This window comes from Oncorhynchus mykiss, unplaced genomic scaffold (assembly GCF_013265735.2).
Source record: "Oncorhynchus mykiss isolate Arlee unplaced genomic scaffold, USDA_OmykA_1.1 un_scaffold_369, whole genome shotgun sequence".
Taxonomy (NCBI): Eukaryota; Metazoa; Chordata; class Actinopteri; order Salmoniformes; family Salmonidae; genus Oncorhynchus; species Oncorhynchus mykiss.
In genome coordinates this window covers 46267-118355 of record NW_023493816.1, presented here as the reverse complement: position 1 = coordinate 118355, position 72089 = coordinate 46267, and the positions used below count along the sequence as shown (strand labels likewise).

General features: G+C 44.8%; 1 protein-coding gene and 2 long non-coding RNA genes across 5 annotated transcripts; all 3 read right to left on the bottom strand.

Annotated features, from left to right (window-relative positions):
- Nucleotides 1-17746: 17746 nt before the first annotated feature.
- LOC118953486 lies at nucleotides 17747-21216 on the bottom strand. 2 transcript variants are annotated; one of them, XR_005043878.1, is made up of 2 exons: nucleotides 19001-21216; nucleotides 17747-18951 (listed from the first exon to the last, which is right to left on the bottom strand). It is a non-coding gene; the product is annotated as an uncharacterized LOC118953486 (long non-coding RNA). The 2 variants fall into 2 exon arrangements; XR_005043879.1 differs by having other exon boundaries at nucleotides 19050-21216.
- A 53-nt stretch (nucleotides 21217-21269) lies between these two features.
- Nucleotides 21270-61442, bottom strand: si:zfos-911d5.4. Of its 2 annotated transcripts, none has more exons than XM_036973948.1 (8): nucleotides 61269-61442; nucleotides 59942-60082; nucleotides 58394-58497; nucleotides 52302-52450; nucleotides 41210-41438; nucleotides 40825-40922; nucleotides 40351-40473; nucleotides 21270-21562 (listed from the first exon to the last, which is right to left on the bottom strand). In XM_036973948.1, the coding sequence occupies exons 2-8, from the start codon at nucleotides 60067-60069 to the stop codon at nucleotides 21395-21397; spliced, it is 999 nt and encodes a 332-aa protein (XP_036829843.1). In that variant the 5' UTR covers nucleotides 60070-60082; nucleotides 61269-61442; the 3' UTR covers nucleotides 21270-21394. The 2 variants fall into 2 exon arrangements, with proteins under 2 accessions (XP_036829843.1, XP_036829844.1); XM_036973949.1 differs by lacking the exon at nucleotides 61269-61442 and adding an exon at nucleotides 60935-61143.
- LOC118953487 lies at nucleotides 22621-24135 on the bottom strand. Its single transcript, XR_005043880.1, has 2 exons — nucleotides 23765-24135; nucleotides 22621-23267 (listed from the first exon to the last, which is right to left on the bottom strand). It is a non-coding gene; the product is annotated as an uncharacterized LOC118953487 (long non-coding RNA).
- Nucleotides 61443-72089: the final 10647 nt, after the last annotated feature.

Here is a 72089-nt window from a genome sequence, read left to right as displayed (position 1 = left end):
AGTTATACCCACATACATTAATAACTGTCAGTTATACCCACATACATTAATAACTGTCAGTTATACCCACATACATTAATAACTGTCAGTTATACCCACATACATTAATAACTGTCAGTTATACCCACATACATTAATAACTGTCTCTTTACTGTCAGTTATACCCACATGCATTAATAACTGTCACTTTACTGTCAGTTATACCCACATACATTAATAACTGTCACTTTACTGTCAGTTATACCCACATACATTAATAACTGTCAGTTATACCCACATACATTAATAACTGTCAGTTATACCCACATACATTAATAACTGTCTCTTTACTGTCAGTTATACCCACATACATTAATAACTGTCACTTTACTGTCAGTTATACCCACATACATTAATAACTGTCAGTTATACCCACAGACATTAATAACTGTCAGTTATACCCACATACATTAATAACTGTCAGTTATACCCACAGACATTAATAACTGTCACTTTACTGTCAGTTATACCCACATACATTAATAACTGTCACTTTACTGTCAGTTATACCCACATACATTAATAACTGTCAGTTATACCCACATGCATTAATAACTGTCACTTTACTGTCAGTTATACCCACATACATTAATAACTGTCAGTTATACCCACATACATTAATAACTGTCAGTTATACCCACATACATTAATAACTGTCACTTTACTGTCAGTTATACCCACATACATTAATATCTGTCAGTTATACCCACATAGATTAATAACTGTCAGTTATACCCACATACATTAATAACTGTCACTTTACTGTCAGTTATACCCACATGCATTAATAACTGTCACTTTACTGTCAGTTATACCCACATACATTAATAACTGTCACTTTACTGTCAGTTATACCCACATACATTAATAACTGTCAATTATACCCACATACATTAATAACTGTCAGTTATACCCACATACATTAATAACTGTCAGTTATACCCAAATACATTAATAACTGTCAGTTATACCCACATACATTAATAACTGTCACTTTACTGTCAGTTATACCCACATGCATTAATAACTGTCACTTTACTGTCAGTTATACCCACATGCATTAATAACTGTCACTTTACTGTCAGTTATACCCACAGACAATAATAACTGTCAGTTATACCCACATACATTAATAACTGTCACTTTACTGTCAGTTATACCCAGATACATTAATAGCTGTCACTTTACTGTCAGTTATACCCACATACATTAATAACTGTCAATTATACCCACATACATTAATAACTGTCAGTTATACCCACATACATTAATATCTGTCAGTTATACCCACATAGATTAATAACTGTCAGTTATACCCACATACATTAATAACTGTCACTTTACTGTCAGTTATACCCACATGCATTAATAACTGTCACTTTACTGTCAGTTATACCCACATACATTAATAACTGTCACTTTACTGTCAGTTATACCCACATACATTAATAACTGTCAATTATACCCACATACATTAATAACTGTCAGTTATACCCACATACATTAATAACTGTCAGTTATACCCAAATACATTAATAACTGTCAGTTATACCCACATACATTAATAACTGTCACTTTACTGTCAGTTATACCCACATGCATTAATAACTGTCACTTTACTGTCAGTTATACCCACATGCATTAATAACTGTCACTTTACTGTCAGTTATACCCACAGACAATAATAACTGTCAGTTATACCCACATACATTAATAACTGTCACTTTACTGTCAGTTATACCCAGATACATTAATAGCTGTCACTTTACTGTCAGTTATACCCACATACATTAATAACTGTCAATTATACCAACATACATTAATAACTGTCAGTTATACCCACATACATTAATAAATGTCACTTTACTGTCAGTTAAACCCACATACATTAATAACTGTCACTTTACTGTCAGTTATACCCACATACATTAATATCTGTCAGTTATACCCACATACATTAATAACTGTCAGTTATACCCACATACATTAATAACTGTCACTTTACTGTCAGTTATACCCACATACATTAATAACTGTCAGTTATACCTACATACAATAATAACTGTCAATTTACTGTCAGTTATATCAACATACATTAATAACTGTCAGTTATACCCACATACATTAATAACTGTCAGTTATACCCACATACAATAATAACTGTCAATTTACTGTCAGTTATATCTACATACATTAATAACTGTCAGTTATACCCACATACATTAATAACTGTCACTTTACTGTCAGTTATACCCACATACATTAATAACTGTCAGTTATACCCACATACATTAATAACTGTCAGTTATACCCACATACATTAATAACTGTCAGTTATACCCACATACATTAATAACTGTCTCTTTACTGTCAGTTATACCCACATACATTAATAACTGTCAGTTATACCCACATACATTAATAACTGTCAGTTATACCCACATACATTAATAACTGTCTCTTTACTGTCAGTTATACCCACATACAGTAATAACAGTCTCTTTACTGTCAGTTATACCCACATACATTAATAACTGTCAGTTATACCCACATACATTAATAACTGTCAGTTATACCCACATACATTAATAACTGTCACTTTACTGTCAGTTATACCCACATACATTAGTATCTGTCAGTTATACCCACATACATTAATAACTGTCAGTTATACCCACATACATTAATAACTGTCACTTTACTGTCAGTTATACCTACATACAATAATAACTGTCAATTTACTGTCAGTTATATCAACATACATTAATAACTGTCAGTTATACCCACATACATTAATAACTGTCAGTTATACCCACATACAATAATAACTGTCAATTTACTGTCAGTTATATCAACATACATTAATAACTGTCAGTTATACCCACATACATTAATACCTGTCACTTTACTGTCAGTTATACCCACATACATTAATAACTGTCAGTTATACCCACATACATTAATAACTGTCAGTTATACCCACATACATTAATAACTGTCAGTTATACCCACATACATTAATAACTGTCAGTTATACCCACATACATTAATAACTGTCAGTTATATCCACATACATTAATAACTGTCAGTTATACCCACATACATTAATAACTGTCACTTTACTGTCAGTTATACCCACATACATTAATAACTGTCAGTTATACCCACATACATTAATAACTGTCACTTTACTGTCAGTTATACCCACATACATTAATAACTGTCACTTTACTGTCAGTTATACCCACATACATTAATAACTGTCACTTTACTGTCAGTTATACCCACATACATTAATAACTGTCAGTTATACCCACATACATTAATAACTCTCTCTTTTTACTGTCAGTTATACCCACATACATTAATAACTGTCAGTTATACCCACATACATTAATAACTGTCACTTTACTGTTAGTTTCCTTACATTTTGTATCTTTCCATTACATATTTTTCCTTTGTTTCATCTGTCACGTTAGTGTGGTTGTTCCTGAGGGACGCTAGCAGTAGTGGACCATATTAGGCTAACGTATCACAGGTTGGGAAATAATTTGGAACATGTAGCCTATTGGAATCGTTATGGAACGCAGACCAAATGTAGCAGTTTAACCCTGAAACCTGAAGCATGGTTCACAACGACTGGAGCAACTTGGAACCTGAAGCACGGTTCATGATGACTGGAGCAACTTGGAGCCTGAAGCACGGTTCACAACGACTGGAGCAACTTGGAGCCTGAAGCACGGTTCACAACGACTGGAGCAACTTGGAGCCTGAAGCACGGTTCACGATGACTGGAGCAACTTGGAGCCTGAAGCACGGTTCACGATGACTGGAGCAACTTGGAGCCTGAAGCACGGTTCACAACGACTGGAGCAACTTGGAGCCTGAAGCACGGTTCATGATGACTGGAGCAACTTGGAGCCTGAAGCACGGTTCACAACGACTGGAGCAACTTGGAGCCTGAAGCACGGTTCACAACGACTGGAGCAACTTGGAGCCTGAAGCACGGTTCACAACGACTGGAGCAACTTGGAGCCTGAAGCACGGTTCACGATGACTGGAGCAACTTGGAGCCTGAAGCACGGTTCACGATGACTGGAGCAACTTGGAGCCTGAAGCACGGTTCACAACGACTGGAGCAACTTGGAGCCTGAAGCACGGTTCATGATGACTGGAGCAACTTGGAGCCTGAAGCACGGTTCACAACGACTGGAGCAACTTGGAGCCTGAAGCACGGTTCACAACGACTGGAGCAACTTGGAGCCTGAAGCACGGTTCACAACGACTGGAGCAACTTGGAGCCTGAAGCACGGTTCACGATGACTGGAGCAACTTGGAGCCTGAAGCACGGTTCACGATGACTGGAGCAACTTGGAGCCTGAAGCACGGTTCACAACGACTGGAGCAACTTGGAGCCTGAAGCACGGTTCACAACGACTGGAGCAACTTGGAGCCTGAAGCACGGTTCACAACGACTGGAGCAACTTGGAGCCTGAAGCACGGTTCACGATGACTGGAGCAACTTGGAGCCTGAAGCACGGTTCACGATGACTGGAGCAACTTGGAGCCTGAAGCACGTTTCACGATGACTGGAGCAACTTGGAGCCTGAAGCACGGTTCACGATGATTGGAGCAACTTGGAGCCTGACGCACGGTTCACGATGACTGGAGCAACTTGGAGCCTGAAGCACGGTTCACGATGACTGGAGCAACTTGGAGCCTGAAGCACGGTTCACGATGACTGGAGCAACTTGGAGCCTGATGCACAGTTCACGATGACTGGAGCAACTTGGAGCCTGACGCACGGTTCACGATGACTGGAGCAACTTGGAGCCTGACGCACGGTTCAGTGCAGAGAGGGACCTTTAGAAAAGATCATGCTGTCTATACATACAGGCCTATGTATAATGGTGTTACTATTGATCATCTGTCCTGGAATAAAGGAAGTCACGCTGCAGCAGATGGTGTCCTGGAGTCCTGGTATAAAGGATGTCACGCTGCAGCAGATGGTGTCCTGGAGTCCTGGTATAAAGGATGTCACGCTGCAGCAGATGGAGTCCTGGTGTAAATTATGTCACGATGCAGCAGATGGAGTCCTGGTATAAAGGACGTCACGCTGCATCAGATGGAGTCCTGGTATAAAGGATGTCATGCTGCAGCAGATGGTGACCTGGAGTCCTGGTATAAAGGACGTCTCGCTGCAGCAGATGGTGACCTGGAGTCCTGTTATAAAGGATGTCACGCTGCAGCAGATGGAGTCCTGGAGTCCTGGTATAAAGGATGTCACGCTGCAGCAGATGGTGACCTGGAGTCCTGGTATAAAGGACGTCACGCTGCAGCAGATGGTGTACTGGAGTCCTGGTATAAAGGACATCACGCTGCAGCAGATGGTGACCTGGAGTCCTGGTATAAAGGACGTCACTCTGCAGCAGATGGTGTACTGGAGTCCCGGTATAAAAAATACAAGGACAGAGCACCCTTCTCCTGGTCTCCTCAAAGACATCTAGTCAGGACAGAGCACCCTTCTCCTGGTCCCCTCAAAGACATCTAGTCAGGACAGAGCACCCTTCTCATGGTCCCCTCAGAGACATCTAGTCAGGACAGAGCACCCTTCTCCTGGTCCCCTCAAAGACATCTAGTCAGGACAGAGCACCGTTCTTCTGGTCCCCTAAGAGACATCCAATCAGCCCAGATCACCATTCTCCTCAGTAATTGGCAGGGAATATTAATTTCATCCACTCTCTTGTATTAGTCTGCAGGTAGTATGATGCTTTTACTAGAGGTTGGGGTACTGGTCATTGTCTGAGTCGCTGAGTCAGTCCTCCCAGCTCTTGTCCCTGATGCTTTTACTAGAGGTTGGGGTACTGGTCATTGTCTGAGTCGCTGAGTCAGTCCTCCCAGCTCTTGTCCCTGATGCTTTTACTAGAGGTTGGGGTACTGGTCATTGTCTGAGTCGCTGAGTCAGTCCTCCCAGCTCTTGTCCCTGATGCTTTTACTAGAGGTTGGGGTACTGGTCATTGTCTGAGTCGCTGAGTCAGTCCTCCCAGCTCTTGTCCTTGTTAACATGCTTTTACTAGAAGTTGGGGTACTGGTCATTGTCTGAGTCGCTGAGTCAGTCCTCCCAGCTCTTGTCCTTGTTAACATGCTTTTACTAGAGGTTGGGGTACTGGTTATTGTCTGAGTCGCTGAGTCAGTCCTCCCAGCTCTTGTCCCTGATGCTTTTACTAGAGGTTGGGGTACTGGTCATTGTCTGAGTCGCTGAGTCAGTCCTCCCAGCTCTTGTCCTTGTTAAAACCCCTTAATGCAACATTAAGAATATGTTTTTCTCTGGTCAAAAGTAGTGCACTATGTAGGGAATAGGGTGCCATTTCAGAAAGAGACTGTCTTTTTGTCATCTACACACTAGTCTCTATACAAAGTACCCATTAAATATCTTCTAGATAAGGTCTCAGAGTAGTCCACTATCCAATCTATTCCACACATTCAATGACTCGATGAACAACATAAGAAGTGAGAAAAATATATGGTGGCTTTTGGATCAAAACAACAACCTTGAAATGCTTTGTTGCCTTATAATGCCACAGTCACGGACCAGAGAGAGCTCTGGGTGTCTGAGAAAAGGGAAGGGGCAGGCATCGTGTAAAAGCCTGTGAAATTGGACCGTGCGTGGCCTTTTATCATCTAAGGAAGGCAGGCATCGTGTAAAAGCCTGTGAAATGGGACTGCACATTATTACATCTTTCCAACTATAATGACTCCTTTATCACCACCATTGAAAAATATATCAAACGATGCTTGGCTTTGACAAAGAAAAGCATTACAGTAATGCATTACTGCTTTGCCCATAAGTACTCTCAGCCTCTTGAAAACCCCCATTTTGGATGAACAGAACAGTGCAGGTAAGAAAAGCGAGTTTCATTGTAGTGTAGTTGTAGTGTAGTTCATTGTAGTTCTATGTTCTAACACGGAACACGGAGCCTTCAGCTCATTGTAGTGGAGAGTTCTATGTTCTAACACGGAACCTTCAGCTTACTGTAGTGGAGAGTTCCATGTTCTAACATGGACCACAGAGCCTTCAGCTCATTGTAGTGGAGAGTTCTATGTTCTAACACGGAGCCTTCAGCTCACTGTAGTGGAGAGTTCCATGTTCTAACACGGAACATGGAGTCTTCAGCTCATTGTAGTGGAGAGTTCTATGTTCTAACACGGAGCCTTCAGCTCATTGTCGTGGAGAGTTCTATGTTCTAACACGGAACACAGAGCCTTCAGCTCATTGTAGTGGAGAGTTCCATGTTCTAACACGGAACACGGAGCCTTTCTGCTCAATGTAGTGGAGAGTTCTATGTTCTAATACGGAACACGGAGCCTTCAGCTCAATGTAGTGGAGAGTTCTATGTTCTAACACGGAACACTGAGCCTTCAGCTCATTGTAGTGGAGAGTTCTATGTTCTAACACGGAACACGGAGCCTTCAGGCCTTGTGTTTTTATCCTGGATCATTTTTTAATGTAATGTTTTCTCCAGATGATGCGGTTTACTCCTTTTAATTATCTAATCATTTCAAACAATCAGTCCGTGCCTTCAGAAAGTATTCATACCCCTTGGACAACATGTTGTTGTGTTACAGCCTGAATTCAAAATAGATTAAATGTGTTTTTCCCCCTCACCCATCTACACACAATACCTCATAATGGAAAAGTAAAAACATGTTTATAGAAATGTTTGCACATTTATTGAAAATGAAATACAGAAATATCTAATTCATATTTGTATTCACACCCCTGACTCAATACATGTTAGAATCACCTTTGGCAGCAATTACAGCTGTGTCTTTCTAGGTAAGTGTCTAAGAGCTTTGTACATCTGGATTGTAAACTATTGCATTGGGGCAAGTAGCGTTCCCCTGGCATCCGACAAACCCTGCAGTCCTAATGAGTCACAGCTATTTCACTACTGTCCTAATGAGTCACAGCTATTTCACTACAGTCCTAATGAGTCACAGCTATTTCACTACAGTTCTAATGAGTCACAGCTAATTCACTACTGTCCTAATGAGTCACAGCTATTTCACTACAGTCCTAATGAGTCACAGCTATTTCACTACAGTCCTAAGGAGTCACAGCTATTTCACTACAGTCGTAATGAGTCACAGCTATTTCACTACATTCCTAATGAGTCACAGCTATTTCACTACTGTCGTAATGAGTCACAGCTATTTCACTACAGTCGTAATGAGTCACAGCTATTTCACTACTGTCATAATGAGTCACAGCTATTTCACTACAGTCGTAATGAGTCACAGCTATTTCACTACGGTCCTAATGAGTCACAGCTATTTCACTACTGTCGTAATGAGTCACAGCTATTTCACTACTGTCGTAATGAGTCACAGCTATTTCACTACTGTCATAATGAGTCACAGTTATTTCACTATAGTCCTAATGAGTCACAGCTATTTCACTACAGTCCTAATGAGTCACAGCTATATCACTACTGTCCTAATGAGTCACAGCTATTTCCACACTTTCCAGTAGTGTCAAATACCAGAAATAAATGTACTGACAACTTCAGTGCCCCGTAATGGCGTGTGTGTGTACACATGCTCAGTAATCACAGTAGAAGTCCTTCCGAGGCTCTTCCTGAAGCTCTGTCTGCTTCACCAGTTAGAGTAAACAGAAGGTTCACTGTGAGGTTAGACTCTCAGAAACAACACAAATCACTGTCTAGGGCCCTTACCGGGCCAAACAGGCCTGCTGCTCAGAAAATATTCTAGTTAAAAGAGTGTGTTGACCTCTCTCTGGTGTTACCCTGTCATAACTACATCGGTACATCTACAGGAGCTGGCTGAGCTGGATGGGGTCAAAGGTCAAACCACTCTTCCTGTCTAGATTACTTTTGTATCAATTGAATTCAGACAGCAGCAAAACTCAGCATTACCGAATCATCTTGTCTAGATTCAATCTCATTGCCTCTTTTCGGCTATGCACCTTTTAAAGGCAATGTTTCTGCGTTCGCATTCACATCGGCTACCGAGAGCGTTATCACACAGTCGTCCAGAACAGCTGGTGCTCTCGTGCATGCTTCAGTGTTGCTTGCCTTGAAGCGAGCATAAAAGGCATTTAGCTCATCTGGTAGGCTCGCGTCACTTGGGTAGCTCTGGTATTCCGTCTGGGTTTCCCTTTGTAGTCCGACATAGTTTTCAAGCCCTGCCACATCTGACGAGGGTCAGAGTCGGTGTAGTAGGATCCAATCTTAATCCTGTATTGACGCTTTGCTTGTTTGATGTTTTGTCTGAGGGCAGGGCAGGATTTCTTATAAGCGTCCAGATTAGTGTCCCGCTCCTTGAAAGCGGCAGCTCCAGCCTTTAGCTCGATGCGGATGTTGCCTGTAATCCATGGCTGTCACGTTCTGACCTTTATTTCCTTTGTTTTGTATTCATTATTTAGTATGGTCAGGGCGTGAGTTGGGTGGGCAGTCTATGTTTGATTTTCTATGATTTGGGTATTTCTATGTTTTGGCCTAGTATGCGTCTCAATCAGAGGCAGGTGTCATTAGTTGTCTCTGATTGAGAATCATACTTAGGTAGCCTGGGTTTCACTGTGTGTTTGTGGGTGATTGTTCCTGTCTCTGTGTTTTGCACCAGATAGGGCTGTTTTGGGTTTTCACGTTTCTTGTTTTTGTTAGTTTGTTAGTTTGTTCATGTGAAGTGATTTATTAAAACATGAGTCAAAATAACCACGCTTTGGTCCGTCTCTCCGTCAATGGAAGAAATCCCTTAAAATGGCTTCTGGTTGGGATATGTACAGTGCCTTGCGAAAGTATTTGGCCCCCTTGAACTTTGCGAACTTTTGCCACATTTCAGGTTTCAAACATAAAGATATAAAACTGTATTTTTTTGTGAAGAATCAACAATCATGAAGTGGAACGACATTTATTGGATTTTTTAAACTTTTTTAACAAATCAAAAATTGAAAAATTGGGCGTGCAAAATTATTCAGCCCCTTTACTTTCAGTGCAGCAAACTCTCTCCAGAAGTTCAGTGAGGATCTCTGAATGATCCAATGTTGACCTAAATGACTAATGATGATAAATACAATCCACCTGTGTGTAATCAAGTCTCCGTATAAATGCACCTGCACTGTGATAGTCTCAGAGGTCCGTTAAAAGCGCAGAGAGCATCATGAAGAACAAGGAACACACCAGGCAGGTCCGAGATACTGTTGTGAAGAAGTTTCAAGCCGGATTTGAATACAAAAAGATTTAAACATCCCAAGGAGCACTGTGCAAGCGATAATATTGAAATGGAAGGAGTATCAGACCACTGCAAATCTACCAAGACCTGGCCGTCCCTCTAAACTTTCAGCTCATACAAGGAGAAGACTGATCAGAGATGCAGCCAAGAGGCCCATGATCACTCTGGATGAACTGCAGAGATCTACAGCTGAGGTGGGAGACTCTGTCCATAGGACAACAATCAGTCGTATATTGCACAAATCTGGCCTTTATGGAAGAGTGGCAAGAAGAAAGCCATTTCTTAAAGATATCCATAAAAAGTGTTGTTTAAAGTTTGCCACTTAAGGGGGCTGAATAATTTTGCACGCCCAATTTTTCAGTTTTTGATTTGTTAAAAAAGTTTGAAATATCCAATAAATGTCGTTCCACTTCATGATTGTGTCCCACTTGTTGTTGATTCTTCACAAAAAAATACAGTTTTATATCTCTTATGTTTGAAGCCTGAAATGTGGCAAAAGGTCGCAAAGTTCAAGGGGGCCGAATACTTTCGCAAGGCACTGTACGTATGGTCACTGTGGGGACAACGTCGTCGATGCATTTATTGATAAAGCCGATGACTCCTCAATGCCATTGGATGAATCCCGGAACATATTCCAGTCTGTGCTAGCAAAACAGTCCTGCATCCGCATCATCTAACTACTTCCGTATTGAGCGAGTCACTGGTACTTCCTGCTATATTTTTCACTTGTAAGCAGGAATCAGGAGGATAGAATTATGGTCAGCTTGGTACGCATCTCTGTGTGTGGAGTGAAGGTGGTCAAGAGTTGTTTTTGCTCTGGTTGCACATGTGACATGCTGGTAGAAATTAGGTCAAATGGATTTCAGTTTTCCTGCATTAAAGTCCCCGGCCACTAGGAGCGCCACTTCTGGATGAGCATTTTCTTGTTTGCTTATGGCCTTATACAGCTGGTTGAGTGGCCTTATACAGCTGGTTGAGTGGCCTTATACGGCTGGTTGAGTGGCCTTATACAGCTGGTTGAGTGGCCTTATACAGCTGGTTGAGTGGCCTTATACAGCTGGTTGAGTGGCCTTATACAGCTTGTTGAGTGACCTTATACAGCTGGTTGAGTGGCCTGGTTGAGTGGCCTTATGCAGCTGGTTGAGTGGCTTGGTTGAGTGGCCTTATACAGCTGGTTGAGTGGCCTTATACAGCTGGTTGAGTGGCCTTATATAACTGGTTGAGTGGCCTTATACAGCTGGTTGAGTGGCCTTATATAACTGGTTGAGTGGCCTTATACAGCTGGTTGAGTGGCCTTATACAGCGTGTTGAGTGGCCTTACACAGCTGGTTGAGTGGCCTTATACAGCTGGTTGAGTGGCCTTACACAGCTGGTTGAGTGGCCTTACACAGCTGGTTGAGTGGCCTTATACAGCTGGTTGAGTGGCCTTACAAAACTGGTTGAGTGGCCTTATACAGCTGGTTGAGTGGCCTTATACAGCTGGTTGAGTGGCCTTACACAGCTGGTTGAGTGGCCTTACACAGCTGGTTGAGTGGCCTTATACAGCTGGTTGAGTGGCCTGGTTGAGTGGCCTTACACAGCTGGTTGAGTGGCCTTATACAGCTGGTTGAGTGGCCTTATACAGCTGGTTGAGTGGCTTTACACAGCTGGTTGAGTGGCCTTATACAGCTGGTTGAGTGGCCTGGTTGAGTGGCCTTATACAACTGGTTGAGTGGCCTTATACAGCTGGTTGAGTGGCCTTATACAGCTGGTTGAGTGGCCTGGTTGAGTGGCCTTATACAGCTGGTTGAGTGGCCTGGTTGAGTGGCCTTATACAGCTGGTTGAGTGGCCTTATACAGCTGGTTGAGTGGCCTGGTTGAGTGGCCTTATACAGCTGGTTGAGTGGCCTTATACAGCTGGTTGAGTGGCCTGGTTGAGTGGCCTTACACAGCTGGTTGAGTGGCCTTATACAGCTGGTTGAGTGGCCTTATACAGCTGGTTGAGTGGCCTGGTTGAGTGGCCTTATACAGCTGGTTGAGTGGCCTTATACAGCTGGTTGAGTGCGGTCTTAGTGCCAGCATCGGGTTGTGGTGGTAAATAGACAGATACGAAGAATATAGATGAGAAATCTCTGTGTAGATAGTGTGGTCTACAGCTTTTCATAATATCATAAGGTACTCTACCTCAGGCGAGTAATACCTCGAGACTTCTTTAATATTAGACATCGCGTACCAGCTGTTATTGACAAATAAACACACACCCCCCCACCCGTCGTCTTAACAGACATAGCTTCTCTGTCCTGCCGGTGCATTGAAAATCCCAACAGCTTTATATTATCCGTGTCGTCGTTCAGCAACGACTCGGTGAAACATAAGATATTACAGTTTTTAAATGTCCCGTTGGTAGGATAATCTTGATCGTAGGTTATCGATTTTATTTTCCAATGATTGCACGTTGGCCAATAGAAAGGATGGCAGTGGGGGATTACTCGCTCGCCTACGAATTCTCAGAAGGCAGCCCGACCTCCGCTCCCTTTTTCTCCGTCTTTTCTTCACGCAAATGACGGGGATTTGGGCCTGTTCCCGAGAAAGCAGTAAATCCTTTGTGTCGGACTCGTGAAAGGAAAGAGCTTCTTCCAGTTCGAGGTGAGTCATCGCTGTTCTGATGTTCAGAAGTTATTTTCGGTCATAAGAGAAAGCAACATTAAGTACAAAAATAAGTTACAAACAACCCAAAAAAATGAACAAAATAGCAGTTGGTTAGGAGCAAGTAAAACATCAGCCAACCTCTCTGGCACCATACATCATTACACTGTAACGGTCAGGAGTCATACATCATTACACTGTAACGGTCAGGGGTCATACATCATTACACTGTAACGGTCAGGGGTCATACATCATTACACTGTGTAACGGTCATGAGTCAGGGGTCATACATCATTACACTGTAACGGTCAATGGTCATACATCATTACACTGTAAGGGTCAGGGGTCATACATCATTACACTGTAAGGGTCAGGGGTCATACATCATTACACTGTGTAACGGTCATGAGTCAGGGGTCATACATCATTACACTGTGTAACGGTCATGAGTCAGGGGTCATACATCATTACACTGTGTAACGGTCAGGGGTCATACATCATTACACTGCGTAACGGTCAGGGGTCATACATCATTACACTGCGTAACGGTCAGGGGTCATACATCATTACACTGCGTAACGGTCAGGGGTCATACATCATTACACTGTGTAACGGTCATGAGTCATATATCATTACACTGTAATAGGTTTCATAGGTTTCCACCCTGGATTCCAGCCTCCAGACATCATAGGTTTCCAGCCTGGATTCCAGTCTCCAGACATCATAGGTTTCCAGCCTGGATTCCAGTCTCCAGACATCATAGGTTTCCAGCCTTGTAGAACATTTAGTAGGTCAGCCTGGTAGTCCAGCCTGCTCCATTCAGTAGGTCAGCCTGGCAGTCCAGCCTGCTCCATTCAGTAGGTCAGCCTGGCAGTCCAGCCTGCTCCATTCAGTAGGCCAGCCCACTCCCTCTGTATCTCGCTCTCTCTCTTTCACACACGGCAGCTCTAACAAGGCTCTGTCCCATAGAATTACTTTTTATTGTCAATATATTTATATGGTCTGTCCCTTGTCCCGTCTGTCCAGATCTCCTCAGGTCAGGTGTCCACCTTAGATGGTCAGGTGTCCACCTTAGAGGGTCAGGTCAAAGCAGTCACCTGGCTGTGCAGCCCAGCGAACGGTCTCCATAGTCACAACCTCACAGGTCAGGGTCAGAGGCCTGGTCAGGGTCAGAGGCCTGGTGTCACCGTTGAGGTTGTGACCTTTAACTTTCCACTTGTTGTGCTATTAGTCACAGGTGACTGAGCTAGCCTCTTATAGCTGGGCTGGGTCTATCAATGGGTAGAGAGCGGGAAATTCCGAGAGGGAAGTTCAGCAACTCTTGGAGGAAAATGGAATTAAATAAAATAGTCTTTATTGTTAAAATCTCCCTTTTTAGCTCAGTAAATCAAAGAACACAAATTCCCATGACTCCCTGGACAGCAGTGGCAATAGTTACTGAGTCGACTATCCTGGTTAAATACATACACAGTTACTGAGTCGACTATCCTGGTTAAATACATAGTTACTGAGTCGACTATCCTGGTTAAATACATAGTTACTGAGTCGACTATCCTGGTTAAATACATACACAGTTACTGAGTCGACTATCCTGGTTAAATACATAGTTACTGAGTCGACTATCCTGGTTAAATACATACATAGTTACTGAGTCGACTATCCTGGTTAAATACATACATAGTTACTGAGTCGACTATCCTGGTTAAATACATAGTTACTGAGTCGACTATCCTGGTTAAATAAATACAATGAAACAGGGATAGGTATAGTTGTAAATCCGGTTAAATCTTCAGCTCATTTAAACATCCATTACAAAGAGACAGTCACAACAGGACGCATGTATAATTTGATGGGTTCACTGCACTCAGCTCAATATCCTGTGTGATTTCCCCTTTAAACAGAACCCTCATTGATCTGCTGTCGTTCCTATGGAATTCCAGCCTGGATCAGGTTACCTTGTTACCTTGTAGGTTGCACCCTGTTCTGTGTTCTGGTCTCCACCTAGAGTTCTGCACCACATCCCCTTTCCCCTCCCAACTGTGTGTGTGGACCGTCTCCTCCCAACGGGCTACCACACTACTAGTGCCCGACAGAGCCCCCATTGTCTACTACCTGTGGCCAGCCTTCCATTCATCCGATCCTAATCCCTGCCCATCCGCCATGGTTCAGACATCACGCAGGTTGTTGAAGGCTAGGATCCGCCATGGTTCAGACATCACGCAGGCTGTTGAAGGCTAGGATCCACCATGGTTCAGACATCACGCAGGCTTCAATAGTGATAGATGATGTCGTGGAAAGTGGCAATAGATGATGTCATGGAAAGTAGCGATAGATGATGTCATGGAAAGTGGTGATAGATAATGTCATGGAAAGTGGTGATAGATGATGTCATGGAAAGTAGCAATAGATGATGTCATGGAAAGTAGCGATAGATGATGTCATGGAAAGTAGCGATAGATGTCATGGAAAGTAGCGATAGATGATGTCATGGAAAGTAGTGATAGATGATGTCATGGAAAGTAGCGATAGATGATGTCATGGAAAGTGGTGATAGATGATGTCATGGAAAGTAGCGATAGATGATGTCATGGAAAGTAGCGATAGATGTCATGGAAAGTAGCGATAGATGATGTCATGGAAAGTAGTGATAGATGATGTCATGGAAAGTAGCGATAGATGATGTCATGGAAAGTGGTGATAGATGATGTCATGGAAAGTGGCGATAGATGATGTCATGGAAAGTAGCGATAGATGATGTCATGGAAAGTAGCGATAGATGATGTCATGGAAAGTAGCGATAGATGATGTCCTGGAAAGTAGCGATAGATGTCATGGAAAGTAGCGATAGATGATGTCATGGAAAGTAGTGATAGATGATGTCATGGAAAGTAGCGATAGATGATGTCATGGAAAGTGGTGATAGATGATGTCATGGAAAGTGGCGATAGATGATGTCATGGAAAGTAGCGATAGATGATGTCATGGAAAGTAGCGATAGATGATGTCATGGAAAGTAGCGATAGATGATGTCCTGGAAAGTAGCGATAGATGTCATGGAAAGTAGCGATAGATGATGTCCTGGAAAGTAGCGATAGATGTCATGGAAAGTAGCGATAGATGATGTCATGGAAAGTAGCGATAGATGATGTCATGGAAAGTAGCGATAGATGATGTCCTGGAAAGTAGCGATAGATGTCATGGAAAGTAGCGATAGATGATGTCATGGAAAGTAGCGATAGATGATGTCATGGAAAGTGGCGATAGATGATGTCATGGAAAGTGGCGATAGATGATGTCATGGAAAGTAGCGATAGATGATGTCATGGAAAGTGGCGATAGATGATGTCATGGAAAGTAGCGATAGATGATGTCATGGAAAGTGGTGATAGATGATGTCATGGAAAGTGGCGATAGATGATGTCATGGAAAGTAGCGATAGATGATGTCATGGAAAGTAGCGATAGATGTCATGGAAAGTAGCGATAGATGATGTCATGGAAAGTAGCGATAGATGATGTCATGGAAAGTGGCGATAGATGATGTCATGGAAAGTAGCGATAGATGATGTCATGGAAAGTAGCGATAGATGATGTCATGGAAAGTAGCGATAGATGTCATGGAAAGTAGCGATAGATGTCATGGAAAGTAGCGATAGATGATGTCATGGAAAGTAGCGATAGATGATGTCATGGAAAGTAGCGATAGATGTCATGGAAAGTAGCGATAGATGATGTCATGGAAAGTAGCGATAGATGATGTCATGGAAAGTAGCGATAGATGTCATGGAAAGTAGCGATAGATGTCATGGAAAGTAGTGATGGGCCTCAGGATCTCACCACAGTATCCCTGTGCATTCAAATTGCCATCAATAAAATGCAATTGTGTTTGTTGTCCGTAGCTTATGCCTGCCCACATCATAACCCCACTGCCACCATGGGGCACTGTGTTCACAACGTTGACATCAGCAAACCCGCTCGCCCACACGACTGCCATCTGCCCGGTCCAGCTGAAAACGGGATTCATCCATGAAGAGCACACTTCTCCAGCATTTACCCACAAAAACGTTGGTTACGGCGCCAGACTGCAGTCAGTTCAAGACCCTGGTGAGGGAAGACGAACATCACATGAGCTTCTCTGAGATGGTTTCTGACAGTTTGTGCAGAAATTCTTCGGTTCTGCGAACCCACAGTTTCACCAGTTGTCCGGGTAGCTGGTCTCAGACGATCTCGGAGGTGAAGATGCCGGATGTGGACGTCCTGGGCTGGTGGAGGTCCCCGGGCTGGTGGAGGTCCCCGGGCTGGCGTGATCTGTGGTTGTGAGGCCAAATTCTCTAAAATGACATCGGAGGCGGCTTATAGTAGAGAAATGAACATTCAATTCTCTGGCAACAACTCTGGAGAACATTCCTGCAGTCAGCATGCCAGTTGCATGCTCCCTCACGTTGAGACGTCTGTGGCATTGTGTTGTGACAACTGCACATTTTAGTGGCCTTTTATTGTCCCCAGCACAAGGTGCACCTGTGTAATGATTATGCCGTTTAATTAGTTTCTTGATAATCCATCCACCTGACAGGTGTGGCGTATCTTGGCAAAGAAGAAATTCTCACAAACAGGGTGTAAACAACATTTGTGCACAACATTTGGAGAGAAATGAGCTTTTTTGTGTGTCTGGAACATTTTTGCGATCTTTTTTATTTCAGCTCATGAAACACGGGAGCAACACTTGACATGTTGCATTTTATATGTTTGTTCAGTGTAGTTGTGATGAGTGCAGAGATGTCTCTCTCTCTCTCTCTCTCTCTGTACATGTACTTCAGGATACACTACCAAGATTAGATTTTTCACACCATTTTAATCTTTAAAACATCATAGTACAAACATTTGAATAGATCATTAAATAAAATCACTAAAGATTTCTATAAAAAAAATATATAAATGGTAAAATAAGCATGCAGAGTATGGATTAATTATGCCTTTGAATACAAAATGGTATAGGTGCTTGTAGTATTGTCAAGACTGTTTTTAAAAATGTTCAGTATAATCTGTAAACCTACTGTAGATCTCCTTTTAGAGTCCCACAGCAGGTCTACGGTCTTTGTAAATCTAGTTGGAGCATACATGGGGTCTCAAAAATATACATTTTCCTGAGAACGCGCCATTGAGTCGGCCGAGTAGGAGAACATATATCAATGTCCAACGACACATTCAGAAAGTAAGACGTAGGTATAGGTACATATTAAAACACATCCATTCTGAATGCACACCCAATAGGTATCAAACAAAAACACACAAACCATGAAAAACGTCTTGGAAAAATGGCTCCCCCAAGGCAACCACGGTTTCACTGAGAATAGAGAGTAGCTATTATATATATGGGGTAGTGCTGCTCAGTGCTCCCACACCCAACAAACATCCTAACCCCCAGGCACATGTAGAAAAACAGACCTTTGGGAAAGTGGAGGAGCTGGGAGTTGAGCATGGTGCCGTTTCAGGTAGAGAGAGATGCTAGTCAGCGAGATGCCACAGAGATTTCCCTCCTGAATTAGCTCAAGGCACTGATATCCTGGTAGAAATAACATTATTTAGGCCCAACACCAGACACAGTAAATACAATTGCTAGCTGTTAGCAAAGCAGGGGAGTGACAGGTCGTGCCACTAAAAGCTAGGAATTAAAATGGTACTGGGCAAGCCTGGTTGAGCCAGACCTGGGTTCAAATACTATTTGAAAATCTTTCAAATACTTCAAGCGTTTGCTTAAGCCTGCCTGGGGTGCCAGGTTTGTACTTTTGGGACTTTTCTATTGAAACAGGCAAGCTCAAATCAAGCACAGCTAAAGTACTGAACATTATTTTAAAATAGTATTTGAACACAGGTTTGGGTCTGAACACGTGAGCTCTTGAAGATCCTCTTGAGAGAAGAGCATATTAGCACCCCCCCCCCCCCCCAAAAAAAACAGAAACTCAAGGAAAAACAGACTTGACCACTCGCCATCAAACCAATTCAGCCGTCCAACCAAAACAGCCAGTAATACAGGTACCTTCCCCAGCCCTCATTAACACTAAGGGGCCAGTCAGTAATGCAGGTACCTTCCCCAGCCCTCATTAACACTAAGGGGCCAGTCAGTAATACAGGTACCTTCCCCAGCCCTCATTAACACTAAGGGGCCAGTCAGTAATGCAGGTACCTTCCCCAGCCCTCATTAACACTAAGGGGCCTGTCAGTAATACAGGTAACACTAAGGGGCCAATCAGTAATACAGGTACCTTCCCCAGCCCTCATTAACACTAAGGGGCCAGTCAGTAATACAGGTACCTTCCCCAGCCCTCATTAACACTAAGGGGCCAATCAGTAATACAGGTACCTTCCCCAGCCCTCATTAACACTAAGGGGCCAGTCAGTAATACAGGTACCTTCCCCAGCCCTCATTAACACTAAGGGGCCTGTCAGTAATACAGGTAACACTAAGGGGCCAGTCAGTAATGCAGGTACCTTCCCCAGCTCTCATTAACACTAAGGGGCCAGTCAGTAATACAGGTACCTTCCCCAGCCCTCATTAACACTAAGGGGCCAGTCAGTAATACAGGTACCTTCCCCAGCCCTCATTAACACTAAGGGGCCAGTCAGTAATACAGGTACCTTCCCCAGCCCTCATTAACACTAAGGGGCCAGTCAGTAATACAGGTACCTTCCCCAGCCCTCATTAACACTAAGGGGCCAGTCAGTAATACAGGTACCTTCCCCAGCCCTCATTAACACTAAAGGGCCAGTCAGTAATACAGGTAACACTAAGGGGCCAGTCAGTAATACAGGTACCTTCCCCAGCCCTCATTAACACTAAGGGGCCAGTCAGTAATACAGGTACCTTCCCCAGCCCTCATTAACACTAAAGGGCCAGTCAGTAATACAGGTACCTTCCCCAGCCCTCATTAACTCTAAAGGGACAGCGGTTTTTAAACTGTAACAATTAGCACGTCAGGTACACACTCCGCAGCTGAACCATGTAGTGGGTGACAATCAAACCAACTGACATAACGGCTAGTTAACGTCTACGTTAGTGGCAGGGGCCAGACACTAGAATTATCATTCAAAACAAGAGTAAGTTTAATCAGGCTAATTGTTCTGAACCATCTCCATTAACATAATATTGTCGTTGAGTATGACAGGCCACCGCGGATGGAACAAGGCGAGTCAGTGTGTGAACGGGGGAGTTTACATTAGGCTAAGTGCTGATTATGAAACAGACTGTCAGCATAACAATGGTTTGACTACAGGGTGACAAGTGGAGCTGTGCTTGAGGGATGTTTGGTGGCCTGCAGGAGGCTGTGGTTGGCCTGCAGGAGGCTGTGGTTGGCCTGCAGGAAGCTGTGGTTGGCCTGCAGGAGGCTGTGGTTGAGGGATGTTTGGTGGCCTGCAGGAGGCTGTGGTTGGCCTGCAGGAGGCTGTGGGTGGTCTGCAGGAGGCTGTGGTTGAGGGATGTTTGGTGGCCTGCAGGAGGCTGTGGGTGGCCTGCATGAGGCTGTGCTTGAGGGATGTTTGGTGGCCTGCAGGAGGCTGTGGTTGAGGGATGTTTGGTGGCCTGCAGGATGCTGTGGTTGAGGGATGTTTGGTGGCCTGCAGGATGCTGTGTAGCTGTGATTGAGGGATGTTTGGTGGCCTGCAGGAGGCTGTGGAGCTGTGGTCGAGGGATGTTTGGTGGCCTGCAGGAGGCTGTGGTTGAGGGATGTTTGGTGGCCTGCAGGAGGCTGTGGTTGAGGGATGTTTGGTGGCCTGCAGGAGGCTGTGGGTAAGGGATGTTTGGTGGCCTGCAGGAGGCTGTGGTTGAGGGAGGCTGTGGTTGAGGGATGTTGAGGGACTTAGCACAACTAAGTGATCCATGTGATAAAAAGGTACTCATCAAACTCTTATACATAATTAAAAACAGCAGGTATATATTGTTGTGTGTGAGCTATTATAGAAGGAGGTTCCTGAAGCCTGACTACAGGGTCCTTCAGTTACCAACAACCCCTTTCACCTTTACCAAAAATCTAGTTTTGTAAATTAGTTTAAATATAGAGTCTGATTCAACAGATACCTAACCTGGTAGTTTAGAAAACTGCACACACACACACACACCTAAAACCTGCAGACTGTGGAGAACAGGCTAGTTTCTCATACAGATCCACTGTCTGTGATGGATCCCAAAATGGCACCCTAGTCCATATACCAGCGCACTAAAAGTAGTGTACTATATAGGGTGACACTAAAAGTAGTGTACTATATAGGGTGACACTAAAAGTAGTGTACTATATATAGGGTGACATTAAAAGTAGTGTACTATATAGGGTGACACTAAAAGTAGTGTACTATATATAGGATGACATTAAAAGTAGTGTACTATATAGGGTGACACTAAAAGTAGTGTACTATATAGGGTGACACTAAAAGTAGTGTACTATATAGGGTGACATTTGGGCCGTAACCAAGGGCAAAAAAAAAAGAAGTCATATGCTGAGTGTGATGCTTTGGATGGTGTTAGCGGGGATCCCGGCGTCCGTTTCCTCTCCGTTGATCCGGAAGATGACCTGTGTGTTGTGGGGGATGGTGCTGGTGGACGTCAGGGGCTTCCCCAGCCAGCCTGGAGCTCCACGTTTATACATCTTCACCGTCACCTACAGGGGAGGACAGAGGAGATGTGAGATAAGTAGTCACCGTTCGTTTAGGAGAGAAATCTTGTTGCATTTTTTTATTTATTTACATACAAAAACAGTGGTCCTCCACGTGTAAAGCTCCCCATCAAATTTCAAACTAAATTTTATTTTTTTTTTTAATTTATTTTTTTAGAAAAATAAGTATTGTTTGTTTTAAAGTTATGGTGGTCAGTCTGGCTTTGACTGTCTGTAACCTCTCTGTCAGGGGTCAGTGGGGACTGTGACCTTGGGTCTATACCTCTACAGACACCTCTGACCTCTAGCTATACTGACAAGCTGTTGCTTCCTGTCTGGGGGGGGGCAGGAAGCAGAGAAAAGGAGGACGAAACAAAGCACTGGTCTGGGAATCAGATGGTAGATTACAGACACTGTGGCTTCAAAAGGCCTTGGTGGTGGAGATCCCATTCACGCTAAACGCTGCATATATCGGCTCAATCAGAAATCGACCCAAGGCCTATATCCCGCTATCAGATTGAATCAAAGCCCTGTTGCACTGCAGTCCGTTCACTCTGGCCCCAGTAGATCAGGTGGAGCTGCCAGGGAGAGAACAGCTTCCAAAGAGACAGGTTTCCAACCAGAAGTAGGCGACCTAATTCTGTTGAATAATAGAACGCTATGCAGCCAATGTGACGACTCCCTCTTTCGTCAGTGAAGGAAGCTACGTTTCTCTATCAGCCTATATGTAGTGGGGGAACAGTGTAGCCATCAGCCTATATGTAGCTGGGGTAACAGTGTAGCCATCAGCCTATATGTAGCGGGGGAACAGTGTAGCCATCAGCCTATATGTAGCGGGGGAACAGTGTAGCCATCAGCCTATATGTAGCTGGGGACCAGAGTAGCCATCAGCCGATATGTAGCGGGAGAACAGTGTAGCCATCAGCCGATATGTAGCTGGGGAACAGTGTAGCCATCAGCCGATATGTAGTTGGGGGAACAGTGTAGCCATCAGCCTATATGTAGTTGGGGGAACAGTGTAGCCATCAGCCTATATGTAGTTGGGGGAACAGTGTAGCCATCAGCCTATATGTAGCTGGGGAACAGTGTAGCCATCAGCCTATATGTAGCTGGGGGAACAGTGTAGCCATCAGCCGATATGTAGCTGGGAAACAGTGTAGCCATCAGCCGATATGTAGCTGGGGACAGTGTAGCCATCAGCCTATATGTAGCGGGGGAACAGTGTAGCCATCAGCCTATATGTAGCGGGGGAACAGCGTAGCCATCAGCCGATATGTAGCTGGGAAACAGTGTAGCCATCAGCCTATATGTAGCGGGGGAACAGCGTAGCCATCAGCCGATATGTAGCTGGGAAACAGTGTAGCCATCAGCCGATATGTAGCTGGGAAACAGTGTAGCCATCAGCCTATATGTAGTTGTGAGGACAGTGTAGCCATCAGCCTATTTGTAGTTGGGAACTATACATATATACACACACATTTTTTCCTGCACTGCTAAAGCTGCCCCGGTCAACGCTGTTATTGTGAAGTGGAAATGTCTAGGAGCAACAACAGCTCAGCCACAAAGTGGTAGGCCACAAAAGCTTACAGAACCACTGAGTGTTGAAGCCTGTAGCGAGAAAAAATATCTGTCATTTATCATGTCTCCTAGTGGGCTAGCTATCATCTACCTGTCATTTATCATGTCTCCTAGTGGGTTAGCTATTATCTACCTGTCATGTCTCCTAGTGGGCGAGCTATTATCTACCTGCCATTTATCATGTCTCCTAGTGGGCTAGCTATTATCTACCTGTCATTTATCATGTCTCCTAGTGGGCTAGCTATTATCTACCTGTCATTTATCATGTCTCCTAGTGGGCTAGCTATTATCTACCTGTCATTTATCATGTCTCCTAGTGGGCTAGCTATTATCTACCTGTCATTTATCATGTCTCCTAGTGGGCTAGCTATTATCTACCTGTCATTTATCATGTCTCCTAGTGGGCTAGCTATTATCTACCTGTCATTTATCATGTCTCCTAGTGGGCTAGCTATTATCTACCTGTCATTTATCATGTCTCCTAGTGGGCTAGCTATTATCTACCTGTCATTTATCATGTCTCCTAGTGGGCTAGCTATTATCTACCTGTCATTTATCATGTCTCCTAGTGGGCTAGCTATTATCTCCCTGTCATTTATCATGTCTCCTAGTGGGCTAGCTATTATCTACCTGTCATTTATCATGTCTCCTAGTGGGCTAGCTATTATCTACCTGTCACTTATCATGTCTTTAGGTTTTAGTCCCTGCATTCATTGGACTTAACTTCTTCAAAACTCCCCCATTCATGCTTCGTCTGAGTGACAGTCGATCTCTTAACAAGATTCAGACTTTCAGGTAATTGGAAGACAAAAACCTGTTCAAAAGAAAACTTATTTTTTTTAAAAACATTTCATATTTTTTGTCTCCGTTTACAGAGGGATGGAAGAGGCCCACTAGACCATTTATTCAATTATTATTATTATTTAGTCTCCATGGTTCTTTCATGTCCAGGTAGTCCATCCATAAAAACATTTTTTTTGGTGGGGGGGGGGGGGGGGGGGGGGGGGTAGAGGCTTTTCAGTTAAAAATGGCAGAGACAGTTAGGAGTCTCAATGTATCTGTCCTTGTCCATGGTTGGGAGTCATTGTGGACGCCCACTAACGTATTTTATTACTGAAAGCATCAAATGAAGACATAAGCATCGTTGTCCATCAGGAAAATACCCTGTATGTGAGATTTAGGGTGAGGGCCTAAAAACGGCACTATTCCCTATGGCTCCGGGTCGAAAGTAGTGCGCGGATTGGAGAATAGGGTGCCATGCAGGCCAACGCCTTAGTCCTTTAGTCTGCCATTGAAAGTAGTGCGCGGATTGGAGAATAGGGTGCCATGCAGGCCAACGCCTTAGTCCTTTAGTCTGCCATTGAAAGTAGTGCGCGGATTGGAGAATAGGGTGCCATGCAGGACAACGCCTTAGTCTGCCATTGAAAGTAGTGCGCGGATTGGAGAATAGGGTGCCATGCAGGACAACGCCTTAGTCTGCCATTGAAAGTAGTGCGCGGATTGGAGAATAGGGTGCCATGCAGGACAACGCCTTAGTCTGCCATTGAAAGTAGTGCGCGGATTGGAGAATAGGGTGCCATGCAGGCCAACGCCTTAGTCTGCCATTGAAAGTAGTGCGCGGATTGGAGAATAGGGTGCCATGCAGGCCAACGCCTTAGTCCTTTAGTCTGCCATTGAACGTGATCATTGTAATAGTAGAGAGGTTGGTGGGTCAGGAGACTGGTAGAGGACATAGTGCTTACTCCTCCATTTTGTTTATTGAACTCTGTGTGTAGCTAACCGACCCTCTCTGCCCATTCATTGCCATTTTACCTGTTGTTGATTAGCTGTTGTCTTAGCTAGCTCTCCCAATCAACACCTGTGATTGCTTTATGCCTCACTTTGTCTCTCTCAAATTTCAATATGCCTTGTATACTGTTGTTTAGGAAAGTCATCATTGTTTTAGTTTACAATGGAGCCCCTAGTTCCACTCATCATTCCTCAGATACCTCCTTTGTCCCACCTCTCAAACATGCGGTGACCTCACCCATTATAACCAGCATGTCCAGCATGTCCAGAGAAACAACAACTCTTATCACGCAGTGCCTGGGCTTACCTCCACTGTACCCGCACCCCACCATACCCGTCTGTACATTATGCCCTGAATATATTCTACCACGGCCATAAATCTACTCCTTTTATTCTCTGTCCCCAACGCACTAGACGACCAGTTTTCATCTGTTCCTCGGGTGATGTGAAGGTTAACCCAGGCCTTGCGTGTCGCCAGGCGCTCTCATTTGTTGACTTCTGTAACCGAAAATGCCCTGGTTTCATGCATGTTAACATCAGAAGCCTCCTCCCTAAGTTTGTTTTACTCACTGCTTTAGCACACTCTGCCAACCCTGATGTCCTTGCCGTGTGTGAATCCTGGTTTAGGAAGGCCACCAACAATTCTGAGATTTCCATACCCAACTACAACATTTTCCGTCAAGATAGAACTGTCAAAGGGGGAGGAGTTGCAGTCTACTGCAGAGATAGCCTGCAAAGTTCTGTCATACTTTCCAGGTCTATGCCCAAACAGTTCGAGCTTCTAATCTTAAATTAATCTCTCCAGAAATAAGTCTCACTGTTGCCGCCTGTTATAGACCCCCCCTCAGCTCCCAGCTGTGCCTGGACAACGTGAATTGATTGCCTGCCCCCCCTCCCTCCCATCTATCCTCAGAGTTCGTTCTGTTAGGTTACCTAAACTGGGATATGCTTAACATCCCAGCAGTCCTACAATCTAAGCTATATGCCCTCAAGCTCACACAAATGATCAAGGGACCCACCAGGTACAACACTAAATCCGTAAACAAGGGCACCCTCAGATATTATCCTGACCAACTTGCCCTCCAAATACACCTCCAAATACACCTCTGCTGTTTTCAAATCATGATCTCAGCGATCACTGCCTCATTGCCTGCATCCACTATGGGTCCGCGATCAAACGACCACCCCTCATCACTGTCAAAGGCTCCCTAAAACACTACTATGGCGGACTGCCATAGCATCAAAGTCCCCATGATATGCAACTGTTCAGGGAAGTCAGGAACCAATACAGAGTCAGGAAAGCAAAGACTAGCTTTTTCAAACAGAAATTTGCATTCTGTAGCTCTAACTCCAAAAAGTTGGGACACTTTAAAGTCCATGGAGAATAAGAGCACCTCCTCCCAGCTGCCCACTGCTCTGAGGCTAGGAAACACCGTCACCACCGATAAATCTACGATAATCAATCATTTCAATAAGCATTTCTCTACGGCTGACCATGCTTTCCTCCTGGCTACCCCAACCCCGGCTAACAGCTCTGCACCGCCCGCAGCGACATGCCCAAGCCTCCCCAGCTTCTCCTTCACCCAAATCCAGATAGCAGATGTTCTGAAAGAGCTGCAAAACCTGGACCCGTACAAATCAGCCGGGCTACACAATCTGGACCCTCTAAAATTATCCGCCGCCATTGTTGCCACCCCTATTACCAGTCTGTTCCTCTTTCGTATCGTCCAAGATCCCTAAAAATTGGAAAGCTGCCGCGGTCATCCCCCTCTTCAAAAGGGGGAGACACTAGACCCAAACTGCTACAGACCTACATCCATCCTACATCCGGCTGGATGAAGTCATCCTGACAAGTCCGGTGTCAAAATAGATGGCATCATGAGGAAAGAGAAAGTATGCAGATATATTGAAGCAACATCAAGACATCAGTCAGGAAGACCACAGGGACACCATTTCTAATCCCACCGTACCTTCTCCGCTGTGCAATCCGGTGTCAGAGCTGGTCACGGGTGCACCTCAGCCACGCTCAAGGTACTAAACGCTATCATAAACGCCATCGATATAAAAGACAGTACTGTGCAGCAGTCTTCACCGACCTGGCCAAGGCTTTCGACTCTGTCAATCACCGTATTCTTAACGGCAGACTCAATAGCCTTGGTTTCTCAAATGACTGCTTCGCCTGGTTCAACTACTTCTCAGATCGATTTGACACACTGAACTCTGGGGGCCTGTAGTCCAGACATCTGGCAGTCTATGGGGGTACCACAAGGTTCAATTCTAGGGCCGACTCGTCTCTGTATATATCAATGATGTCGCTCTTGCTGCGGGTGATTCCCTGATCCACCTCTACGCAGACACCATTCTGTTTACATCTGGCCCTTCCTTGGACATTTAACTAAACTCCAAACGAGCTTCAATGCCATACAACACTCCTTCCGTGGTCTCCAACTGCTCTTAAAATGCTAGTAAAACCAAATGCAAGCTTTTCAACCATTCGCTGCCCACACCCGCCCGCCCAGCATCACTACAAATACCTGTGTGTCTGGCTAGACTATAAACTCTTTCCAGACTCATATTAAACATCTCCAATCCAAAATTAAATCTAGAATCAGCTTCCTATTTCGCAACAAAGACTCCTTCACTCCCGCCACCAAACATACCCTTGTAAAACTGACTATCCAACCGATCCTCGACTTCGGCGATGTCATGTACAAAATAGCTTCCAATACTCTACCCAGCAAACTGGATGCAGTCTTTGTTACCAAAGCCCCTTAATACCCACCACTGCGACTCTAGTCGGCTGCTCTAGTCGGCCGCTCTATAGTCGGCCACTCTATAGTCGGCCGCTCTAGTCGGACGTTTACATACACTTAGGTTGTTTTTCGTTTTCAACCACTACACACATTTGTTAACAAACTACAGTTTTGGCAAGTCGGTTAGTTGTGCATGACAAGTCATTTTTCCAACAATTGTTTACAGAGATTATTTCACTGTATCACAATTCCAGTGGGTCAGAAGTTTACATACACTAAGTTGACTGTGCCTTTAAACAGCTTGGAAAATTCAAGAAAATTATGTCATGGCTTTAGAAGCTTCTGATAGGCTAATTGACATCATTTGAGTGAATTGGAGATGTACCTGTGGATGTATTTCAAGGCCTACCTTCAAATTCAATACCTCTCTGCTGGACATCATGGGAAAATCAAAAGAAATCAGCAAAGACCTCAGAAAAGACCTCCACAAGTCTGGTTCATCCTTGGGAGCAGTTTCCAAATGCCTGAAGGTACCACGTTCATCTGTACAAACAATAGTACGCAAGTATAAACACCATGGGACCACGCACCCGTCATCCAGTTCAGGAAGGTGGTGTGTTCTGTCTCCTAGAGATGAACGTACTATGGTGCGAAAAGTGCAAATCAATCCCAGAACAACAGCAAAGGACCTTGTGAAGATGCTGGAGGAAACAGGTACAAAAACACAGTAAAACGAGTCCTATAATCGACATAACCTGAAAGGCCGCTCAGCAAGGAAGAAGCCCCTGCTCCAAAACCGCCATAAAAAAAGCCAGACTACGGGTTGCAACTGCACATGGGAACGAAGATCGTACTTTTTGGAGAAATGTCCTCTGGTCTGATGGAACAAAAATAGAACTGTTTGGCCATAATGACCATCGTTATGTTTGGAGGAAAAAGGGGGAGGCTTGCAAGCCGAAGAACACCATCCCAACCGTGAAGCATGGTGGTGGCAACATCATGTTGTGGCAGGTGCTTTGCTGCAGGAGGGACTGGTACACTTCACAAAATAGATGGCATCATGAGGAAAGAGAAAGTATGCAGATATATTGAAGCAACATCAAGGCATCAGTCAGGAAGATCTGATCTCGCCAGCCTGGCCCCCAGATCCGTTTGTGGTCTTGCCAACTACATTGTCAATCCAATGTCTGGCATGATAGTTCCATAAGGAGTTGACAAGAGCGCAGGAACAGACTGGCACCCAGGCTACATTATAACCCCGCCCACCCAGGCTACATTATAACCCCGCCCACCCAGGCTACATTATAACCCCGCCCACCCAGGCTACATTATAACCCCGCCCACCCAGGCTACATTATAATCCCACCCAGGCTACATTATAATCCCGCCCACCCAGGCTACATTATAACCCCGCCCACCCAGGCTACATTATAACCCCGCCCACCCAGGCTACATTATAACCCCCCCCCACCCAGGTTACATTATAATCCCACCCAGGCACAATCGGCCCAGCGTCATCCGGGTTAGGGTTTGACCAGGCGGTCATTGTAAATAAGAATGTTCTTTAACAGACTTGCCTAGTTAAAAAAAAAAAAAGGTTAGATATTGTACAACTCTTTCTCCCTCTGATTTGGTCTCTGTCTAGAGTTACAGGTATTACCATCAGAGAGGACCTCAGGGGGTTGTAACTGGTCCAGGCTCTGAGAGGGGAGATGGGGAGAGGGATAGGAGAGGCCTGTGTGTGAGCCTCCACTGAGAGCACAGAGCCCTGAGGGTGAAGGGAGGGAGTGGAGGGAGTCACACAAAAGAACTAACCATCTCCTCCCTCTTATTTTGTGTGTCAGGGGACTTGTCAGGATGACTTCATCCAGCCCTCACAAGTCCCTCACATTTCAACGAGACAACTCCTTTTCTCTGTTCTTTACTTACTGTCTGGTGTGTCACAAGTCCTACCGCCGGTTCACCCTCTCAGAGCTGACGACAGACAGCTCACTTTCCTTTGAGGGAAATGACTTCTGTTGTCAATGTCTGACAGTGAGCCATCTTCTCTGAATGGAGACTGGTGTCCCTGTAGGATTCTATAATCTGACCTTTGTTATCTCCTCTGAATGGAGACTGGTGTCCCTGTAGGATTCTATAATCTGACCTTTGTTATCTCCTCTGAATGGAGACTGGTGTCCCTGTGGTCTCCCTGTAGGATTCTATAATCTTCTCTGAATGGAGACTGGTGTCCCTGTAGGATTCTATAATCTGACCTTTGTTATCTCCTCTGAATGGAGACTGGTGTCCCTGTGGTCTCCCTGTAGGATTCTATAATCTGACCTTTGTTATCTCCTCTGAATGGAGACTGGTGTCCCTGTGGTCTCCCTGTAGGATTCTATAATCTTCTCTGAATGGAGACTGGTGTCCCTGTGGTCTCCCTGTAGGATTCTATAATCTTCTCTGAATGGAGACTGGTGTCCCTGTGGTCTCCCTGTAGGATTCTATAATCTTCTCTGAATGGAGACTGGTGTCCCTGTGGTCTCCCTGTAGGATTCTATAATCTTCTCTGAATGGAGACTGGTGTCCCTGTGGTCTCCCTGTAGGATTCTATAATCTTCTCTGAATGGAGACTGGTGTCCCTGTGGTCTCCCTGTAGGATTCTATAATCTTCTCTGAATGGAGACTGGTGTCCCTGTGGTCTCCCTGTAGGATTCTATAATCTTCTCTGAATGGAGACTGGTGTCCCTGTGGTCTCCCTGTAGGATTCTATAATCTTCTCTGAATGGAGACTGGGGTCCCTGTAGGATTCTATAATCTTCTCTGAATGGAGACTGGGGTCCCTGTAGGATTCTATAATCTGACCTTTGTTATTCCTAAATCTAGAGCTGACTGAGGGTCAGCCTGGTGAACCATGAAGATGGGGGTCAGCCTGGTGAACCATGAAGACTGGGGGTCAGCCTGATGAACCATGAAGACTGGGGGTCAGCCTGATGAACCATGAAGACTGGGGGTCAGCCTGGTGAACCATGAAGATGGGGGTCAGCCTGGTGAACCATGAAGACTGGGGGTCAGCCTGGTGAACCATGAAGACTGGGGGTCAGCCTGATGAACCATGAAGACTGGGGGTCAGCCTGATGAACCATGAAGACTGGGGGTCAGCCTGATGAACCATGAAGACTGGGGGTCAGCCTGATGAACCATGAAGACTGGAGGTCAGCCTGATGAACCAAACTACTCAGTAATCTCCTCCATGAAGACTGGGGGTCAGTCTGATGAACCAAACTACTCAGTAATCTCCATGAAGACTGGGGGTCAGCCTGATGAACCAAACTACTCAGTAATCTCCTCCATGAAGACTGGGGGTCAGTCTGATGAACCAAACTACTCAGTAATCTCCTCCATGAAGACTAGGGGTCAGTCTGATGAACCAAACTACTCAGTAATCTCCATGAAGACTGGGGGTCAGTCTGATGAACCAAACTACTCAGTAATCTCCATGAAGACTGGGGATCAGCCTGATGAACCAAACTACTCAGTAATCTCCATGAAGACTGGGGGTCAGCCTGATGAACCAAACTACTCAGTAATCTCCATGAAGACTGGGGGTCAGCCTGATGAACCAAACTACTCAGTAATCTCCATGTAGACTGGGGGTCAGCCTGATGAACCAAACTACTCAGTAATCTCCTCCATGAAGACTGGGGGTCAGGCTGATGAACCAAACTACTCAGTAATCTCCATGAAGACTGGGGGTCAGTCTGATGAACCAAACTACTCAGTAATCTCCTCCATGAAGACTGGGGGTCAGTCTGATGAACCAAACTACTCAGTAATCTCCATGAAGACTGGGGGTCAGCCTGATGAACCAAACTACTCAGTAATCTCCATGAAGACTGGGGGTCAGCCTGATGAACCAAACTACTCAGTAATCTCCATGTAGACTGGGGGTCAGCCTGATGAACCAAACTACTCAGTAATCTCCTCCATGAAGACTGGGGGTCAGTCTGATGAACCAAACTACTCAGTAATCTCCTCCATGAAGACTGGGGGTCAGTCTGATGAACCAAACTACTCAGTAATCTCCTCCATGAAGACTGGGGGTCAGTCTGATGAACCAAACTACTCAGTAATCTCCATGAAGACTGGGGATCAGCCTGATGAACCAAACTACTCAGTAATCTCCATGAAGACTGGGGGTCAGCCTGATGAACCAAACTACTCAGTAATCTCCTCCATGAAGACTGGGGGTCAGTCTGATGAACCAAACTACTCAGTAATCTCCTCCATGAAGACTGGGGGTCAGTCTGATGAACCAAACTACTCAGTAATCTCCATGAAGACTGGGGGTCAGTCTGATGAACCAAACTACTCAGTAATCTCCTCCATGAAGACTGGGGGTCAGTCTGATGAACCAAACTACTCAGTAATCTCCATGAAGACTGGGGGTCAGCCTGATGAACCAAACTACTCAGTAATCTCCATGAAGACTGGGGGTCAGCCTGATGAACCAAACTACTCAGTAATCTCCATGTAGACTGGGGGTCAGCCTGATGAACCAAACTACTCAGTAATCTCCATGAAGACTGGAGGTCAGCCTGATGAACCAAACTACTCAGTAATCTCCATGAAGACTAGGGATCAGCCTGATGAACCAAACTACTCAGTAATCTCCATGAAGACTGGGGGTCAGCCTGATGAACCAAACTACTCAGTAATCTCCATAAAGACTGGAGTTCAGCCTGATGAACCAAACTACCCAGTAATCTCCTCCATGAAGACTGGGGGTCAGTCTGATGAACAATGTAGACTGGAGGTCAGCCTGATGAACCATGTAGACTGGAGGTCAGCCTGATGAACCAAACTACTCAGTAATCTCCTCCATGAAGACTGGGGATCAGCCTGATGAACCAAACTACTCAGTAATCTCCATGAAGACTGGGGGTCAGCCTGGTGATCCATGAAGACTGGGGGTCAGCCTGATGAACCAAACTACTCAGTAATCTCCTCCATGATGACTGGAGGTCAGCCTGATGAACCATGAAGACTGGAGGTCAGCCTGATGAACCAAACTACTCAGTAATCTCCTCCATGAAGACTGGGGGTCAGCCTGATGAACCAAACTACTCAGTAATCTCCTCCATGAAGACTGGGGGTCAGTCTGATGAACAATGTAGACTGGAGGTCAGTCTGATGAACCAAACTACTCAGTAATCTCCTCCATGAAGATGGGGGTCAGCCTGATGAACCATGTAGACTGGGGGTCAGCCTGATGAACCATGTAGACTGGAGGTCAGTCTGATGAACCAAACTACTCAGTAATCTCCATGAAGACTGGGGGTCAGCCTGATGAACCAAACTACTCAGTAATCTCCTCCATGAAGACTGGGGGTCAGTCTGATGAACCAAACTACTCAGTAATCTCCATGAAGACTGGGGGCCAGCCTGATGAACCAAACTACTCAGTAATCTCCATAAAGACTGGGGATCAGCCTGATGAACCAAACTACTCAGTAATCTCCATGAAGACTGGGGATCAGCCTGATGAACCAAACTACTCAGTAATCTCCATGAAGACTGGGGGCCAGCCTGATGAACCAAACTACTCAGTAATCTCCATGAAGACTGGGGGTCAGCCTGATGAACAATGTAGACTGGAGGTCAGCCTGATGAACCATGTAGACTGGAGGTCAGCCTGATGAACCAAACTACTCAGTAATCTCCATGTAGCCTAACTCTCACATAAACATGTTTTTTCTTGAATGCTGAGTATCTCATGTATAATTAATATGCTGTTTAACTGATAGAAGTACAAAAAACCAAAATGTGTTCAATTAGTGGTGTGGTTTTCATATCAGCCCTTTTGGGCTTCCAACCTGGACCCCAGTTTCTATCTGCACCGTTTCCCAACCTGGACCCCAGTTTCTATCTGCACCGTTTCCCAACCTGGACCCCAGTTTCTATCTGCACCGTTTCCCAACCTGGACCCCAGTTTCTATCTGCACCGTTTCCCAACCTGGACCCCAGTTTCTATCTGCACCGTTTCCCAACCTGGACCCCAGTTTCTATCTGCACCGTCCGCCTTCCAACCTGAACACCGTTTCACCGTTGTCTTTCACTTCTTTGGTGCGAATAAATAAAACCAAGGATCTAGAAATGACTATTTTCTGCCTGTAGATACTGGAGTGAGAGATACACTACAGTTCCAAAGTTTGGGGTCACTTAGAAATGTCCTTGAAAAAAAAAAAAATGCAAATTTTTGTCCGTTAAAATATCATCAAATTGATCAGAAATGCAGTGTAGACATTGCTAATATTGTAAATGACTTGTAGCTGGAAACGGCTGATTAATGGAATATCTACATAGGTGTACAGAGGCCCATTATCAGCAACCATCACTCCTGTGTTTCAATGGCACGTTGTGTTAGCTAATCCAAGTTTAGTCTTTTTTTTAAATGATAATTGATCATTAGAAAACCCTTTTGCAATTATCTTAGCACAGCTGAAAACTGGCCTTCTTTAGACTGGTTGAGTATCTGGAGCATCAGTATTTGTGGGTTCGATTACAGGCTCAAAATGGCCAGAAACAAAGATCTTTTTTCTGAAACTCGTCAGTCTATTCTTGTTCTGAGAAATGAAGGCTATTCCATGCGAGAAATTGCCAAGAAATTGAAGATCTCGTACAATGCTGTGTACTACTCCCTTCACAGAACAGAGCAAACTGGCTCTAACCAGAATAGAAAGAGTGGGAGTTCCCGGTGCACAACTGAGCAAGAGGACAAGTACATTAGAGTGCCTAGTTTGAGAAACAGACACCTCACAAGTTCTCAACTGGCAGCTTCATTAAAAAGTACCCGTCTCAACGTCAACAGTGAAGAGGTAACTCCAGGATGCTGGCCTTCTAGGCAGAGTTGCAAAGAAAAAGCCATATCTCAGACTGGCCAATAAAAACATACATATCTACCTCCATCACTCCAGTATCCCTGTCTCCTTCCCCCTATACATATCTACCTCCATCACTCCAGTATCCCTGTCACCTTCCCCCTATACACATCATCACTCCCGTATCCCTGTCTCCTTCCCCCTATACATACAGTGCCTTGCGAAAGTATTCAGCCCCCTTGAACTTTGCGACCTTTTGCCACATTTCAGGCTTCAAACATAAAGATATAAAACTTTTTTTTTGTGAAGAATCAACAACAAGTGGGACACAATCACGAAGTGGAACGACATTTATTGATATTTCAAACTTTTTTAACAAATCAAAAACTGAAAAATTGGGCGTGCAAAATTATTCAGCCCCTTTACTTTCAGTGCAGCAAACTCTCTCCAGAAGTTCAGTGAGGATCTCTGAATGATCCAATGTTGACCTAAATGACTAATGATGATAAATACAATCCACCTGTGTGTAATCAAGTCTCCGTATAAATGCACCTGCACTGTGATAGTCTCAGAGGTCCGTTAAAAGCGCAGAGAGCATCATGAAGAACAAGGAACACACCAGGCAGGTCCGAGATACTGTTGTGAAGAAGTTTAAAGCCGGATTTGGATACAAAAAGATTTCCCAAGCTTTAAACATCCCAAGGAGCACTGTGCAAGCGATAATATTGAAATGGAAGGAGTATCAGACCACTGCAAATCTACCAAGACCTGGCCGTCCCTCTAAACTTTCAGCTCATACAAGGAGAAGACTGATCAGAGATGCAGCCAAGAGGCCCATGATCACTCTGGATGAACTGCAGAGATCTACAGCTGAGGTGGGAGACTCTGTCCATAGGACAACAATCAGTCGTATATTGCACAAATCTGGCCTTTATGGAAGAGTGGCAAGAAGAAAGCCATTTCTTAAAGATATCCATAAAAAGTGTTGTTTAAAGTTTGCCACAAGCCACCTGGGAGACACACCAAACATGTGGAAGAAGGTGCTCTGGTCAGATGAAACCAAAATTGAACTTTTTGGCAACAATGCAAAACGTTATGTTTGGCGTAAAAGCAACACAGCTGAACACACCATCCCCACTGTCAAACATGGTGGTGGCAGCATCATGGTTTGGGCCTGCTTTTCTTCAGCAGGGACAGGGAAGATGGTTAAAATTGATGGGAAGATGGATGGAGCCAAATACAGGACCATTCTGGAAGAAAACCTGACGGAGTCTGCAAAAGACCTGAGACTGGGACGGAGATTTGTCTTCCAACAAAACAATGATCCAAAACATAAAGCAAAATCTACAATGGAATGGTTCAAAACTAAACATATCCAGGTGTTAGAATGGCCAAGTCAAAGTCCAGACCTGAATCCAATCGAGAATCTGTGGAAAGAACTGAAAACTGCTGTTCACAAATGCTCTCCATCCAACCTCACTGAGCTCGAGCTGTTTTGCAAGGAGGAATGGGAAAAAAATTCAGTCTCTCGATGTGCAAAACTGATAGAGACATACCCCAAGCGACTTACAGCTGTAATCGCAGCAAAAGGTGGCGCTACAAAGTATTAACTTAAGGGGGCTGAATAATTTTGCACGCCCAATTTCTCAGTTTTTGATTTGTTAAAAAAGTTTGAAATATCCAATAAATGTCGTTCCACTTCATGATTGTGTCCCACTTGTTGTTGATTCTTCACAAAAAAATACAGTTTTATATCTTTATGTTTGAAGCCTGAAATGTGGCAAAAGGTCGCAAAGTTCAAGGGGGTCGAATACTTTCGCAAGGCACTGTATGTATAGGGGGAAGGAGACAGGGATACGGGAGTGATGATGTGTATAGGGGGAAGGTGACAGGGATACTGTAGTGATGGATATGTAAGGTGACTAGGCATCAGGATATACGATAGAGTAGCAGCAGCAGCAGTGTAAACCGATGAAGCAACAGGGATAACAGGACCAGCCGGAAGCCAGTAGAGACCCAGCTAGCACCAATAACCATTTAGCTTCATTCACATCCCAGACCCACTTACTTTACGTCCCTACAACATAAGTGCATTTGCTGCGGGGAGGTTAGAGTAGGAATCTCCCCCCCCCCCTTTTTTCCCCCCTCTCTCTCCCCCCCGCTCTCTTTCTTCAATGGGGTTGTCTGGTTGTCTGGCATGACTTGGCGGAGCTACAATCTACGACTGATTTAATTTAACCCTTTACAAACATGTCTTAATGTCATTAACCCCCAGAGCATTCACCGACCGCCTCTCTGTGACTCCATTAACTAAAGCAAAATGGGGTTTAAAAAGAGCATATTGATGCTGAGCAGCATTATAAAAAGGCTGATTATCAAGACAAGACACACAAAACCAAAAAAAAAAAAATGGGCCAAAGTGTCTGTTAACTGGTTTATGTGGGATTCAACATAACAGATGGGAACAGGGTTCTGAATTAGAATCTACGCCGTGTGTCCCACACCGCACCCTAGTCAGTGCACTACTTCTGACCAGGACCCATAGGTAATAGGGTGGCATTTTGGGAGCCAGTAGTAACCTAGGACTACTAGATCGCATAGACAGACAATGGAGAATCAACTGCCGGGATGACATCATCAACTCAGAGCAATAACAGAACGTTACAATACACGTGAGTGTTTTAGTATGCATGTGACTGGGGCCCCTGGACAGGATATGATACAGACCTGGGGCCCCTGGACAGGATATGATACAGACCTGTGGCCCCTAGACAGTGGGTAGGATATGATACAGACCTGTGACCCCTAGACAGTGGGTAGGATATGATACAGACCTGTGACCCCTAGACAGTGGGTAGGATATGATATGATACAGACCTGTGGCCCCTAGACAGTGGGTAGGATATGATACAGACCTGTGGCCCCTAGACAGTGGGTAGGATACGATACAGACCTGTGTCCCCTAGACAGTGGGTAGGATACGCTACAGACCTGTGTCCCCTAGACAGTGGGTAGGATACGCTACAGACCTGTGTCCCCTAGACAGTGGGTAGGATATGATATGATACAGACCTGTGTCCCCTAGACAGTGGGTAGGATATGATATGATACAGACCTGTGTCCCCTAGACAGTGGGTGGGATATGATATGATACAGACCTGTGGCCCCTAGACAGTGGGTAGGATATGATACAGACCTGTGTCCACTGGACAGTGGGTAGGATATGATACAGACCTGTGTCCACTGGACAGTGGGTAGGATATGATACAGGCCTGTGAACCCTAGACAGTGGGTAGGATACGATACAGACCTGTGGCCCCTGGACAGTGGGTAGGAGGTAGCCTAGTGGTTTCTGCACCTGAACAAGGCAGTTAACCCACTGTTCCCCGATAGGCCGTCATTGTAAATAAGAATTTGTTCTTAACAGACTTGCCTAGTTGAATAAAAAAGGTTAAAAAAATAATTGAGGGCAATTTTTAAAAAACGTATTCAAATTTATTAATAGTCAATTCTCATCTTCTAACCATTGTGTTAAATCTAAAACATGGATTTCCACATGTTAATGTTTCACCCAATGAACAAAAAGAGGGCTTGAGAATGATGGCATCGTCCTACAAGGATGAGGGGGTGGATGGACTGAATACACAGTAGACAGATGACTAACATCCACCAGGCCTATTGAGTTATCTTCAATACAGAGACGCACATGGGATCTCTCCGCCGTACTCTTCACCGTGGCTCGGCGCTCAGCAGAGATAATAGAACGACAGAGATAATAGAACGACAGAGTTTAATTAGCCACCGTTACATTAAAAAGGGTAGCGTTCATCACCGGTCTGGTGCTCTGTGAGTGGGCACAGTGCCGCTGTGCTACACTGCTACAGCGAAGAACAGACACCTGGGACTCTGCAGCACTTGTCTTTGTGTAATTGCCCACAAGCTCAGAGGACTCCTACACACTCTGCGGCAAGGGGTTTCTATACACACTGGAGATAATTATTTTAAAAATCACTGCCTTTTCTTTGAAGAGCTTTTTTTCCAATTATGGAGAAAATAAATCTGAAACCGAGGGTAATTTCCACCACAATTTGAATCTGTTAAAAAATGCTTTGTGTTTTATTACTGGACCAAACACATTCTTCAGAAAACTTTCCCAAATGAGGAAAGTGCAAAAAAAATTGGGCTGCTATCAAACTTAATACAGAAGACAACCTGAGGTAACGGCCACAGGACAGCTGTAATCTCCAGGACCTGAGGTAACGGGCACAGTGAGGTAACGGCCACAGGACAGCTGTAATCTCCAGGACCTGAGGTAACGGCCACAGGACAGCTGTAATCTCCAGGACCTGAGGTAATGGCCACAGTGAGGTAACGGCCACAGTGAGGACAGCTGTAATCTCCAGGACCTGAGGTAACGGCCACAGTGAGGACAGCTGTAATCTCCAGGACCTGAGGTAACGGCCACAGTGAGGACAGCTGTAATCTCCAGGACCTGAGGTAACGGCCACAGGACAGCTGTAATCTCCAGGACCTGAGGTAACGGCCACAGTGAGGACAGCTGTAATCTCCAGGACCTGAGGTAACGGCCACAGTGAGGACAGCTGTAATCTCCAGGACCTGAGGTAACGGCCACAGTGAGGACAGCTGTAATCTCCAGGACCTGAGGTAACGGCCACAGTGAGGACAGCTGTAATCTCCAGGACCTGAGGTAACGGCCACAGTGAGGTAACGGCCACAGTGAGGTAACGGCCACAGTGAGGTAACGGCCACAGTGAGGTAACGGCCACAGTGAGGTAACGGCCACAGTGAGGTAACGGCCACAGTGAGGTAACGGCCACAGTGAGGTAACGGCCACAGTGAGGACAGCTGTAATCTCCAGGACCTGAGATAACGGCCACAGCGAGGTAAAGGCCACAGCGAGGTAACGGCCACAGCGAGGTAACGGCCACAGTGAGGTAACGGCCACAGTGAGGTAACGGCCACAGTGAGGACAGCTGTAATCTCCAGGACCTGAGATAAAGTTGGTTTGTATTGTATAAGTCGGAAATCTGAATCAAGAAGCAGAAATATTCAACATAATATTACCAACTGAGCAAATATCATTTAAAATAAAATAATGAAGTAACCACTAAGATGTTGTGTGAATTCCACAGTCGAAGCGTAACTGAATTCCACAGTCGAAGCGTAACTGAATTCCACAGTCGAAGCGTAACTGAATTCCACAGTCGAAGCGTAACTGAATTCCACAGTCGAAGCGTAACTGAATTCCACAGTCGAAGCGTAACTGAATTCCACAGTCGAAGCGTAACTGAATTCCACAGTCGAAGCGTAACTGAATTCCACAGTCGAAGCGTAACTGAATTCCTGTTCCATCTCAGTACAGCAGTAAGGGTTCCTAAGCACTCGGTCAGAGTGACGATCAGGTTTGGACAAAAGGCCAACTGGAGCAGCCGAAAATACACGGACGACGCTGAGCCAATTGTGCGCCGCCCTATGGGATTCCCGATCATGGCCGGTTGTGATACAACCCGGGATCGAACTAGGGTCTGTGGTGAAGCCTCTAGCGCTGAGATGCAGTGCCTTAGACCGCTGAGTCACTCGGGAACCCTAAAACCCCAATCCCTAACGCTTTTCACTCTTCTCCGTCCCCGATTTCAGATCCTAGTCTGGCCAAGGAGTTGTAGAGGCAAGCCACTCCTCTTTCTAAGCCCTTGTGTTGGGTCTTTCAGTCATTGAGCAGAATCACAACAGCATCAACCAGTCACAGCTCAATACTGGTTGTCACGACGACGGCCGCGGGGCGGGGTGCACTAACCTGAGGGGCGTGTCCCAGCAGAGCCCACAGCGAATTAGCAGACAGCGTTTTGATCTTGAAGAACTCCATGGTGTCAGTCTCCTGGCGGTCCAGAGCGATGTAAGGACAGCTCCGGAAGTCTCCCTTCACACCAAGTACAGACAAACTTTAATTAAAAAAATTAATGACACACACTTCACAGTAAAACAATTTTAAAAAAAAGAGGTAATAAACAGCATCTTTTGGTTTCAGAACAACACTTGAAGAAGTAGAAGCATCATTATGAATAAAATAGACAAATACAAGGCTATGGGAGTCCTGAGGGACTCCGTTGGTAGAGCACGGCGCTGGTACCTCGCGGAGTGTGGGTTCGATTCCCGGGGCCACCCATATTTATAATGTACTCACACACACACACACACGACTGTTATTGGTTTAGGATAAACACGTCTGCGAAATGTCAGATATTAATATCCATCAAGTTGTAAAAGCCACCTTGAGCTGCTCTCCTCCCTGTAGTCTGACCAGGTCCCAGGTCCCCATTTTCCTCACCACTTGTTTCAGCTCCCCTATCTGACGGTACGACAGGTGACCTGCAGGACATGGAGGAAACAAAAAAAAACCCACAGGATTTACAAAACGCTTAAACACATGCAAATGAGCATCTGTCTACCTTCAGCAGTACAGCAAGCAATGAAGGGCAGACTAGGCTAACAGTGGTAACTATAGATTAGCTTAGAAATATTGAAAAGCTCCCTTATTTCACTATATTTTTGGGAAATATGACAGTTTAAAGTCTTTTCTCATCCAAGACATCCATTTTTGTTTAAAAAAAATAAAATAAAAAGTATTTGTGACCCACAACCCCTCCTCCACTCACCAGACAGCCAGGCAGGAGTCAGGGCGTCTGATATCCAGGCTACATAGCCCTCTCTGAAGGAGTGGAGGAACTCATCTATTTGACTGTGGGAGACCAGCTCCCTCCTCTTCCTCAACTCTTCATCTAGCTGGCAGTCTGGGGCGAGGAAGACTAGCCTGGGAAGGAAGAGCTCCTGACGCACCGACAGGCCGCTCCTCCTCAGGTACTGCCACAGGTTAGTTGTCTTGGTCTGGAGGATATATATATAGAGATCATAGGTTAGTTGTCTTCTTCTGGAGGAGATATATATAGATACAGGTTACCCGTCTTGGTCTGGAGGATATATATATATATATATATAGATCACAGGTTACCCATCTTGGTCTGGAGGATATATATATATATATATATATATAGATCACAGGTTACCTGTCTTGGTCTAGAGGATATACAGTGCCTTGCGAAAGTATTCGGCCCCCTTGATCTTTGCGACCTTTTGCCACATTTCAGGCTTCAAACATAAAGATATAAAACTGTATTTTTTTGTGAAGAATCAACAACAAGTGGGACACAATCATGAAGTGGAACGACATTTATTGGATATTTCAAACTTTAACAAATCAAAAACTGAAAAATTGGGCGTGCAAAATTATTCAGCCCCCTTAAGTTAATACTTTGTAGCGCCACCTTTTGCTGCGATTACAGCTGTAAGTCGCTTGGGGTATGTCTCTATCAGTTTTGCACATCGAGAGACTGACATTTTTTCCCATTCCTCCTTGCAAAACAGCTCGAGCTCAGTGAGGTTGGATGGAGAGCATTTGTGAACAGCAGTTTTCAGTTCTTTCCACAGATTCTCGATTGGATTCAGGTCTGGACTTTGACTTGGCCATTCTAACACCTGGATATGTTTATTTTTGAACCATTCCATTGTAGATTTTGCTTTATGTTTTGGATCATTGTCTTGTTGGAAGACAAATCTCCGTCCCAGTCTCAGGTCTTTTGCAGACTCCATCAGGGTTTCTTCCAGAATGGTCCTGTATTTGGCTCCATCCATCTTCCCAGCAATTTTAAACATCTTCCCTGTCCCTGCCGAAGAAAAGCAGGCCCAAACTATGATGCTGCCACCACCATGTTTGACAGTGGGGATGGTGTGTTCAGCTGTGTTGCTTTTACGCCAAACATAACGTTTTGCATTGTTGCCAAAAAGTTCAATTTTGGTTTCATCTGACCAGAGCACCTTCTTCCACATGTTTGGTGTGTCTCCCAGGTGGCTTGTGGCAAACTTTAAATAACACTTTTTATGGATATCTTTAAGAAATGGCTCTCTTCTTTCCACTCTTCCATAAAGGCCAGATTTGTGCAATATGCGACTGATTGTTGTCCTATGGACAGAGTCTCCCACCTCAGCTGTAGATCTCTGCAGTTCATCCAGAGTGATCATGGGCCTCTTGGCTGCATCTCTGATCAGTCTTCTCCTTGTATGAGCTGAAAGTTTAGAGGGACGGCCAGGTCTTGATAGATTTGCAGTGGCCTGATACTCCTTCCATTTCAATATTATCGCTTGCACAGTGCTCCTTGGGATGTTTAAAGCTTGGGAAATCTTTTTGTATCCAAATCCGGCTTTAAACTTCTTCACAACAGTATCTCGGACCTGCCTGGTGTGTTCCTTGTTCTTCATGATGCTCTCTGCGCTTTTAACGGACCTCTGAGACTATCACAGTGCAGGTGCATTTATACGGAGACTTGATTACACACAGGTGGATTGTATTTATCATCATTAGTCATTTAGGTCAACATTGGATCATTCAGAGATCCTCACTGAACTTCTGGAGAGAGTTTGCTGCACTGAAAGTAAAGGGGCTGAATAATTTTGCACGCCCAATTTTTCAGTTTTTGATTTGTTAAAAAAGTTTGAAATATCCAATAAATGTCGTTCCACTTCATGATTGTGTCCCACTTGTTGTTGATTCTTCACAAAAAAATACAGTTTTATATCTTTATGTTTGAAGCCTGAAATGTGGCAAAAGGTCGCAAAGATCAAGGGGGCCGAATACTTTCGCAAGGCACTGTATATATATATAGATATCACAGGTTACCTGTCTTGGTCTAGAGGGGATATATATAGAGATCACAGGTTACCTGTCTTGGTCTAGAGGATATATAGAGATCACAGGTTACCTGTCTTGGTCTGGAGGATATATATATATATATATAGATACAGGTTATCTGTCTTGGTCTGGAGGGGGTATAGCTTACAGAACAGGGCGGTGGGCAGCTGAGTGAAAATGGAGGAAAACTAAACTTCCGGAGGACCTATCATCCTTCCACTCCCTCCTCTCTACCTTCTCTTCCTCTGTATCTGCTGTTAAAGTCACGTTCTATCATCCTTCCACTCCCTCCTCTCTACCTTCTCTTCCTCTGTATCTGCTGTTAAAGTCACGTTCTATCATCCTTCCACTCCCTCCTCCCTACCTTCTCTTCCTCTGTATCTGCTGTTAAAGCCACGTTCTATCATCCTTCCACTCCCTCCTCTCTACCTTCCTCTGTATCTGCTGTTAAAGTCACGTTTTATCATCCTTCCACTCCCTCCTCTGTATCTGCTGTTAAAGTCACGTTTTATCATCCTTCCACTCCCTCCTTCCTACCTTCTCTTCCTCTGTATCTGCTGTTAAAGCCACGTTCTATCATCCTTCCACTCCCTCCTCTCTACCTTCCTCTGTATCTGCTGTTAAAGTCACGTTCTATCATCCTTCCACTCCCTCCTCTCTACCTTCCTCTGTATCTGCTGTTAAAGTCACGTTCTATCATCCTTCCACTCCCTACCTTCTCTTCCTCTGTATCTGCTGTTAAAGTCACGTTTCTATCATCCTTCCACTCCCTCCTCTCTACCTTCTCTTCCTCTGTATCTGCTGTTAAAGTCACGTTCTATCATCCTTCCACTCCCTCCTCTCTACCTTCTCTTCCTCTGTATCTGCTGTTAAAGCCACATTGTATCATCCTTTCACTCCCTCCTCCCTACCTTCTCTTCCTCTGTATCTGCTGTTAAAGCCACGTTCTATCATCCTTCCACTCCCTCCTCTCTACCTTCCTCTGTATCTGCTGTTAAAGTCACGTTTTATCATCCTTCCACTCCCTACCTTCTCTTCCTCTGTATCTGCTGTTAAAGTCACGTTCTATCATCCTTTCACTCCCTCCTCCCTACCTTCTCTTCCTCTGTATCTGCTGTTAAAGCCACATTGTATCATCCTTTCACTCCCTCCTCCCTACCTTCTCTTCCTCTGTATCTGCTGTTAAAGCCACGTTCTATCATCCTTCCACTCCCTCCTCTCTACCTTCCTCTGTATCTGCTGTTAAAGTCACGTTTTATCATCCTTCCACTCCCTACCTTCTCTTCCTCTGTATCTGCTGTTAAAGCCATGTTCTATCATCCTTCCACTCCCTCCTCTCTACCTTCCTCTGTATCTGCTGTTAGTCACGTTTTATCATCCTTCCACTCCCTACCTTCTCTTCCTCTGTATCTGCTGTTAAAGTCACGTTCTATCATCCTTCCACTCCCTCCTCTCTACCTTCTCTTCCTCTGTATCTGCTGTTAAAGTCACGTTCTATCATCCTTCCTCTCTCTACCTTCCTCTGTATCTGCTGTTAAAGTCACGTTCTAGCATCCTTCCACTCCCTCCTCTCTACCTTCCTCTGTATCTGCTGTTAAAGTCACGGTCTATCATCCTTCCACTCCCTCCTCTCTACCTTCTCTTCCTCTGTATCTGCTGTTAAAGTCACGTTCCATCATCCTTCCACTCCCTCCTCTCTACCTTCCTCTGTATCTGCTGTTAAAGTCATATTCTATCATCCTTCCACTCCCTCCTCTCTACCTTCTCTTCCTCTGTATCTGCTGTTAAAGTCACGTTCTATCATCCTTCCACTCCCTCCTCTCTACCTTCCTCTGTATCTGCTGTTAAAGTCATATTCTATCATCCTTCCACTCCCTCCGCTCTTCCTCTGTATCTGCTGTTAAAGTCACGTTCTATCATCCTTTCACTCCCTCCTCTCTACCTTCCTCTGTATCTGCTGTTAAAGTCATGTTCTATCATCCTTCCACTCCCTCCTCTCTTCCTCTGTATCTGCTGTTAAAGTCACGGTCTATCATCCTTCCACTCCCTCCTCTCTACCTTCCTCTGTATCTGCTGTTAAAGTCACGTTCTATCATCCTTCCACTCCCTCCTCTCTACCTTCCTCTGTATCTGCTGTTAAAGCCAAAGACCAAATCATCCTTCCACTCCCTCCTCTCTACCTTCCTCTGTATCTGCTGTTAAAGTCATGTTCTATCATCCTTCCACTTCCTCCTCGCTACCTTCCTCTGTATCTGCTGTTAAAGCCAAAGACCAAATACCCAGCGTCCTAAATAGTGGTCCGTTTGAGTATGCAACATTTTGAAAATCGATCACTTTAAATCGGGCGGCAGGGTAGCCCGGTGGTTAGAGAGGGGAGACAGGTAGCCCGGTGGTTAGAGAGGGGAGACAGGTAGCCCGGTGGTTAGAGAGGGGAGACAGGTAGCCCGGTGGTTAGAGAGGGGAGACAGGTAGCCCGGTGGTTAGAGAGGGGAGACAGGTAGCCCGGTGGTTAGAGAGGGGAGACAGGTAGCCCGGTGGTTAGAGAGGGGAGACAGGTAGCCCGGTGGTTAGAGAGGGGAGACAGGTAGCCCGGTGGTTAGAGAGGGGAGACAGGTAGCCTAGTGGTTAGAGAGGGGAGACAGGTAGCCTAGTGGTTAGAGAGGGGAGACAGGTAGCCTAGTGGTTAGAGAGGGGAGACAGGTAGCCTAGTGGTTAGAGAGGGGAGACAGGTAGCCTAGTGGTTAGAGAGGGGAGACAGGTAGCCTAGTGGTTAGAGAGGGGAGACAGGTAGCCTAGTGGTTAGAGAGGGGAGACAGGTAGCCTAGTGGTTAGAGAGGGGAGACAGGTAGCCTAGTGGTTAGAGAGGGGAGACAGGTAGCCTAGTGGTTAGAGAGGGGAGACAGGTAGCCTAGTGGTTAGAGAGGGGAGACAGGTAGCCTAGTGGTTAGAGAGGGGAGACAGGTAGCCTAGTGGTTAGAGAGGGGAGACAGGTAGCCTAGTGGTTAGAGAGGGGAGACAGGTAGCCTAGTGGTTAGAGAGGGGAGACAGGTAGCCTAGTGGTTAGAGAGGGGAGACAGGTAGCCTAGTGGTTAGAGAGGGGAGACAGGTAGCCTAGTGGTTAGAGATGGGAGACAGGTAGCCTAGTGGTTAGAGAGGGGAGACAGGTAGCCTGGTGGTTAGAAAGGGGAGACAGGTAGCCTAGTGGTTAGAGCAGGTAGCCTAGTGGTTAGAGCGTTGGGCTAGTAACCGGAAGGTTGCAAGTTCAAATCCCCGAGATGACAAGGTACAAATCTGTCGTTCTGCCCCTGAACAGGCAGTTAACTCACTGTTCCTAGGTAGGCCGTCATTGTAAATAATAATTTGTTCTTAACTGACTTGCCTAGTTAAATAAAGGTTAAATAAAAAAATTTGACCAAAGAGGATTTCTGTTCTCATTGAAAAGTGTAAACTAAATGCTTTTGATTTCTGAATGTGTCGGCACCGGGGACTGGGCTGTTATTGAGGTCATGTTAACCAGTTCTGTAGGCTGGCCTATCTATTTAATAACTGAATTGATGGATCAAGCCTTCGTAGTCATTCTGATCTCGTTCCCAATGATCAGTGATATAGTTTATGTTGCTATGCAACGGTTCTGAACTCGCGATGCGCCCGGCCGGCCACGTTTTCCTGTGCCTTTTGATTTGAACATTTGAGAAAGTGTGTACACTTTGGCTTCACTAATAAATATGTTGAAATGGGACCAAATGAGCCGTTTCGGTCTTCAGTCCTTTCTAAAATAGGATAGATGGGCTGTGGTATAAGTTGAATGTGATAGGCTGGTTATAACCAGCCTGAGTAGGCCTATAACCCAGTCCTTTCTAAAATAGGATAGATGGGCTGTGGTATAAGTTGAATGTGATAGGCTTGGTTATAACCAGCTTGAGTAGGCCTATAACCCAGTCCTTTCTAAAATAGGATAGATGGGCTGTGGTATAAGTTGAATGTGATAGGCTTGGTTATAACCAGCTTGAGTAGGCCTATAACCCAGTCCTTTCTAAAATAGGATAGATGGGCTGTGGTATAAGTTGAATGTGATAGGCTTGGTTATAACCAGCCTGAGTAGGCCTATAACCCAGTCCTTTCTAAAATAGGATAGATGGGCTGTGGTATAAGTTGAATGTGATAGGCTTGGTTATAACCAGCCTGAGTAGGCCTATAACCCAGTCCTTTCTAAAATAGGATGGGCTGTGGTATAAGTTGAATGTGATAGGCTTGGTTATAACCAGCCTGAGTAGGCCTATAACCCAGTCCTTTCTAAAATAGGATAGATGGGCTGTGGTATAAGTTGAATGTGATAGGCTTGGTTATAACCAGCCTGAGTAGGCCTATAACCCAGTCCTTTCTAAAATAGGATAGACGGGCTGTGGTATAAGTAGAATGTGATAGGCTTGGTTATAACCAGCCTGAGTAGGCCTATAACCCAGTCCTTTCTAAAATAGGATAGACGGGCTGTGGTATAAGTTGAATGTGATAGGCTTGGTTATAACCAGCCTGAGTAGGCCTATAACCCAGTCCTTTCTAAAATAGGATAGACGGGCTGTGGTATAAGTTGAATGTGATAGGCTTGGTTATAACCAGCCTGAGTAGGCCTATAACCCAGTCCTTTCTAAAATAGGATAGACGGGCTGTGGTATAAGTTGAATGTGATAGGCTTGGTTATAACCAGCCTGAGTAGGCCTATAACCCAGTCCTTTCTAAAATAGGATAGACGGGCTGTGGTATAAGTTGAATGTGATAGGCTTGGTTATAACCAGCCTGAGTAGGCCTATAACCCAGTCCTTTCTAAAATAGGATAGACGGGCTGTGGTATAAGTTGAATGTGATAGGCTTGGTTATAACCAGCCTGAGTAGGCCTATAACCCAGTCCTTTCTAAAATAGGATAGACGGGCTGTGGTATAAGTTGAATGGGATAGGCTTGGTTATAACCAGCCTGAGTAGGCCTATAACCCAGTCCTTTCTAAAATAGGATAGATGGGCTGTGGTATAAGTTGAATGTGATAGGCTGGTTATAACCAGCCTGAGTAGGCCTATAACCCAGTCCTTTCTAAAATAGGACGGGCTGTGGTATAAGTTGAATGTGATAGGCTGGTTATAACCAGCCTGAGTAGGCCTATAACCCAGTCCTTTCTAAAATAGGACGGGCTGTGGTATAAGTTGAATGTGATAGGCTTGGTTATAACCAGCCTGAGTAGGCCTATAACCCAGTCCTTTCTAAAATAGGATGGGCTGTGGTATAAGTTGAATGTGATAGGCTTGGTTATAACCAGCCTGAGTAGGCCTATAACCCAGTCCTTTCTAAAATAGGATAGATGGGCTGTGGTATAAGTTGAATGTGATAGGCTGGTTATAACCAGCCTGAGTAGGCCTATAACCCAGTCCTTTCTAAAATAGGATAGATGGGCTGTGGTATAAGTTGAATGTGATAGGCTGGTTATAACCAGCCTGAGTAGGCCTATAACCCAGTCCTTTCTAAAATAGGATAGATGGGCTGTGGTATAAGTTGAATGTGATAGGCTTGGTTATAACCAGCTTGAGTAGGCCTATAACCCAGTCCTTTCTAAAATAGGATAGATGGGCTTTGGTATTAGTTGAATGTGATAGGCTTGGTTATAACCAGCTTGAGTAGGCCTATAACCCAGTCCTTTCTAAAATAGGATAGATGGGCTGTGGTATAAGTTGAATGTGATAGGCTTGGTTATAACCAGCTTGAGTAGGCCTATAACCCAGTCCTTTCTAAAATAGGATAGATGGGCTGTGGTATAAGTTGAATGTGATAGGCTGGTTATAACCAGCCTGAGTAGGCCTATAACCCGATTCATTTTATATTCAGAGTTTAGACAAATTGATCGTATTGGAAATGAGCTATTATCAGGCTGGTTAATGTGATGCACTGTCTGTTGAATTTGGGAGAGAGAAAAAAAATGCACCCCCACTCAACCCCCACCCCACCCACTCAGGATCCACTCTTGCATTGAGGCCGTGGCACACTGCATAATTTTTACTAAAAATGGGACATGTTAAATAGTACGCGACAATGAGTACACAGTATGCTAGTATAGGTACACTTTATCAATCTATAATGTCAAGGTTCTGCCTCTAAACCTAGGAAACACTTTTCCACCTTCCCCTCCAAGAAGTTTGACAACATCCACTCAACCTATTGAGTCCACTGGTCTCACTCACCCAGAACGACCCGTCGCCTTGACCTCTTTCTCCCCTCTCTCTCTCTCCAGATGACATCCTGCAACTAGTGAGGTCCGGCCGCCCCGACAACCTGCCTGTCCGACCCCACCCCCTTCACCCCAGACCTTCACTTCCCTCAGCAAATCATACCTGTCCCTTGGCTGACCCTCTAACCTCAAAATGTCCAGAGTTGCACCCCTCGTCCTGAAACGCTCTGACGTCAGAAACTACAGACCTGTATCCCCGCTTTCTTTTCTTTCCAAAAATACTTGAGCGTGCCGTCTCTGACCAACTCTCTAGGAATCATTTTCTGGATCCTAATCAGTCAGGCTTCAAGACTGGTTACTCAACTAAGACTGCTCCTCTCTGTGTCAGAGGCTCGTCACACTGCCAAAGCTGACTCTCTCTTCTTTTCTCATCCTCCTAGATCTATCCTCTGCCTTCAACACCGTGAACCTTCAGATCCTCCTCTCCACCCTCTCAGGGCTGGGCGTCTCAGGCTCTATCAGATCCTCCTCTCCACCCTCTCAGGGCTGGGCGTCTCAGGCTCTATCAGATCCTCCTCTCCACCCTCTCAGGGCTGGGAGTCTCATGCTCTATCAGATCCTCCTCTCCACCCTCTCAGGGCTGGGAGTCTCAGGCTCTGCACACTCTTGGTTGCATTCTACCCGGCTGGCCGCTCTTACCAGGTCACATGGAGATAATCTGTATCTGCACCACGTACTCTCACTACTGGTGTCCCCCAGGGCTCGGTTCTAGGCCCTCTGCTCTCATTACACCAAGTCACACAGCTCCGTCGTGTCCTCACATGGTCTCTCCTATTGTTGCTATGCGGATGACACTCAACTACCCCCCCCCCCAAATAACTAAAAAGTGAATGTAAAATCTAAGTGTATAGATATAAATCATTAGCTAATAATCAGAGACCTAATCATTAGCAGGTCTGTCAAGCATAGTATATCATTATCCACCAAGCAGCATTTTAACAACCACAAATAATATCTCATAATGTTTGTTTTTGGAGGGTTCTGTTCTTCTGACACACCATGGAAATGAAAAGCACAGTTTAGGAAAAATTGTGTTACCCCCCCAAAAAAATCACCATTGGAAGGATTTGATGATAAAATATCCTTCTAACCCAATCTGTAGTTCTGGATTCTAATCCAAACGGTCTGCTTCGTCCTGGATCTTGACTGAGTCAGAGTAGTACATTTATATGGAGATGAGTTGATTAACACTACAGCGGGAGCAGGGTTCGGTAAATTCCCTTCCACAAAGTAGGGCCTCTTGATTTTTTTAACGGCTGTAATTATGTTTATAGAGGAGGAAAAAACAGGTGCCTCAAACACAGCTGTCACCCTGTCTACCAGGGCAGGACAGGAGTCACTCATTTACATTCACTGTATAGAGCAAGAGCCTCAGGGATGTTAAACATATGGTCCAAATCTGGCCTGCGAACCCCTTCAATCTGGGGGGGAAAAAAAACAATCTCAATCAACATTGAGATTACCAAAATAAAACTGAATCTCTGTAGAAATAGCGGACCTACATTTATAGTGGGACGACAGGGTAGCCTAGTGGTTAGAGCATTGGACTAGTAACTGGAAGGTTGCAAGTTCAAACCCCCGAGCTGACAAGGTACAGATCTGTCGTTCTGCCCCTGAACCCACTGTTCCTAGGCCGTCATTGAAAATAAGAATTTGTTCTTAACTGACTTGCCTGGTTAAATAAAGGTTTAAAAAAAAATTGTCTTCACTGTCCAGCTTACTAAGTCATCTAAATGAAAGCGAGACAGTCAGGGAGCATAGCCAATTCCAAAAGCTATGGATAGAATAAATAATAATCAATTTTAAAAGTGGCCCTCCGGACCTCGGTGAAGAGGGGCCGAGGGGGCAAAATGAACAACCCTGCTGTAGATGCTATGTTGGGGCAGAGGTTGGATAAGAGGGAGCTTGGCTGGCAGAATGAAGTACCAGACTGCAAAGGCTTACAACAACTAGGCTAACACTTAGCCTAAACAGACAACTAGGCTAACACTTAGCCTAAACAGACAACTAGGCTAACACTTAGCCTAAACAGACAACTAGGCTAACACTTAGCCTAAACAGACAACTAGGCTAACACTTAGCCTAAACAGACAACTAGGCTAACACTTAGCCTAAACAGACGGGAACTGAAGCCATCTAGGCGAGGGGTTCTCGGTGGGGTCCGTGGCCAGACATAAAATAAAAATAAGTATATACCCTTTTTAAATAAAAAAAAAACAACTAATTTAACAGATTTAACTAATTTCAAAGGATCTCTGGAATAAGTTGAGGGTGTAATACAATGTTATAATATTAATACAATTTAAGATTTTAAAACTGCAAAAGTCTGTCTCATGGCAAAACGTGTAGAGTTACAGGATATTAGCTTTAAAGCTGTAACGAAATTGCTTTGCCCCCCCCCCCCCATTAAATAACATTGCTTTGACCAATGACACATTTTTGTTGTTCTAGAATTGCAGGATATTTGCTTTCCTATGCCTAAGAGGTGTGCCTTTAAAAAATGTTCCTTCCCAGGGCCTGAGACTTGTCCGACCATGCCCTGCCACAGTCATAGTAAAACTATAGGCCATTTATTATCTCAATCAAGTTATTGGGCCCCCCCCCCCCCATTAAGTGATAACCCCCTGACCTAGACGTCATACTGTAATCTTTTGGACTACTAGTCTACGTGAAAGACTTGGCTACATTTGATATGCATTTATTTTATTAACTAAAAGATGTTATGACATATTTACCATGACGGCCTCAAGGGGGTCAGCCACCTGTTCTATGGAGGTGTTGGTAAAGTTGTGGTGCTGTTCTTTGAGCTGGACGTGCCATTGCTGCCGCTGGGAAGAGACCGTTCCTCTCCAGGGCTTCACGTCGATGCAGAACACCCCGTGACCTTAGAAGACAGATAGAAGAGGGTTGAGTTGTGAGAAGAGGTTTGAGATGTGATAAGAGGGTTGAGTAGTGAGAAGAGGGTTGAGTTGTGAGAAGAGGGTTGAGTTGTGAGAAGAGGGTTGAGTTGTGAGAAGAGGTTTGAGTTGTGAGAAGAGGTTTAAGAACTAGGGTTGGAGTGAACACCTAGAGGACAGTAGCTCTCCAGGAACAGGGTTGGAGTGAACACCTAGAGGACGGTAGCTCTCCAGGAACAGGGTTGGAGTGAACACCTAGAGGACGGTAGCTCTCCAGGAACAGGGTTGGAGTGAACACCTAGAGGTTTTTCTCCATTGTTTTTGATGGCAGGCCACTCTGGTAGACCTACATTATGATCACATAGCCACAGTAGCCTACTTGGCCACTATTAAAACTAACTTGAAGCGGGTACAGCCTCAGTGTTCACAGTAAAACTGTAACTTAAAGCAGGTACAGCCTCAGTGTTCACAGTAAAACTGTAACTTAAAGCGGGTACTGCCTCAGTGTTCACAGTAAAACTAACTTAAAGCGGGTACTGCCTCAGTTTTCACAGTAAAACTGTAACTTAAAGCAGGTACTGCCTCAGTGTTCACAGTAAAACTAACTTAAAGCGGGTACTGCCTCAGTGTTCACAGTAAAACTGTAACTTAAAGCGGGTACTGCCTCAGTGTTCACAGTAAAACTAACTTAAAGCGGGTACTGCCTCAGTGTTCACAGTAAATGAGAACTGGAAGCTGCACTGAATTTTCAAGTTTGCGCTCAGCAGAAGTGAAATTTGCTCAGTGCTCAGAAAAAAAGAGAAGGAACATTGGTTAGGAGTCAAGTCAACCACACAGACCATAGGCCTAGTCAGTTTAATACTGGACAGTACATAGGCCTAGTCAGTTTAATACTGGACAGTACATAGGTCTAGTTAGTTTAATACTGGACAGTACATAGGCCTAGTCAGTTTAATACTGGACAGTACATAGGCCTAGTTAGTTTAATACTGGACAGTACATAGGCCTAGTCAGTTTAATACTGGACAGTACATAGGCCTAGTCAGTTTAATACTGGACAGACCATAGGCCTAGTTAGTTTAATACTGGACAGTACATAGGCCTAGTTAGTTTAATACTGGACAGACCATAGGCCTAGTTAGTTTAATACTGGACAGTACATAGGCCTAGTTAGTTTAATATTGGACAGTACATAGGCCTAGTTAGTTTAATACTGGACAGTACATAGGTCTAGTCAGTTTAATACTGGACAGTACATAGGCCTAGTCAGTTTAATACTGGACAGTACATAGGCCTAGTCAGTTTAATACTGGACAGTACATAGGCCTAGTCAGTTTAATACTGGACAGACCATAGGCCTAGTTAGTTTAATACTGGACAGTACATAGGCCTAGTCAGTTTAATACTGGACAGTACATAGGCCTAGTCAGTTTAATACTGGACAGTACATAGGCCTAGTTAGTTTAATACTGGACAGTACATAGACCTAGTTAGTTTAATACTGGACAGACCATAGACCTAGTTAGTTTAATACTGGACAGACCATAGACCTAGTTAGTTTAATACTGGACAGACCATAGACCTAGTTAGTTTAATACTGGACAGTACATAGGCCTAGTTAGTTTAATACTGGACAGACCATAGGCCTAGTTAGTTTAATACTGGACAGTACATAGGTCTAGTTAGTTTAATACTGGACAGTACATAGGCCTAGTTAGTTTAATACTGGACAGTACATAGGCCTAGTTAGTTTAATACTGGACAGACCATAGACCTAGTTAGTTTAATACTGGACAGACCATAGACCTAGTTAGTTTAATACTGGACAGACCATAGACCTAGTTAGTTTAATACTGGACAGTACATAGGCCTAGTTAGTTTAATACTGGACAGACCATAGGCCTAGTTAGTTTAATACTGGACAGACCATAGGCCTAGTCAGTTTAATACTGGACAGTACATAGGCCTAGTTAGTTTAATACTGGACAGACCATAGGCCTAGTTAGTTTAATACTGGACAGACCATAGGCCTAGTCAGTTTAATACTGGACAGTACATAGGCCTAGTTAGTTTAATACTGGACAGACCATAGGCCTAGTTAGTTTAATACTGGACAGACCATAGGCCTAGTCAGTTTAATACTGGACAGTACATAGGCCTAGTCAGTTTAATACTGGACAGACCATAGGCCTAGTTAGTTTAATACTGGACAGTACATAGGCCTAGTTAGTTTAATACTGGACAGACCATAGGCCTAGTCAGTTTAATACTGGACAGTACATAGGCCTAGTCAGTTTAATACTGGACAGTACATAGGCCTAGTTAGTTTAATACTGGACAGACCATAGGCCTAGTCAGTTTAATACTGGACAGTACATAGGCCTAGTCAGTTTAATACTGGACAGTACATAGGCCTAGTCAGTTTAATACTGGACAGTACATAGGCCTAGTCAGTTTAATACTGGACAGACCATAGACCTAGTTAGTTTAATACTGGACAGTACATAGGTCTAGTTAGTTTAATACTGGACAGTACATAGGCCTAGTCAGTTTAATACTGGACAGTACATAGGTCTAGTTAGTTTAATACTGGACAGTACATAGGCCTAGTCAGTTTAATACTGGACAGTACATAGGCCTAGTTAGTTTAATACTGGACAGTACATAGGCCTAGTCAGTTTAATACTGGACAGACCATAGACCTAGTTAGTTTAATACTGGACAGTACATAGGTCTAGTTAGTTTAATACTGGACAGTACATAGGCCTAGTCAGTTTAATACTGGACAGACCATAGACCTAGTTAGTTTAATACTGGACAGTACATAGGTCTAGTTAGTTTAATACTGGACAGTACATAGGCCTAGTTAGTTTAATACTGGACAGTACATAGGCCTAGTTAGTTTAATACTGGACAGTACATAGGCCTAGTCAGTTTAATACTGGACAGACCATAGGCCTAGTCAGTTTAATACTGGACAGTACATAGGCCTAGTTAGTTTAATACTGGACAGTACATAGGCCTAGTCAGTTTAATACTGGACAGACCATAGGCCTAGTTAGTTTAATACTGGACAGTACATAGGCCTAGTTAGTTTAATACTGGACAGTACATAGGCCTAGTTAGTTTAATACTGGACAGACCATAGGCCTAGTTAGTTTAATACTGGACAGACCATAGGCCTAGTTAGTTTAATACTGGACAGTACATAGGTCTAGTTAGTTTAATACTGGACAGTACATAGGCCTAGTTAGTTTAATACTGGACAGTACATAGGCCTAGTTAGTTTAATACTGGACAGACCATAGACCTAGTTAGTTTAATACTGGACAGACCATAGACCTAGTTAGTTTAATACTGGACAGACCATAGACCTAGTTAGTTTAATACTGGACAGTACATAGGCCTAGTTAGTTTAATACTGGACAGACCATAGGCCTAGTTAGTTTAATACTGGACAGACCATAGGCCTAGTCAGTTTAATACTGGACAGTACATAGGCCTAGTTAGTTTAATACTGGACAGACCATAGGCCTAGTTAGTTTAATACTGGACAGACCATAGGCCTAGTCAGTTTAATACTGGACAGTACATAGGCCTAGTTAGTTTAATACTGGACAGACCATAGGCCTAGTCAGTTTAATACTGGACAGACCATAGGCCTAGTCAGTTTAATACTGGACAGACCATAGGCCTAGTCAGTTTAATACTGGACAGTACATAGGTCTAGTTAGTTTAATACTGGACAGTACATAGGCCTAGTCAGTTTAATACTGGACAGTACATAGGCCTAGTTAGTTTAATACTGGACAGTACATAGGCCTAGTCAGTTTAATACTGGACAGTACATAGGTCTAGTTAGTTTAATACTGGACAGTACATAGGCCTAGTCAGTTTAATACTGGACAGTACATAGGTCTAGTTAGTTTAATACTGGACAGTACATAGGCCTAGTCAGTTTAATACTGGACAGTACATAGGCCTAGTTAGTTTAATACTGGACAGTACATAGGCCTAGTCAGTTTAATACTGGACAGACCATAGACCTAGTTAGTTTAATACTGGACAGTACATAGGTCTAGTTAGTTTAATACTGGACAGTACATAGGCCTAGTCAGTTTAATACTGGACAGACCATAGACCTAGTTAGTTTAATACTGGACAGTACATAGGCCTAGTCAGTTTAATACTGGACAGACCATAGGCCTAGTCAGTTTAATACTGGACAGTACATAGGCCTAGTTAGTTTAATACTGGACAGTACATAGGCCTAGTTAGTTTAATACTGGACAGTACATAGGCCTAGTTAGTTTAATACTGGACAGACCATAGGCCTAGTTAGTTTAATACTGGACAGACCATAGGCCTAGTTAGTTTAATACTGGACAGTACATAGGCCTAGTTAGTTTAATACTGGACAGTACATAGGCCTAGTTAGTTTAATACTGGACAGTACATAGGCCTAGTTAGTTTAATACTGGACAGACCATAGGTCTAGTTAGTTTAATACTGGACAGTACATAGGTCTAGTTAGTTTAATACTGGACAGTACATAGGTCTAGTTAGTTTAATACTGGACAGTACATAGGCCTAGTTAGTTTAATACTGGACAGTACATAGGCCTAGTCAGTTTAATACTGGACAGTACATAGGCCTAGTCAGTTTAATACTGGACAGTACATAGGCCTAGTTAGTTTAATACTGGACAGTACATAGGCCTAGTTAGTTTAATACTGGACAGTACATAGGCCTAGTTAGTTTAATACTGGACAGTACATAGGCCTAGTTAGTTTAATACTGGACAGTACATAGGCCTAGTTAGTTTAATACTGGACAGACCATAGGTCTAGTTAGTTTAATACTGGACAGTACATAGGTCTAGTTAGTTTAATACTGGACAGTACATAGGCCTAGTTAGTTTAATACTGGACAGTACATAGGCCTAGTTAGTTTAATACTGGACAGTACATAGGTCTAGTCAGTTTAATACTGGACAGTACATAGGCCTAGTCAGTTTAATACTGGACAGTACATAGGTCTAGTTAGTTTAATACTGGACAGTACATAGGCCTAGTTAGTTTAATACTGGACAGTACATAGGCCTAGTTAGTTTAATACTGGACAGTACATAGGCCTAGTTAGTTTAATACTGGACAGTACATAGGCCTAGTCAGTTTAATACTGGACAGTACATAGGCCTAGTCAGTTTAATACTGGACAGTACATAGGCCTAGTCAGTTTAATACCGGACAGTACATAGGCCTAGTCAGTTTAATACTGGACAGACCATAGGCCTAGTTAGTTTAATATTGGACAGTACATAGGCCTAGTCAGTTTAATACTGGACAGTACATAGGCCTAGTCAGTTTAATACTGGACAGTACATAGGCCTAGTCAGTTTAATACTGGACAGTACATAGGCCTAGTCAGTTTAATACTGGACAGACCATAGGCCTAGTCAGTTTAATACTGGACAGACCATAGGCCTAGTTAGTTTAATACTGGACAGTACATAGGCCTAGTTAGTTTAATACTGGACAGTACATAGGCCTAGTCAGTTTAATACTGGACAGTACATAGGCCTAGTCAGTTTAATACTGGACAGTACATAGGCCTAGTCAGTTTAATACTGGACAGTACATAGGCCTAGTTAGTTTAATACTGGACAGTACATAGGTCTAGTTAGTTTAATACTGGACAGTACATAGGCCTAGTTAGTTTAATACTGGACAGTACATAGGCCTAGTTAGTTTAATACTGGACAGTACATAGGCCTAGTTAGTTTAATACTGGACAGTACATAGGTCTAGTTAGTTTAATACTGGACAGTACATAGGCCTAGTTAGTTTAATACTGGACAGTACATAGGCCTAGTTAGTTTAATACTGGACAGTACATAGGCCTAGTTAGTTTAATATTCGACTGAGCACCTGTGAGGATGACGAGGTCGATGTCGTCTGCCTTGGTGGTTTGAAACTGGGTCGGAACTCGTAGGTCGCAGAAAATGTTCTCTTTTTTCAGTCCGCCAAGTTTCCTAAAAACAATAAAGAGGGATATAATCCAAGGTCCTTATGCTTTTTACTACGTACAACCTGACCCCCCCCCCGGTCATGTAGTCTAGCTAGCTACGTACAACCTGACCCCCCTGTCTCTATAATGTAGTCTAGCTAGCTAGGTACAACCTGACCCCACGCCCGTAATGTAGTCTAGCTAGCTAGATACAACCTGCCCCCCCGTCTCCATAATGTAGTCTGGCTAGCTAGGTACAACCTGACCCCCCCCCCATAATGTAGTCTAGCTAGCTAGGTACAACTTGCCCCCCCCCCCCCCCCCCTTTCCCCCCCATAATGTAGTCTAGCTAGCTAGGTACAACCTGACCCCCCTGTCTCTATAATGTAGTCTAGCTAGCTAGGTACAACCTGACCCCACGCCCGTAATGTAGTCTAGCTAGCTAGATACAACCTGCCCCCCCGTCTCCATAATGTAGTCTGGCTAGCTAGGTACAACCTGACCCCCCCCCCATAATGTAGTCTAGCTAGCTAGGTACAACTTGCCCCCCCCCCCCCCTTTCCCCCCCATAATGTAGTCTAGCTAGCTAGGTACAACCTGCCCCCCCCACCCCCCTGCCACCCCGTCTCCATAATGTAGTCTAGCTAGCTAGGTACAACCTGCCCCCCCCCCCCCCCCCCCCCATAATGTAGTCTAGCTAGCTAGGTACAACCTGCCCCCCCCCCCCCCCCATAATGTAGTCTAGCTGGCTACGTACAACCTGCCCCCCCATCTCCATAATGTAGTCTAGCTAGCTAGACACAACCTGACCCCCCCATCCCCATAATGTAGTCTAGCTAGCTAGATACAACCTGACCCCCCCGTCTCCATAATGTAGTCTAGCTAGCTAGATACAACCTGACCCCCCCCCCCGTCTCCATAATGTAGTCTAGCTAGCTAGATACAACCTGACCCCCGTTCCTATAATGTAGTCTAGCTAGCTAGATACAACCTGCCGCCCCCCCCCCCCGTCTCCATAATGTAGTCTAGCTAGCTAGGTACAACCTGACCCCCCGCCCGTAATGTAGTCTAGCTAGCTACGTACAACCTGCCCCCCCCCGTCTCCATAATGTAGTCTAGCTAGCTAGGTACAACCTGACCCCCCCCCCCCCCCATAATGTAGTCTAGCTAGCTAGGTACAACCTGACCCCCCCCCCCGTCTCCATAATGTAGTCTAGCTAGCTAGATACAACCTGACCCCCGTTCCTATAATGTAGTCTAGCTAGCTAGATACAACCTGACCCCCGTTCCTATAATGTAGTCTAGCTAGCTAGATACAACCTGACCCCCCCCCCGTCCCCACAGCGTAGTCTAGCTAGCTACCACTGTCGAGGATAAACAAGAACATCAAGCCAACAACCTCACCATACGTACAGAACACACTTGTATAAATAAGTCCCTGCCGTGTTAAATCAATCCTTTAGGCCTACCTGACACGTTGGATAAAGTCCTGCACTGTTAGGGTAGGCTGTGTACTGTCTCCTGTGGCACCTACAATAGCAGTACTGGGTCCTGTGGAGAAGTGAAACTGGGCCAGCTGGCTTCCAAGCTGAAACATTCTCCTTGTGGATCTGAAACAACCAGAACCAAACGTGATAATAAGTGGAACAACACTGAGTGTATCAAACATTAGGAACATAGGACTGGCCAGGTGAAAGCTATGATCCCTAATTGATGTCACCTGTTAAATCCACTTCAATCAGTGTAAATGAAGGGGAGGAGACGGGTTAATTAAGGATTTATAAGCCTCGAGACGTGTATTGTGTATGTGTCTCATTCAGAAGGTGAATGGGGAAGGACAAAAGATTTAAGTGCCTTTGAAAGGGGTATGGTAGTAATTAGGTGCCAATCGCACCGGTTTGTGTGTGTCAAGAACTGCAACGCTGCGGGGTTTTTCCACACTCAACAGTTTCCCATGTGTGAATCAAGAACGGTCCACCACCCAAAGGACATCCAGCCAATTTGACACAACCGTGGGAAGCATTAGAGTCAACATGGACCAGCATCCCTGTGGAAAGCTTTCAACACCTTGTAGAGTCCATGACCCGACGAATCGAGTCTGTTCTGAGGGCAAAACAGCGACTCAATATCAGGAAGGTGTTGCTAATGGTTTGTGTATGTAACTATAGAAGTGGAGAGGTGTAGCTTATATGTTGACATCAAACTGCATCACACTACAGGAAAGTAAAAGCTCATTTAGACAGCAACATCTTAAAACAACAAGACTATATAGCTAAGTAACAAAAACGTGTTTTTGACGGCTGGGTATAATTTGTTTACGTTCCAACCGGAATCTGTTTCCAAAGAATGTCGTAAATAACAAGGATGACGAAAAAACAACGTATACAAAGTAGCATGATCAATTCACCTAGTTAACTAGCTGTCGAAAAGGCATCAACTCACCACGTAGCCCACTCCCCTACCTGGTATCTTATTCTGCCGATAAACAACTCTGTTGTATGTTGGAAACCTTGTTATTGAATAGATTCCTGTTCCACATTATTCCCAGCCGTTTTTGACTGTGCGACTTGGAGGGGAGCAGGCACAGCATGTCCTAGATAATTAAACTATATTTGGACAACACATCATTCACGTTACATTTTCTCGCTGTATTTAGCTACAACTTCTATATTGCCAATGTCAACGTGTTTGTTCACGACAAAAACACTCGAAAATTAACGTGGCTTAGAAGTGAAAACAAAGACGAGACGAATAGAACAAAGGAACAAAAGACGGAGACATACGTCGAGCTCTTACGTTAATAAAGCCAGAGAAAGTTGAAAACAGGAGTCAGTGTTTTTTTTCTTCCAGCACCTCTTTGTGGATGAGGCAGCCGATATATTTTCCAGCCGTCCAAACTAGCTGTAATGAAATTGTATCCAGGAATGATGTTTCCCAATCAGCGCTGTTCCGCTGCGGCCCGTTCCTGGAAGACGTAAACAACCAACCACGTGGAGGTCGGGTTTCCACCAGGAAAACCTCACGGCAGTATACACGCTATCTGGGAGCAAAACAATACATATATTTGGGACATTTTCGTCTTCTCATTCAACTGGAGAAAACACAAACTAACAAGTCATTCAATTTCAAAAAATAAAATAAAACGTATGGAGCGTCGGGTTATGAGAGCGCAGTAGGCTATGGAAATCAATCTCTCACAGAGTGGATTCAGTTCACATTGCCGTGGTCATGGACTGTGGGGAGATGCACTACGGTCTGTACCAGTAGAACATAGACATATGGCGAGCACAAACAAGTCATATGATCTTATGTGTGTGTGTGGTATGTGTGTGTGTGTGTGTGCTTAAGTAAATTACAGGAGGAACATGGTGTCTCCCCCTCCACATCCTTCTCCTCTTATTATGGAGCCACCTCTCTAACCAGGGGGCACAGGACAAGACCTCTAATTATGGAGCCACCTCTCTAACCAGGGGGTACAGGATAAGACCTCTCTAATTATGGAGCCACCTCTCTAAACAGGGGGCACAGGACAAGATCTCTCTAATTATGGATCCACCTCTCTAACCAGGGGGCACAGGACAAGATCTCTCTAATTATGGAGCCACCTCTCTAACCAGGCGGCACGGGATAAGACCTCTCTAATTATGGAGCCACCTCTCTAACCAGGGGGCATGGGACACGACCTCTTTAATTATGTCCTGTGCCCTCTGGTTAGAAGGGTGGCTCCATAATTAGAGGTCTTGTCCTGTGCCCCCTGGTTAGAGAGAGAGCTCCATTATTAGAGGTCTTGTCCTGTGCCCCCTGGTTAGAGAGGTGGCTCCATAATTAGAGGTCTTGTCCTGTGCCCCCAGGTTAGAGAGGTGGCTCCATAATTAGAGGTCTTGTCCTGTGCCCCCTGGTTAGAGAGGTGGCTCCATAATTAGAGGTCTTGTCCTGTGCCCCCTGGTTAGAGAGGTGGCTCCATAATTAGAGGTCTTGTCCTGTGCCCCCTGGTTAGAGAGGTGGCTCCATAATTAGAGGTCTTGTCCTGTGCCCCCTGGTTAGAGAGGTGGCTCCATAATTAAAGAGGTATTGTCCTGTGCCCCCTGGTTAGAGAGGTGGCTCCATAATTAGAGGTCTTGTCCTGTGCCCCCAGGTTAGAGAGGTGGCTCCATAATTAGAGAGGTCTTATCCTGTACCCCCTGGTTAGAGAGGTGGCTCCATAATTAGAGGTCTTGTCCTGTGCCCCCTGTTTAGAGACGTGGCTCCATAATTAGAGAGGTCTTATCCTGTACCCCCTGGTTAGAGAGGTGGCTCCATAATTAGAGGTCTTGTCCTGTGCCCCCAGGTTAGAGAGGTGGCTCCATAATTAGAGGTCTTGTCCTGTGCCCCCAGGTTAGAGAGGTGGCTCCATAATTAGAGAGGTCTTATCCTGTACCCCCAGGTTAGAGAGGTGGCTCCATAATTAAAGAGGTCTTGTCCTGTGCCCCCAGGTTAGAGAGGTGGCTCCATAATTAGAGAGGTCTTATCCTGTACCCCCAGGTTAGAGAGGTAGCTCCATAATTAGAGAGGTCTTATCCTGTACCCCCAGGTTAGAGAGGTGGCTCCATAATTAGAGAGGTCTTATCCCGTGCCGCCAGGTTAGAGAGATAGCTCCATAATTAAAGAGGTCTTGTCCTGTACCCCCTGGTTAGAGAGGTGGCTCCATAATTAGAGGTCTTGTCCTGTGCCCCCTGGTTAGAGAGGTGGCTCCATAATTAGAGAGGTCTTATCCCGTGCCGCCAGGTTAGAGAGATAGCTCCATAATTAAAGAGGTCTTGTCCTGTGCCCCCCTAGTTAGAGAGAGAGCTCCATAATTAGAGGTCTTGTCCTGTGCCCCCTGGTTAGAGAGGTGGCTCCATAATTAAAGAGGTCTTGTCCTGTGCCCCCTGGTTAGAGAGGTGGCTCCATAATTAAAGAGGTCTTGTCCTGTGCCCCCTGCTTGCTATTTTTGAACTTCTTGTTATTGAAAAGTAGTGGACAGGTTAACATTGTTAGAGAGAGTCAAAGACAGACCCAATGCAACCCAGAAGACTGTCATTTTTTTATCTGGGCAAGTCAGTTAAGAACTTGGCCTAGGAACAGTGGGTTAACTGGTCTAGGAACAGTGGGTTAACTGCCTGTTCAGGTGCAGAACGACAGATTTGTACCTTGTCAGCTCGGGGGTTTGAACTTGCAACCTTCCGGTTACTAGTCCAACGCTCTAACCACTAGGCTACCCTGCCACATATAGAAGGCCGTCACATACGGAAGACTGTCATAGAGAAGACTGCCATACAGAAGACTGTCGTAGAGAAGACTGTCATAGAGAAGACTCTCATACAGAAGACTCTCATACAGAAGACTGTCATAGAGAAGACTGTCATACAGAAGACTCTCATACAGAAGACTGTCATACAGAAGACTGTCATAGAGAAGACTGTCAGAGAAGACTGTCATACAGAAGACTCTCATACAGAAGACTGTCATACAGAAGACTGTCATACAGAAGACTGTCGTACAGAAGACTGTCATAGAGAAGACTGTCACAGAGAAGACTGTCACACAGAAGACTGTCACACAGAAGACTGTCATATAGAAGACTGCCATACAGAAGACTGTCGTATAGAAGCACAACAGTGAAATGAAGATCAGAAAGCCTGTATTTTCTCTATAAACATTAGGATGTTCAGCCTCTGCCTTTGTCAGCGAGGCAGAATGTCTGAAGTGGTCCTTAGGATGTTCAGCCTCTGCCTTTGTCAGCGAGGCAGAATGTCTGAAGTGGTCCTTGTGGAGCAGGAGGAAGGATAGCCGAGGGTAATTTCACCTAAAGTAGAGAGAAGGTGAGGGAAGAGGGCCTTTTGTACAAATGGCTCAGCATTGTGTGGTTTAATGAGCTGCCCAGTTCCAAGTGGATAACCCCCCCCCCCCCCTGTGGATAACCCCCCCCCCCCCCACCCCTGTGTGTTATTTAATGTATCATGTTATTGCATAATGTTATGGGAATTTCTAGGGTTCTTTAAAGTACCGTAGATCACTAAATGATCCGCAAGCTATCAGATACAAGACGACTCAATGTTTTTTTTTTGGGGGGGGGGGGGGGCAATGCTTTTTTTTGGGGGGGGGGGCAATGCTTTTTTGGGGGGGCAATGCTTTTTTGTGAGGGGGGGGGCAATGCTTTTTTGGGAGCAATGCTTTTTCGGGGGCAATGCTTTTTCGGGGGGGGACGTAAGATACACAAAGAGCTACAGCTGCACACTGATACACACTGATACACACATTGATACACACACACACACACACACACACACACACACACACACACACACAGACACACACACAGAGAGAGAGAGAGACCACACATATAAAAGAGGATATTACAAAAGTGATGAGGAGTATTTAATTCAACCAAAAGTGTAAATACACCCTGGAATATCTGAAAACAGCGGTGAACAATATCCGGATGGCGACGCCACCAAACGCCACGAACAGAGCTCAGTATCTTAACGCCAGATAGTCAAATCAGCTTCATATAAAAGGGACTCAATGAAAAGCCAATAAACTGAGGCACTCTGCCCGTCGTGGTCTCTGGTGACCTTCACTTGGAGTAGAGATGGGCCTGATAACTAAACGTAGCCAGGCACAACCTCAATAAAATAAAATAAAAAAAGCCCAACAATGGGAGGGTAACAAATAAATAAAAAATGTAATTAAAGCAGAGAGGCGATATTGGCTGAACTGCAACAGGAATTCTCCAACAAAAGCTTTCTTTGTGTCGTTTAATATTGTCTCCAATCACCTCATAATACGTATCCGATCATATCCGTCATCTCTCGCTCACGCTTATCAGGCCCCTTTTGTATTACAACTTGCAAATGAAATGACTCGGCGTTTTGAAGAGCCACATTCATTTAACAAAAAAATATGCTTCGGCCTTTCATTTTCAGTTGGATTCTGAATCACGTGTGACCATCTTTCATGCCTTTCCAATGTGGTTCCTCGTGCTTCATTACAATCAGTTATGACTTGAGGATATGAAGAAGCTGCTGTGTAGGTGGAGGCTGTTGTAGTTCCCTGGTCCACTGAAACATCACCTCTCTTTACTGCAACCTAGAGATGATCAATACCATCAGACCTAACCTGAATCAATCATACCATTACACCTAACCTTAATCATTAATACCATTATTCCTAACCTTAATCAATCATACCATGATTCCTAACCATAATCAATCATACCATTACACCTAGAGATGATCAATACAATTACACCTAACCTTAATCAATCACACCCTTAGACCTAACCTTAATCAATCATACCATTATTCCTAACCTTAATCAATCATACCATTACACCTAGAGATGATCAATACCATTACACCTAACCTTAATCAATCACACCCTTAGACCTAACCTTAATCAATCATACCATTACACCTAGAGATGATCAATACCATTACACCTAACCTTAATCAATCACACCCTTAGACCTAACCTTAATCAATCATACCATTACACCTAACCTTAATCAATCATACCATTACACCTAACCTTAATCAATCATACCATGACACCTAGAGATGATCAATACCATTACACCTAACCTTAATCAATCACACCATTAGACCTAACCTTAATCAATACACCTAATGTGAAGGTGTTATTCAATTAACTGAATTAAAAGATGTCATGCAAGTAATCCCACTTCCTGTCAACAGATGACATCATTAAGTGGTGGCTAAATGCTTCGTCCTCTCCTGTTCCAGACTAAATGCTTTGTCCTCTCCTGTTCCAGACTAAATGCTTTGTCCTCTCCTGTTCCAGACTAAATGCTTTGTCCTCTCTGGTTCCAGACTAAATGCGTTGTCCTCTCCTGTTCCAGACTAAATGCTTTGTCCTCTCTGGTTCCAGACTAAATGCATTGTCCTCTCCTGTTCCAGACTAAATGCATTGTCCTCTCCTGTTCCAGACTAAATGCGTTGTCCTCTCCTGTTCCAGACTAAATGCTTTGTCCTCTCTGGTTCCAGACTAAATGCGTTGTCCTCTCCTGTTCCAGACTAAATGCGTTGTCCTCTCCTGTTCCAGACTAAATGCTTTGTCCTCTCCTGTTCCAGACTAAATGCTTTGTCCTCTCCTGTTCCAGACTAAATGCTTTGTCCTCTCCTGTTTCAGACTAAATGCTTTGTCCTCTCTGGTTCCAGACTAAATGCTTTGTCCTCTCTGGTTCCAGACTAAATGCTTTGTCCTCTCTGGTTCCAGACTAAATGCTTTGTCCTCTCCTGTTCCAGACTAAATGCTTTGTCCTCTCCTGTTCCAGACTAAATGCTTTGTCCTCTCCTGTTCCAGACTAAATGCTTTGTCCTCTCCTGTTCCAGACTAAATGCTTTGTCCTCTCTGGTTCCAGACTAAATGCATTGTCCTCTCCTGTTCCAGACTAAATGCTTTGTCCTCTCCTGTTCCAGACTAAATGCTTTGTCCTCTCCTGTTCCAGGCTAAATGGAATAGCATCCTTTCATCTGATTTACACACGATTACAGTACGCAGAGTTTGCTAAGACAAGCTTTAGAAAAGTAGAAACGCTGTTTCATTGGACAGTGTTGAGCCTGTGTGGACGCTGTTTCATTGGACAGTGTTGAGCCTGTGTGGACGCTGTGTCATTGGACAGTGTTGAGCCTGTGTGGACGCTGTGTCATTGGACAGTGTTGAGCCTGTGTGGACGCTGTTTCATTGGAGAGGCCTGCCACGGTTATTAGTTATCCAGTATGCAACGCTGAAGTGCTCATTAGCATGCTAAAGTTGAATTGTTCAATTATCATTGGGCGTGTGAGAGGAGGCCTCGATGCCGTTTCACAGTGTTGGAAAACAATGTTGAACCTCTCCTGTTCCGGCCTGCCACACAGGCATTATGTGCAATGGTCCGCAATTAGAGAGAGGGCCCTCACACTAAGCTGTTCCTGGTCTGGTGCAGGGCGGCTTAGTGTGTGTGTGTGTGTGTGTGTGTGTGTGTGTGTGGAGGCTGCTGATGGGAGGATGGAGTCATAATAACGGCTGGAACGGAGTTAATGTTATAGAGTTATAGAGACATTATAGAGACAATGGGACCTCAGGGGGTTCTGTCATGGAGGGACATTATAGAGACACTGGGACCTCAGGGGGTTCTGTCATGGAGGGACATTATAGAGACACTGGGACCTCAGGGGATTCTGTCATGGAGGGACATTATAGAGACACTGGGACCTCAGGGGGTTCTGTCATGGAGGGACATTATAGAGACACTGGGACCTCAGGGGGTTCTGTCATGGAGGGACATTATAGAGACACTGGGACCTCGGTCAGTTCTGTCATGGAGGGACATTATAGAGACACTGGGACCTCGGGGGGTTTTGTCTCCCTCCCTCCCTCCCTCTCCCCCTCCCTCTCAGCCTCCTTCTCCCTTTCCCTCTCCCCCACTCTCCCTCTCCTCCCTCTCCCCCCCTCTCCCTCTCCCTCTCCCCTCTCTCTCCCTCTCCCTCTACCCCCCTCTCTCCCCCTCCCTCTCCCTCTCCCCCTCCCTCTCCCCCTCTCTATCCCTCCCTCCCTCCCTCTCCCCCTCTCTCCCGGGTGCTGTGGAGACAGTGTTGTACAGACATTTTATACAGACATTTATCATGTAATTACAGCTCCAGGATCAGTTTGTGACGACCCCGGCTTGATGGCTGATAAATGATAATGGTCTGTTTCACTCCTTACAATGACCCAGGTGGGGTTCGTTCCCAGGCACAAAGGGAACATCCCTCAGTCCCCTTCACTATGCTCATTACTGTCCTATATTAAACCGTACGTTTCCAGAGACCGATGGTCTATTTTTGGCAAGAGAACATTGGGCCACCAAAACCCCTGTGTAGTTGGCACACACATGGAAACACACTGGCCACGGATTAGAAGAAGGCTAGTGAGCTTTCAAACTGTTGAGATGGGCTTTCAGCCATACAATTAGAATCCCATCATTTGTGTCAATGGATTCCAGCTACTGTGTTCCAGCTACTGTGTTCCAGCTACTGTGTTCCAGCTCTCAGGTCCAGCCACATCTCAGTGTTTTATATGACCTAGGCTACAATACCATCTAGAATACAACACGGAGGGCTGCTGGGCTGTAGCTGATGTCTGGTTATCCACCTCCCTCTCTCACCACTGACTGACTTCACATAAACCTGCAGGTCAAGGTGGGGTCACAAACTCCCTCTAAACCTGCAGGTCAAGGTGGGGTCACAAACTCACCCTAAACCTGCAGGTCATGGTGGGGTCACAAACTCCCCCTAAACCTGCAGGTCAAGGTGGGGTCACAAACTCCCTCTAAACCAGCAGGTCAAGGTGGGGTCACAAACTCCCCCTAAACAAGCAGGTCAAGGTGGGGTCACAAACTCCCCCTAAACCAGCTGGTCTCTACCCTGATGTTTATACCACAGGTGTTACAGTAGGACCCTGTTCACCAGCTGGTCTCTACCCTGATGTTTATACCACAGGTGTTACAGTAGGAGCCTGTTCACCAACTGGTCTCTACCCTGATGTTTATACCACAGGTGTTACAGTAGGAGCCTGTTCACCAGCTGGTCTCTACCCTGATGTTTATACCACAGGTGTTACAGTAGGAGCCTGTTCACCAGCTGGTGTCTACCCTGATGTTTATACCACAGGTGTTACAGTAGGAGCCTGTTCACCAGCTGGTCTCTACCCTGATGTTTATACCACAGGTGTTACAGTAGGAGCCTGTTCACTAGCTGGTCTCTACCCTGATGTTTATACCACAGGTGTTACAGTAGGAGCCTGTTCACCAGCTGGTCTCTACCCTGATGTTTATACCACAGGTGTTACAGTAGGAGCCTGTTCACCAGCTGGTCTCTACCCTGATGTTTATACCACAGGTGTTACAGTAGGAGCCTGTTCACCAGCTGGTCTCTACCCTGATGTTTATACCACAGGTGTTACAGTAGGAGCCTGTTCACCAGCTGGTCTCTACCCTGATGTTTATACCACAGGTGTTACAGTAGGAGCCTGTTCACCAGCTGGTCTCTACCCTGATGTTTATACCACAGGTGTTACAGTAGGAGTCTGTTCACCAGCTGGTCTCTACCCTGATGTTTATACCACAGGTGTTACAGTAGGAGCCTGTTCACCAGCTGGTCTCTACCCTGATGTTTATACCACAGGTGTTACAGTAGGAGCCTGTCCACCAGCTGGTCTCTACCCTGATGTTTATACCACAGGTGTTACAGTAGGAGCCTGTTCACCAGCTGGTCTCTACCCTGATGTTTATACCACAGGTGTTACAGTAGGAGCCTGTTCACCAGCTGGTCTCTACCCTGATGTTTATACCACAGGTGTTACAGTAGGAGCCTGTTCACCAGCTGGTCTCTACCCTGATGTTTATACCACAGGTGTTACAGTAGGAGCCTGTCCACCAGCTGGTCTCTACACTGAATCTCTTCGTCCTGAACAACCATTAGAAGCAGCACGTAGTGCTCTACCCTGGGTTAGGATAGATCACATAAAGTAGTGCACTACCCTGGGTTAGGATAGATCACATAAAGTAGTGCACTACCCTGGGTTAGGATAGATCACATAAAGTAGTGCACTACCCTGGGTTAGGATAGTTCACATAAAGTAGTGCACTACCCTGGGTTAGGATAGATCACATAAAGTAGTGCACTACCCTGGGTTAGGATATTTCACATAAAGTAGTGCACTACCCTGGGTTAGGATAGTTCACATAAAGTAGTGCACTACCCTGGGTTAGGATAGTTCACATAAAGTAGTGCACTACCCTGGGTTAGGATAGTTCACATAAAGTAGTGCACTATATTGGGAATAGGGCTGTAGTATAAAGTAGTGCACTATATAGGGAATAGGGCTGTAGTATAGAGTAGTGCACTATATAGGGAATAGGGCTGTAGTATAAAGTAGTGCACTATATTGGGAATAGGGCTATAGTATAAAGTAGTGCACTATATAGGGAATAGGGCTGTAGTATAGAGTAGTGTACTATATAGGGAATAGTAGTATAGAGTAGTGTACTATATAGGGAATAGGGCTGTAGTATAAAGTAGTGCACTATATAGGGAATAGGGCTGTAGTATAAAGTAGTGCACTATATAGGGAATAGGGCTGTAGTATAAAGTAGTGCACTACATAGGGAATAGGGTGCCATGTGCAACGTACCGTCTCTCAGTAATGTTAGACTCCATGTTCTTATAATGGCAGTGGACGGTTCAGTAGCTCAGAAACCTTGTTGGACATGAGGTCAGATGAAAGGTCTGTGGTTCTGTTCTGTCCCAGGTAAGAACAAGTAAGAACAGATAAGGACAGGGAAGGACAGGGAAGGACAGGTAAGGACAGGTAAGGACAGGTAAGAACAGGTAAGAACAGGGAAGGACAGGTAAGGACAGGTAAGGACAGGTAAGAACAGGTAAGGACAGGTAAGAACAGGTAAGAACAGGGAAGGACAGGTAAGGACAGGTACGAACAGGTAAGGACAGGTAAGAACAGGTAAGAACAGGGAAGGACAGGTAAGGACAGGTACGAACAGGTAAGAACAGGGAAGGACAGCTCGGTGTCAGCTGCAGGGAGAAGCCATGAATGACTGGGGCTGTTGTCAGAGGGCTAGCAGGAGGAAGGGTCACCCCTCCCCTTTCTTCTCCAGAAGCCTGTGGCTGTGGGATTGCATGTCTTCATTCTCTTTTGCGTTTTGGCCAGGTTTCCACGTCCAGGTAAGCAAATGTTTAAAGAGCGATATGTTATGTAGATGTTTAGGATCATTTGTTAAGCAAGCCAGACTGATAGTTCAGAATGACAAGAGGAAGAGGACTCCTCAATGAGGCCAGACTGATAGTTCAGAATGACAAGAGGAAGAGGACTCCTCAATGAGGCCAGACTGATAGTTCAGAATGACAAGAGGAAGAGGACTCCTCAATGAGGCCAGACTGATAGTTCAGAATGACAAGAGGAAGAGGACTCCTCAATGAGGCCAGACTGATAGTTCAGAATGACAAGAGGAAGAGGACTCCTCAATGAGGCCAGACTGATAGTTCAGAATGACAAGAGGAAGAGGACTCCTCAATGAGGCCAGACTGATAGTTCAGAATGACAAGAGGAAGAGGACTCCTCAATGAGGCCAGACTGATAGTTCAGAATGACAAGAGGAAGAGGACTCCTCAATGAGGCCAGACTGATAGTTCAGAATGACAAGAGGAAGAGGACTCCTCAATGAGGCCAGACTGATAGTTCAGAATGACAAGAGGAAGAGGACTCCTCAATGAGGCCAGACTGATAGTTCAGAATGACAAGAGGAAGAGGACTCCTCAATGAGGCCAGACTGATAGTTCAGAATGACAAGAGGAAGAGGACTCCTCAATGAGGCCAGACTGATAGTTCAGAATGACAAGAGGAAGAGGACTCCTCAATGAGGCCAGACTGATAGTTCAGAATGACAAGAGGAAGAGGACTCCTCAATGACAAAAAAAAAACTTTTAATGACAGACTTGTAGAAACGCCTGAGAGAATGATCAACAAGTAGCCTGCCCCCCTCCTCCTGTTGCTGACAACACAGGATCAGCCTGCTCCCCTCCTCCTGCTGCTGACAACACA

Coding starts and splice junctions, on each gene's coding strand:
- si:zfos-911d5.4 (XM_036973948.1), bottom strand. CDS start 60,069: ATGTTTCAGCTTGGAAGCCAGCTGGCCCAGTTTCACTTCTCCACAGGA. Junction 52,451..58,393: donor CGACCTCGTCATCCTCACAG/GTGCTCAGTCGA, acceptor CTGTCTTCTAAG/GTCACGGGGTGTTCTGCATC. Junction 40,923..41,209: donor GACTCCTGCCTGGCTGTCTG/GTGAGTGGAGGA, acceptor CATGTCCTGCAG/GTCACCTGTCGTACCGTCAG.